General features: G+C 40.8%; 1 long non-coding RNA gene across 1 annotated transcript; it reads right to left on the minus strand.

Moving 5' to 3' along the window:
* Positions 1-2,663: 2,663 nt before the first annotated feature.
* LOC135057608 (uncharacterized) lies at positions 2,664-43,516 on the minus strand. Its single transcript, XR_010244239.1, has 3 exons — positions 43,438-43,516; positions 10,253-10,331; positions 2,664-5,781 (listed from the first exon to the last, which is right to left on the minus strand). It is a non-coding gene; the product is annotated as an uncharacterized LOC135057608 (long non-coding RNA).
* Between the last annotated feature and the right edge of the window lie 28,573 nt (positions 43,517-72,089).

Here is a 72,089-nt window from a genome sequence, read left to right on the forward strand (position 1 = left end):
ATAAGTGGCTCTACCTGTCATAATGTGTAAAAGGGCTTAACTGTGGAGTAACATATAGAGGGGCTATACTGTGGAGTAATGTGTATACTGGATGTAGCTCTACTGTGGCATGGTATAACATGCATAGCAGGCTCTCCTGCATCGTATTGTGAATAAGTGATACTGTGTGGCATAATGTGTACAATATAAGGGGATCTACTATGTGGCATAACGTGTATAAGGGGTACTACTGTGTGGTGTGTTGTGTATAAAGGCATGACTGTGGGGCATAACATGTATAAGGGGTACTGCTTTGTGATGTAATGTGAATAATGGACACTACTGTGTGGTGTAATGTGACTAACGGACACTAGTATGCGTTATAATGTGAATTGGTACTATTATGTGGACATGCCCCTTCCCTATGAAGCCACACCCATATGTATTTTCATGTGTGCCTTTAGCGCGCACTGTCCCATTACATTTAGAGTAGGTGGTTGGGGTGGAGGTTGTGCAAATTCCCTTTTTTGGCACAGGACAGCAAGATGTCTAGTTAATTATTAATGTAAAATAAAAACAATGGGATTTTTTACTTATTTCATTAATGTAAAGTGGGCACTATTTTTCTGAAATTGCCAGTGTATATGTGTTTGTTTTATGGGTTAAATAAATATATGTTTTAATGCCAGTTAGTTATATTCACAGTTTTTTCTACCTATAGAATGGTACCTTATTAACTTTGTGTATTAATCACACTTTTATGATGTGTTTTGGTGTGAGACCAGCGCTTGCGCTCATATGTGCAGGCAGATTTTAGGTAGTATTGTAAGAGATGGCAGTTTCTCCCTCTAGATTAGGTGGAATTGGACACATGCTCCCATTTTGCATATATGGGAAAAATGGTGTATAATCACCTACACACACTCTCTGGTACGTTGACCTCTATACTTATGTTTGGTTTGCTATGAATCATGATGACTGTGCATCAGCCCACACAATAGACACGAATGGTAACAGACATGCAGTATTTTTATACTTACAGCCAACTCTGTGGCTGCAGTTCTTCCAGCATGCCCTCACTGAGCTATATCTACATTTGCATGCCCGTTACAGTCCAGTTACATTTTTTCAGCCGTAAGTGAAGACTCTCTATACAGTATCTTGTACTTATGAATCATGCCCAATTCATGGCCATTTTTCTATTGCTGTGTGTTTGTGGAAAACCAGGGCCCCTTGCTTGCATTTGCCACCACCCCCCCCAGGCTAAAAGTTGCCAGCCAGTCAGGTGCAGATTTAGGGGTGAAAGCACCCCTACACACAACTGTAATGACCACCCCTGCCAATGCCTAATTTTATTGATTGGTTATTAGTCCTTATTTGATAATAGCCAAACAGAATAATAAAAAAGCCACTATGACAATTATTATGTATAACATATTTACTAAGTATGGCAGCCTACAGGGCAGTATGTGCATGTCCTGCCCATTTGGACTCCATTCAAGATGGCATATTGTACAGTAAGGAGGAAATATTTTGAAGTTACTTGCACTTTTGGGGCTGACAGTACCAACACAAGCATCCAAGTAACGCCCCTAGCCGTGCCTCATGTGCCAAATGGGAAATTCACCACTGCAGCCTGCCCCGGTATAGTAGAAGAATGGTAGGGATATACAGTACTGTATAATGGTTATGACATTTAAAGTTGATGATCCAAGTGTCAGTGGGTAAAGCTTCTTCAACGTGAGGTCAGAGGAGCAGTTGGGGGATCAGTGCTGTTCCTGCAAAGTACAAAGTTCTACTAACAAAATAGTTAGACATGTTCAGGGCAGAATCACTTCTCAAAAGGTTTTAAATAATCATAACATTCATCCATATGCCCCAGTGCTGAAGCCTGTACCTATACTGACTCCATTTCTAACTTCCAAAAATGTTGCAGCTGATTCTATAAATTGTTGGGTAAATCAGTCATTACTATAGGCAACTGAAGAACAGGAAATTTGAATCACATATTTTCTTTTTTTGATCAATTGGTACTAAAAGATTAGAGAATTTCCAAGTGTCACTGCGAGATAAATCAAAGTGATACATGATGAGAAAGCTTCTACAGAGGGAATGGAAGCAATGCAAATAGTATCTCCCCTCTGCTCCCTTCACTGTAGGTGATTCTTACATCTGTTTTATCTTGAAGTTCTTATTACTTTACGCAGTCCAGTTCTTACTGCAAGTACCTCTCAAAATGTCACTTTGAGAACATAGATTTGGATCTCACAACATTTATTTTACTTCAGCTGTCTCTTTGGTTTATGGATTATCTATGTTTATGTCCCATGTGGATGAACTTATTTAAATTATATTTTTCTTGTTTGTGCATTATTGTTCTGCTTTGAACCACAGTGTAAAATAACAAAAATGAATTTCAATAACTTCATCTCTCACGGTGCTAATTCTGGTTTAATGAAGTCAACATAAAATAAAAGCTAGACAAATAAAAATAAAACAAAAATCTTTTCTTTTGATTAGTAGGAGTTGGGTTTAAAAAAATATAATGTATAAGAACAGGGCTATCTAAATCCCTTAATATCCATGAAAAAAATAGTTTTATGTACAATAATAATAATCACTGTATGTATCCGATTGAAGTCTTATTTATTTATAGCTTTATTTACATATGAATAAAACATCCAATATAATACAAAGCTGCTAATAAAATGCATTGTGACTAGGTTTACAAATCCACTTTTAGCAGTTAGGTTTAAGCCATACAGCTGACAAATGTGTAAATCTGCATGAGAGATATTCAATACAATATATTCAAAACAGGAGGTTACATTTTTTAAGTTGATATTTTTTGCACTAGATAAATTAAACTTGTTGATGTTGGGTATGTTATATGTCTATAAACTTTATTAAAATGTATATATTTATTGTTTGGAATCAGTTTGCTACAGATTGTATCTTGTGATGTTTAGTGGTAGAGAACAGATCTTCTTTGGAATCTATTTTGTAAATTTAACAAGAATGAACTAAAAAGTGGTCCGGTAAACTGTTTGATTTTTGTCCACCTAAATATATGGATGTCACCAAAACAAACTCTTAGTTAATATACTTTCTGAAATATATTCAATTTCAGAGTGTATGAATTTATAAACATGTATACATTTGTGACATTAATTCTATATAGCACATTGCCCTCTCAATAGCTCTTACTGGCCCCTTCACATAGATCTTCCTCTAAAAAAACAAAAATTGTCTTGGAAAATATAACTAGATAAATGCAGCCACTGATATAAAATCACAAACAATTACCCAGAGTAGAAGGTGTTAAAGAGCTGGCATCTTTCATAGGCGTTGGTATGACATTTGTAATGAATCTTAACTGCTGTTAATGGCTCACCTAACATGAGAGCCATGCTGTGGAAATAATTTAACCAAGTGCTCAGTTGACCCAATCAAGTGATAAGTTACATGTATGTGGCCAAAGTGCTGCTGCTGTTTATAAGCCACTGGACTCTGGCTTGGTGCATTGTTGCTAATAGGTAACCAGAAATGGGGACAGTGCAGTTGCTGATGGCAGGTAGCTGCAATTTGACACTCTGTAGGTGCTCTTCTTAGAAAGAACTGCCTTGTGTGTGGTAGTCTTGGTCACTGTGACCTATGAGAGGGTATCTGAATGTTATGAGGGTCGTTGAGCATTGCAGTCAGGGAGTAAAAGGATAAAGTACATGGTGTGATACCTTGGAAGGAGAGGCAGTACAGTTGGTTGCATCTCAGCAGTGATGTTGAACAATAATTTCAGGTCACTGCCCATCTGGCATTACTAGATCTCTGATTGCATAGTAAACCTTCAAAGCTGTATAGTTGGTAGTCTAACTTAAATAAACAAACTCTTACTAATTGTATGTACCACCAGTAAGGAACCACTGTATTAGATCATAATAGTCCCATATGTTTGTGCTTCCCATTTAAATAAACTGGTCAGCACACCAATTTACAAAAGTACTTTAAAAGATGTTGGAATTCTATTTTAAGAAATCCCTAGTGGAAATATGTGTTGAAAAGGCAGTAAGGCTGAAATTAGCATATTTGCAAACCAGGGACAGGATGTAATGCAGCCCTAGTTTAGCCTACGTGCAGGATGTTGGTTGAACTCAGACTTTTTTTTAAAGGGGCAGTCACTTACAAGGTATGGTTTTGCCTTGTAAGTAACTGCAGTTCTGCTGGTATCCCGCACGGCCGCCAAACTCATACGGCATTACAGCCAGCCTCTTATGTGGTTCACCTAATAAGAAGCTGAGGGAAAAGGTGGGTAGTGGAAACTAGTGTGTTAATCAATGAGTGCATTAATGTTTAAATATGTTTATTTTCTGTGAATCAATATGAAATTAATGATCTGTTTAATATCTGTTTACCACATAAACTGATTTGTAAAATGATGTGAATTTTTCTCTTTCTTCCTTACTTCTTTTTTGTTTTAAGTAACTTTTTATGGTGTTATTTTACTTTATTGTTTTATACTTTTATCATTGTATTTTTTTATTCATATTATGTACTCATTCACAGTTATATAAATGGTACAGTACTGTAAATAACTAAAAATACAGGCAGTTCAAATAAAAACAAGTAACATCACTTTGCCCAAGCTGCAAATATACTTACAAAAAGGCCACTAACTACAGAACACTGAATGAAACAATTCAAATAAAGAAATAGAACATTACTGACACAATACACATACTGTATACAGTAGTGATAAAATCCAAATGAAAAATTTAAATGCAGAATCCAATATCCCATAAAGCAAAAAGTGCTTCAATATCTGAATCCTTGATGTTGTAATCCAAGAACATATAACACAAATACATAAAATATATATGGTGCATTTTATCTTTTTTAACATAAAAATCTTATCATAAGAGTAGATACTGTATATAAAATTGTGTATTTGCACATAAATTCTTGAATCCATGTAGGATATGCAAAATTGTGACTATAAATACTGGTAGGAGATAAAGAATTAAAGGGCAAGCAGCAACCTGAAACCCCTACAGTATGCCAGGGTTAGGCAACCTGTGGCAAGGCTGACACAATTTGCTTTTAGGGCATGCTACAACTGTGGCAGGTATCCATAACAGCTGGAGACCCACAGGTTGCCTGCCCTATGCAAATGCATTCACAAAATGGATTATATGTCATGGAAACACTACAGAGAAAAGAAAATTACTTTGTGGGACACTCTTTCAATAAAACCTAACGTAAAATATAGCGACAATACAGAGAAATAACACACAAAGAAATATATACCATATCTATATTCAGGAGTACATCTCCATCCACTCAATCATATAGTAGGCGAACATATACTCAATTCATTAATTTGATAATACATTATGTATAAATCCAGAATATATAAAAGGATTAGAGATGAGTGGGTCTGGTTCTCCGAACTACTGGGCCGGGATCTGAGTCTGGCTCGGGTTTTCCCACTTGACTCAGATACCAAAATGAGACAAAATGCCATCTACCTGCTGTCAGATTCTCCTGAGTTTTAGATGTTATAAAGGTACCCAGTAATTGTGCCATCATCACTTTTCACTTCTTCACACTGTGGAGCTTGTAGTGAGCAGACGTATCCATGCTGTGTCAAGGGGTTGGAGCTGCATTGTCCTTCAGGGATGCTCTGTTCATGCTTTGTTTGCCCATACAGGGGCTGCTGTGTCCTCCAAGCGTGCTCTGTCTACACTGTGTCTGATCAAATAGGGGCTCCTGTGCCCTCCAGAGGTGCTCTGTCAATCTAGGGGTGCTCTGCCCCAGAGTAAAAAAAAAGCAAAAAATGTAATTAAAAAATACATATATTTATTTTTTGTGCTATACGCAAGTGTACTATGCTATTATTTTTATGTGACTCTGCCTGTCAGACAGCAGTGTATAATCATACATGTATTGCAACACTGTAGGTGTTATCCAAACTGTAGGCCCATTCCCAGGCAAATTGTTTTAGGCATAGATTTCATAGGCTTAAAGTGTGGACCAATCACTTCCGGTTCCGGGTGCATGGAGTGAGGATCGTGCTCGCTCAGCTCCGCTCCTAGCCCGGCTCACCAAAACCCTTATCACGGCTTTACAGCCTCCACGAGCCAGTCCTGGTTCACGGCGCTACCCCCCTGACCACCAGCATGGACAAGTTTGTGTCCTCCTCGCAGCCGCAGCGGTCGTCTCAGCAGACGCTGCGGCAAGTGAAACGAGGCGCCGATCCCAACATGGCGCCGGACCACGAGGCGCACACTGTCTCCCCGGCCAGCAAGAAGTCTGCAGCGGAACTGGGATCAGATGCAGCACCACATCCCTCTAAGGCATCAGACGCTCCACTCACCTATAACGATCTGGTGGACGCAATTACATCCACGGTGGGCCCTCTTCTCACAAAAGCGGTGAGTGACATTACGGCCCAGGTGCAGCAGCTGACCGCGAGGGTGACGGGCAATGAAAACAGAATAGCCGCCATAGCCCATAACTTAGCTGATTTGCAATGCGAGGTTAAGCGCCTGGAAAAAGATAATTATGCTCTCATTAATCGTATGGAGGATATCGAAAATCGTTCGCGATGGAACAATGTGCGCTTGGTCGGGCTACCCGAAACCCTTAAAGGCCCTGAACTTGAAACTTTTGTTAAAACCGCACTGCCACAACTCCTGGGCATACAGCAAGCTTGTAGAGACATGGTTATTGAAAGGGTACACCGGGTAGGCCCCCCTCCACGTCCACATGACACTCGTCCACGAGTAACACTATTTAAATGCTTAAGCTACACCCATAAGCTTGAAATCTGGAAAGCCTCCAGAAAAATTCCTGTCATTAACTGGGAAGGGAAGAAGCTGCGTATCTTTCAAGACTTTTCAGCAGAACTATCAAAAGCGAGAAAAGCCTTCTCTCCCATATGCTCACAGCTCGTTGCCAACAAGCAAAAATTTGCCCTGATTTATCCAGCAAAACTCCGAATATTCTATAAAGATAGACACTATGACTTTCTTACTCCAGCTGACGCTGATGATTTTTTGCAAGACACTAACCAGGAACATACGTCTGATATAACTGATATACCCCCGCAGCAGGATGCACGCTGAGGACATTATGTTTCTCTTTTCTGTTCTCTGCATACTTTACCACTGTTACCTCATTAGGTCCGGAGTTCAAGACTATGTGGACTGGTTCATACACATATCCACGCCGTGGTGACCCGGGCCGGGTCGGAGCTTGCTCCGGGTATTAAGTTAGGAGTTTCTCCAAACTACCGTTACTGTCTTAATTCTTTTTGTTTGTATATCCAGAAGTCTAGTACTGAGACAAGTACTATGTTTACTGCGCGAGGCGCACTTTCTCAGTTGGTTCTTTATTTACACGATCTCATGTCTTCTCTATCCCTGTGTTCCCCTTCCCCCATGTGTCTTTCCCTCCCTGTACCCCATTCATTTGAATCTTTTAATATAACGTATGTGTTTCAATATCCACTTGTCAGGTATACCCTAGCTTTGATACCACCTCATCTTTCTTCGTTATGTCCACTCTACGCATAGGCTCTTTGAATGTAGGGGGTTTTAACTCCCCTGCGAAGCGAAGAAAGATTTTGGTTTACCTTAATGCAATGAAAATAAGTGTAATTTTTTTACAGGAGGCGCATCTAATCCCTTCGGAGATGGTGAAACTGCAGATGTTAGGGTGGAAACTAATAGACTTCTCATCGTACAACTCAAAAGCTAGGGGTGTTGCTCTTCTTATAAAAAGAAATATATCATATTCACATATTGCTTCTCAAAATGATTCGGAAGGTAGATACACGATTACAAGGTTATCACTTAATTCCAAGGTATACACCTTTTGCAATGTCTATGCTTCTCCTATTTACTCCAAAGAGTTTCTCTGTATTCTGATTGCAAAACGGACCCCATTTATGGATGAACCTATGGTGGTATGTGGTGACTTTAACTTAATCTCAGACATCTCTCTAGATAAAACATCACCACCTAAACCGCAGATTGCTCAAAAAAAATTACCCAGGCTTGGTATACCACAACTAGCCGCTCAACTTTCCCTAATAGATGCTTGGAGATCCACTAATCCCACATCTAGAGAATATACGTGCCTTTCAGCAGCACACCAAACATTCTCACGAATTGACTATATTTTAATTTCGCAATCCTTGTTCACAAAAATGTCCTCCGCTGTAATTGAACCTATATCTATTTCAGACCATGCCCTTCTTAGATTAGACATCACAATATCAGATGAACAATCCTCTCACTTCTCCTGGCGCTTTCCAACCCACCTTCTCGCTTCTAAAGAATTTAAAACAATGTTAGTGGATAGCTGGAGAGATTTTGCAGTGAACAATAAAGACTATGCAATGACTAACCCCCCACTTTATTGGCAGACGGCTAAAACAGTTCTTAGAGGTAATATAGTGTCCTATGTATCTAGGTTGAACAAGGCATATGCATCAACCTATTTAACCCTACAATCCTCCCTTACCAACACCTATTCAACATTCCAACGAGTCCCTTCTCTAACGAACAAACATAATTACGTGCAGGCAAAAACTCACTTTGATGAATTTCTTCACAAAAGAGGAAATAAATATCTCTATAGAGTTAATTACCGATATCATCGTTTTGGGAATAAGACAGGTAGCCTCCTTACTAATATTTTAAACGGCTCTAGGTCATCAGCAGCGATGCACCCTCTCAGGAGAGGGGATGGAAGCCTTACCACTTCAAATAAACAAATAGTTGAGGAAATGTCCCTTTTTTATACCGACCTCTATTCTGCCCCTGCCTCTCCTCCATCTCCTACATCTGTACCTCTTGAAAATCAGGATATCCCATGGTCCACCATACCTTTCCCCACCATCTCTGAGGAGATGAGTGCAGCATTAATTACACCGGTTACCCCCAAAGAGGTCTCACAAATAATATCATCCCTTAAGGCCACCAAAGCCCCTGGGCAAGATGGATTCGGAGGCAGCTTCTATAAGGCACTTCACTCAGAAATCTTGCCCACACTAGTAGACTCATTTAATCATATCCTAACATCCGAAACAATCCCACTGTATTTTAACAATGCTTATATCAAAATACTACCTAAACCAGGAAGGGATCTATCTCTACCAGGTTCATATAGGCCAATTTCACTACTTAATTCTGACTACAAAATATTAACCAAACTCTTAGCCAATAGACTAAAAACTGTTCTCCCATCCATTATACATCTAGACCAGACTGGTTTTTTACAGGGTCGACACTCGGTCCTTAATGTTCGGAAGGTGATAGCAGCGATTCAAAAATTACAACATTCCACTGGAGACTCCCCCCCTGGCGTGGTGATATCTTTGGACGCGGAGAAAGCCTTTGACCTGGTACAATGGCCCCATTTATTTGACTCCTTAACTAGATTTGGCTTTCCCCCTGTATTTGTCACTTATATCAAAATGTTATATAACAACTCAACCTCCCAAATCCTATGTAATGGTCATATTTCTACTTGCTTCCCCAATAACAAAGGTACCAGGCAAGGCTGCCCTCTCTCCCCTCTATTATTTGCCATTGCCATTGAACCCCTTGCCATAGCACTTCGCTACTCTCCTAAATTTAAAGGTATACAAATCTCCTCTCAGGAAATCAAGATTTCACTTTTCGCAGACGATATGCTGCTGTATGTCTCAGACCCCCTGCGCTCCCTTCCGCACATTCTGGATGTGATTTCGGATTTTGGAAAAATTTCTGGATACAAAATAAATGTGGACAAATCTGAAATTTTACCTATTGGCAATTACTCTTTAGATCTTCAGTCTTCTGTTGTATTCTCGAAATTTCGGATTTCACCTTGTATCAAATACTTGGGTATCCATATCCCCAATAAACTAGATAAAATATACAGTCTAAACTTCACCCCCTTGATTCGTAGGGTTACATCCCTTCTGCATACCTGGACACCCCTACCTCTTTCCCTATTGGGCAGAACTGCTGCAGTCAAATCAATAATTTTCCCAAAACTGTTTTATGCTATTCAAATGCTGCCAATTGCCTTGTCCAACAAAGATATACTACTAATAAAATCAGCTATATCCTCCTTCCTATGGAAGGGGAAAAGGCCCCGCCTGGCCTATAATAAATTGACTCCACCAAAACTCAATGGAGGTCTGGGTATACCTGATTTTAAAGCTTACACTTTAGCTGTATTTTTTAGATATGCCAGTGACTGGCTACTGTCACAATCTACTTACACTGACAACTCTTTTGATCTGGCTGTCTTCCACCCCTTCTCTCCGGCAGCCCTACTTCATCTTAAAGCGTCCGACATACCTAAAGATGTATACACAAATATTTTGTTTAAAGATACACACTTCTGCTGGATCAGCATACATAAAAAATTTGGAGAGAACTTTAAATATACTCCCTATCTTACCATCTGGGGCAACCCGGGTTTTTCCCCTTCAATTTATAACCCCACATATCAGGAGTGGAAAAATAAGGGCATTCTTCTTGTGAACAAGGTTTTCGACCCAGGGGGCACTAAGCCCTTCCCATCATTTCATGATTTACAACAGTCATTCACAATTCCTAACAGGCATTTCTATTTCTACTTACAACTTAGGCATTATATACAGTCTCTCCCCCTACCTACCACACCCCCAGAAACCATGAATATACTTCGTAAGACTTTACAAACTAATGGGAATAGAGCATATAAGATTAAACATTTATATGTCCCCCTAACAGATGGGAGACTCTCGACTACTCAATACTCCGACATAGTCCTATCAAATTGGAGAGCAGATATCACACCATGGATGTTTGAATCGGATCAAATCCTTGACACATACACTAAATCATACAAAATCCTCAGATCCGCTTATTTGCAAGAAGTACATTTTCGTTTCTTACACAGAGTGTATATATCTCCTGCACAACGTAAACATATGTCATCCACTGAATCAGGTTGCTGTGTTAAATGCGGGATGGAAAATGCTAAGTTTCTCCACTGTTTCTGGGGTTGTTCAAAAATATACAGGTTCTGGAATAAAACCCTTCAATACTTACAGCCTGTTGTCGGTATGCGGTTGCTGGCGGATCCAATGGCTTGCCTACTATTTAATTTCAAAGCCTGGAACTTGGGCAGAGACTCTGGGAAAATCATACCTTTCCTTGTGATAGTGTTAACCCTAGCTAAGAAGCTTATATTAATTCACTGGGTGAAAAAAACAGCCCCCACCATTCAAGAACTCAAAAATAGAATATTGCAAATACTTTATTTTGATATTAGATCCATCCTTCTAAATGATGACATTTCGCAGTCATACTTCCATAAAAAATGGGATTTATTTATATCTTCCCTGGACACACAGTCTCGAAGCTTAATTACCCAATATCTCGGCTCTCAACATACGTACAGAGCGATGGGCATGCTTTTGATCCCCCCGGCAACCATGTTATAATTATATTGATCCATGATCTAAATGTTGTATTGTTCAGGGAAAATGCATTATCCATTGCTGTCCTGCACCTTGGAATATACATGCTTCATTTTAAGCCTTTACCTAAACAACAATGGGTTAACTGGCTATGATTAGCTCAATGTACAATTTAGGATGCAGATAACACTATATGACTCATTCCAGTCTGGTATAATAATCCCTCCCCCCCCCCCCCCCCCCCATTGTGTCTGTCCTATGTGTGTATTTTTTTCCACTCTTTTCTATACTTCGATATGTTTTCATTGTATTTGTTTGTAAAATTTTGTGACACAAAGGATACGTGTAATATCTTTGAAATGTATATCGGATAAATCTTTGAAAACCCAATAAAAACGTTATTTGAAAAAAAAAAAAAGTGTGGACCAATAACTTGTGTACAATGTGTTAAGAGATTTGTTGGTTAAATGTAAAGAAATAAATGACTGTTTTAATTATAGAGCAAGAGTCAGAACTGGTGTATGCTGACTTGCAGAAAACATGAAAATCTCACTATGCAAGTCTATATGAGATCCTAGAAGCAGGAAATACAGTAGGATGCAATGTTGAACATGTTAGAGAATTCTCAATTAGCTATATTATTACTCTCTGAAGGTGCATACACACAGTGAGATATTTTCTTGCGATTTTGACTATATAGTCAAAATCGCAAGGAAAGTTAGTGCAGATCACAAGGTGAAAGTCACCTTGCGATCCCAATGCGATACTGATGCGCGGTCCCACGAGGTTGGTATTGCAAGCCTAGATAGACTGTGCAGGTAAGTTAATTTTGAGTATCTAGTTTAAAAGTATAGTCAAAATTGACACTTAGCCAAAATCGCAGATAGTCAGTATTGCAAGCACAGTCATCTATGCTTTCGATACCGACTGTAGTCCATGTCGCGTAGTGAGAATCGGGGTTAGCCCAAATCTCACCGTGTGTACACACCTTTAGTCACACCAATCTTTTATTGCAAAAAACTAAGGACATCCCCATCTTATGCGGCAATTATCAGATTTTAATTGAGTCCCCCTGTATCTACCCTTTCCTTTGTTGTTTTATCTAAACCTCCCTAGTAATTCAGGTAAACACCTTTTGATCTGTGTAATAGGATGCTGATAAGAATCAGCAGAGGGAGGAATAATTTTGCAAACTGATTAGAATATGGAATCTGAATGATCCAGAGCATAATTGCATTGTTGCTTTAACACTAATTTCTGAAATTAGTTTTGATTACATTGTATAAATATATTTGGAAAAAAATCACCGTTAGTGAATCATGTGTCAAATTATAATTTGTATTAACAGGGGGGTTTCATTGCAAGCAAGCAAAAAACTAAAATATAATTAAACCTCTGTTTGGGGGCTCACATATTGAATTGATTAAAACACAGGAATGATAAGGGTTTATAATAAAAAGACACCATTGTTAAGAGGAATTATTTTATAGAACTGCCTATATTTTATTACATATCAAATAAAAGTAACTTTTTTAAAGCAATTTTTTATTTATTGAAGCATCCTATCAGGGCCGGTGCTAGGGTGTTCGGCGCCCCCCTGCAAACTATAAATTTGCGCCCTCCAATATTCCTTTAGCGCGCACCGGGAAAAGGGTTGTGGTCTCACAAGTAAGGGGCATGGCCACACAGTAGTACCCCCATTTAAAATTACGCCACAATGTAGTACAATCTTATTAATCTTATACGTAATGCCCCACCCGTAGTAGTAGCGTCCTTATATGTAATGCATCCCAGTAATAGTAGCATCCTTATACAAAATGCCACCCAGTAGTAGTAGCGTCCTTATACGTAGTGCACCCCCAGTAGTAGTAGCGTTCTTATACGTAATGCCCCCAGTAGTAGTAGCGTCCTTATACGTAATGCCCACCACAGTAGTAGTAGCGTCCTTATACGTAGTGCACCCCCAGTAGTAGTAGCGTCCTTATACGTAATGCCCCCCAGTAGTAGTAGCGTTCTTATACGTAATGCCCCCCACAGTAGTAGCGTCCTTATACGTAATGCCCCCCAATAGTAGTAGCGTTCTTATACGTAATGCCCCCCACAGTAGTAGTAGCGTCCTTATACGTATTGCCCCGCCAGTAGTAGTAGCGTCCTTATACGTAGTGCACCCCTGTAGTAATAGCATCCTTATATGTAATGCCCCTCCCAGTAGTAGTAGCGTTCTTATACGTAATGCCCCCCACAGTAGTAGTAGCGTCCTTATACGTAATGCCCCGCCAGTAGTAGTAGCGTCCTTATACGTAATGCCCCCCACAGTAGTAGTAGCGTCCTTATACGTAATGCCCCGCCAGTAGTAGTAGCGTCCTTATACGTAGTGCACCCCTGTAGTAATAGCGTCCTTATATGTAATGCCCCTTCCAGTAGTAGTAGCGTTCTTATACGTAATGCCCCCCACAGTAGTAGTAGCGTCCTTATACGTAGTGCACCCCCAGTAGTAGTAGCGTCCTTATACGTAGTGCACCCCTGTAGTAATAGCGTCCTTATATGTAATGCCCCTCCCAGTAGTAGTAGCGTTCTTATACGTAATGCCCCCCACAGTAGTAGTAGCGTCCTTATACGTGTTGCCCCGCCAGTAGTAGTAGCGTCCTTATACGTAGTGCACCCCTGTAGTAATAGCGTCCTTATATGTAATGCCCCTCCCAGTAGTAGTAGCGTCCTTATACGTAATGCCCCCCACAGTAGTAGTAGCGTCCTTATACGTAATGCCCCGCCAGTAGTAGTAGCGTCCTTATACGTAGTGCACCTCTGTAGTAATAGCGTCCTTATACGTAATGCCCCCCACAGAAGTAGTAGCGTCCTTATACGTAATGCCCCCCAGTAGTAGTAGCGTTCTTATACGGAATGCCCCCCACAGTAGTAGTAGCGTCCTTATACGTAATGCCCCCCAGTAGTAGTAGTGTTCTTATACGTAATGCCCCCCACAGTAGTAGTAGCGTCCTTATACGTAATGCCCCGCCAGTAGTAGTAGCGTCCTTATACGTAGTGCACCCCTGTAGTAATAGCGACCTTATATGTAATGCCCCTCCCAGTAGTAGTAGCGTTCTTATATGTAATGCCCCCCCAGTAGTAGCGTCCATAAAGCGCGCGCACAGACATACCTCACACACACACACACACACACACACACACACACAATTCACACATATATACACCCACCATATACACACACGTCACATACACACTTCAAGTTCTCTCTCACCCTCCACTTACCTAAGCCAGTCTCCCTCTGTACAGCAGCCTGGTCCGTGTAGCTCCGCCCCCTTCCGGCCCATGTAGCTCCGCCCCCTTGTGTCCCGTACTCGGCGCTGTCACAGGTGAGGGGAGGGGAAGGGAGGGAGGAAGCTTTTCATGCTGCAGGTGCCCGCTGCCAGTGCCTGTCATACAGTGACAGACACAGCACTGGCAGCAGCAGCAGTGGGGACAGGACGGCGCAGCAGGGAAGGAATGCAGAGCAGGGGGAGCGCCTCTCCGTCCCAGCGCCTCCCTGCACTGCATCCCTTCGCTGAGCGGGTAGCGCCGGGCCTGCATCCTATATAAATGAAAGGCTACGGCTGCTCCTCTCCTCTGTTATGTGCATTGGCGGCCACTAGAGCCCACCCATGAACTAAATGACTGCTTTCTGTGCTACAAGCTGTCAAAGCTGAAAGTGAAAGTGATAATGCAAGGAGCTGTTAGAAGGTTAATCAGTCCCACAGGAAGGGGAGTGGGATGAGCAGTGTGGTGACTAGGAGGAGGAGGAGTCAGTGTTGTGGCTGCAGATGAGGAGGAGGCAGATAAGATGCTCAGCACCTTTATATATACTGTGTGCTGGTGGAGGTGCAGGGTCCTGTGTTCACCCCTCCCACACCCCGCACAGGCCATGACCAGACCCCTCCAGCCAGATGGTGGCTACTGGTGTCCTGTATCCCCAGACCGGCTGGGAGTTGTGCATGGACTGGTGAGTTTTCATGTGCCAGTACTATTAGGGCCTGGCCATTACAGATGCACAGCATCTATATAAGGCTAATGCTACATAAACACACTCTCTCTCTCTCTCTCACACACACACACACACACACACACACACACATTTCTGCATAACATGACAGACCCCCGAATTTTTGATGGGCTTTTAACTAGAGAATACATAAAATATCAAATAAACAAGATATATATAAGTTCTCTATGCTTTCTATGTACCCTGTCTGTGTCACCCCTGTCTGTCTATCCCTCCCCTTTAGAATGTAAGCTCTCACGGGTAGGGCCCTCTTCCCTCATGTGCTTATACTTTTTCTTACTTTAATAATCTTCAACTGCACCAAATCCAGCAGTCCTCTGCCACCTGATACTTGTGTCAGTGTTATCTGCTGATGTAGCTATGTTTATTTACCCTGTACTTGTCCTATATTGTCATCAACTGTAAAGGGGGGTACACATGGAGAGATCTGTGTTTAAAATCTAAGCAATCTGACTAGATTGCTTAGAAATTAAGCATACATATCTCAGTGTGTATGCCATAAAGTGATAGTGATGCGCAGCCCCGCGCATCGCTATCGCTGATTGTAGATTGGCCAGCATGCAGGCAAAATCTAGTACAGTCGCTTAGCACATCGCTCGTGTGTACAGAATGAGCGACGTGCTACAGCGATGTACGTCACTCTCCTCTGCCACTCCGTCCTCTGCCGGGTCCAACCTCCGCCTCCTGCCTCTCCTGGTCCCGCCTCCGCCTCCTGCCACTCCTGGTCCCGCCTTCGTCTTCTTCCTCTGCTGGTCCCGCCTCCGTCTCCTGCTTCTCCACACAGAGTCACACCAGCTACAGCCAGCCAGCGCAACGCACGCCAGCAGCAGCAAAACGGTAAGTGTCAACGGGGGACGGGTGGGCTGTGGGCAGCATAAACGGCCTTGATGGGTGCCGGGGGGGGGGGGGTGTTTGCGTGCGGTGCGCTGAGCTGAGCCCCTTGTTATCGACCGGGCTGTATTAACAGCCGTGAGGAAGGACACACACACACCATTTTCATGCATGTATTTACAGCCGGGGTGGTGTGTGTGTGTGTGTGTGTGTGTGTGTGTGTGTGACACTGTTATTATTGATGTACTACCAGCGGGGGGGGGGGGGGTAGGGGTTGTTGGGGGGTGGGGGGGATCGTTGTTATTGTTGTTAACTGGGCTGTATGTATTTACAGCCGGGGGGGTGACACCATTATTATTAATGTACTACCAGCAAGGGGGGGGGGGGAGGGGTGGTTGGGGGGGGGGGACACCGTTGTTATTGTTGTTAACTGGGCTGTATGTATTTACAGCCGGGGGTGTGTGGGGGGGTGACACCATTATTGTTAATGTACTAACAGCCGGGGGGGGGGGGTGACCATTATTATTGATGTTAACTGGGCACTTGTGTGGGTTGTATTAACAGCCGTGTGGGGGGGTTCACTACGATCTGCCGCCGGCTTACCGACAGTGTGGCGAGCGCAAATGAGCCCCTTGCGGGCTCGCTGCGCTCACCACGCTACGGGCACGGTGGCGCGCCACACTATTTTATTCTCCCTCCAGGGGGGTCTAATAAGTGTCGGTATGCCGGCTGTCGGGCTCCCGGCGCCAGTATGCTGGTCGCCGGGAGCCCGACCGCCGGCATACTGAAGACCATCCGTGTGGGGCGGAGGGGGGTGACACCGTTTTCATACATGTATTTACAGCCGGGGGGGGGGGGGTGCTGCAAGAATTATGTTCCACAATCATATGGGGGAGTGTGGCAGGGACGTGCAGGCAGGGGAGGCAGTACTGGCAGTGCCTCCCCTGTCATGATGATTGGAATAATAAAAAGAAGATATTTATAACAGAGAATGTGATAAATATCTTCATTTTTTATTTTAATCATGTTCCTAGTATCTGAGCGGCGCTAATATGGGAGAGCCGTCATGACGTCTCTCCCATAGTAGAGAGGAGCCGGCGCCCGGAGACGGAGGGCAGCGTGTGTGTATTTTTTTTTTTTTTGTGTGTGTGTGTTTGGGGCACTGGCACAGCTAGGAGGCACAACTACAGGGGGTCACAGCGACAGGGGGCACAGCTACAAAGGGCACAATTACAGGGGTCACAGCTACAAGGGGCAAAGCTACAGGGGGCACAGCGACTGGGGTCACAACTACTCGGGGCACTGCTACCCCCTCATTCCTCTTCCGGGGCGGCGCATGTGTGCGGTGGCTGTGTAGGAATCTCCCCTTCCCCCTCGTTCCTCCCCCGGCTCCATCCTCCCAGCCAGTAGCAGCACTCCCCCCGGTCTGTGCTAACATCCTCCCACATCAGTGATTGCATAATGGCCCTCATTCCGAGTTGTTCGCTCGCAAGGCGAATGTAGCAGAGTTACACACGCTAAGCCGCCGCCTACTGGGAGTGAATCTTAGCTTCTTAAATGTGCGACCGATGTATGCGCAATATTGCGATCACAAACGAGTTAGCAGTTTCTGAGTAGCTTCAGACTTACTCTGCCTTTGCGATCAGTTCAGTGCTTGTCGTTCCTGGCTGACGTCATAAACACACCCAGCGTTCGCCCAGGCACACCCACCGTTTCCCCGGCCACTCCTGCATTTTTTCCTGAAACGGTAGCGTTTTCAGCCACACGCCCCTAAAACGCCGTGCATCCGCCCAGTAACACCCATTTCCTGTCAATCACAATGCGAACGTCGGAGCGATGAAAAAGCCGTGAGTAAACTTACTTTCTTCTTAGTAAAGTTACTTGGCGCAGTCGCAGTGCGAACATTGCGCATGCGCACTAAGAGAATTCTCACTGCGATGCGATGAAAATCTCCGAGCGAACAACTCGGAATGAGGGCCAATATTCATTAATTTCTCTCTATTTCTCTCTCTCTATCTCTCTCCTCCTGTGGATTACTTCGTTTGTCAGTGTAATTTTAATTTTTACAGGTGCCCCTATTGGATTCTACTGGACAAGTGGACGTGACCGGCGTGGAATGTAGGTAAGTAATCTGTCTCTCATTTTTATAGGTACCCCTATTGGATTCTACTGGACAAGTGGACGTGACCGGCGTGGGATGTAGGTAAGTATGTGTAAGTGTGTTTTTAATAAATTTTTACTTTCACGGTGTGTGTGTTGTGTTTTTATTTGGGTATTTTTGTTGTTGTAGAACTACAGGTACCAGCGGGCCCGTTATTTCCCCGCATGCTGGTACTTGAGGTTCTCCAAGTACCAGCAAGCGGGGGAGGCTTGCTGGGCCTTGTAGTTCCACAACAAAAAACAATATTCTTTTTTTTTTACATACTCATGGCTATCAGCCCGGCACCCACCGCCATGGGGTGCTGGGGACAGCCTCGGGCTTCACCCCTGGCCCTTGGGTGCCTGGAGGGGGGGACCCCTTGATTAAAGGGGTCCCCACTCCTCCAGGGAACCCCGGCCAGGTGTGACTAGTTGGGGGGGTAATGCCACGGCCGCAGGGACCTACATAAATGTGTCCCCCGGCTGTGGCATTATGTCCATGGCTAGTGGAGCCCGGTGCTGGTTTTAAAAATACGGGGGACCCCTACACCTTTTGTCCCCCGTATTTTTGGAACAAGGACCGGACTAAGAGCTCGGTGCTGGTTGTCTAAATATGGGGAACCCCTGTCCAATTTTTTTCCCAGTATTTAAACAACCAGGACCGGCTCAAAGAGCCCGAGGCTGGTTATACTTAGAAGGGGGGACCTCACGCATTTTTTTTATTTTTTAACCCATTCAGACCCTTCTCCATTAATGGGGAATGTCCACTAATTAATGTCCACTAATGGGGGGGCCATTACGTGTAACAATGCTACTAATGGGGGGGCCATTACGTGTAACAATGCTACTACTAGGGGGGTCATTACGTATAAGGAAGATACTACTACTTGGGGGGAGCATTATATATATAGGATGCTACTATTACTTGGGGGGCATTACATATAACAATAATAATACTACTACTTGGGGGGCCTTACGTATAAGGACGCTACTACTACTGGGGGTGCACTATGTATAAGGATGCTACTACTAATGGGGGGGCATTATGCATAGGGATGCTACTACTACTGGGGTGCATTACATATAAGGACGCTACTACTACTTGTGGGGCATTACGTATATGATGAATAAGATTGTGCTACATTGTGGCGTAATTTTGAATGGGGGTACTATTGTGTGGCTATGCCCCTTACTTGTGAGACCACACCCCTTTTCCCGGTGCGCGCCAAAGGAATATGGGAGGGCGCAAATTTATAGTTTGCAGGGGGGGCGCCGAACACCCTAGCACCGGCCCTGGGTGGAGGGCTGGGTCAGTTGATGGTGGACGAGTTTGTAAGCCATTGGCGGTGGCAGCGGGCATCGGCACAGGGGCAGTAGCGGGCATTGGCTCGGCGGCAGTAGGGGGTCATCGGCAGGATTCGGCGAACATTATGGCTGTAGTGCCTCACCAGCCACTGACCTCGCCACACGCCACTGGAGTGTGGGCTGTATTAACAGCCGGGTGGGGGGGGGTTGTTATTAATTATGTTTTTATGAGGCTGTCCTGTGTATCGAGCGATACATATATGGGGGAGTGGGATGCGGCTGCTGATAGCTGTCTAGGAGAAGATGGATGTATCCGTATGATTAGATAGGCTGTATTAACAGCAGGGGGGATGGGGGGTGGTGTTATTATGTTTGCTATGAGGCTGTATTAACAGCGGGGAGGGATGGGGGGTCTTATGTTTTTATGGTGCTTAATGTGCTTTGAAGCTGTATTAGCAGGCGGGGGGGGGATAGGGGGTGTTACTATATGTTTGTGGTGCTTAAGTGGCTTTACCTGGTTGCAATGTGTGTATAAGCGGCTTTACCTGGCGCAGCGTGTGTATAAGCACCATTTCCTGGCGCAACACGTGTAAAAGCGGCATGGTTTTTTTAATGTGAGGGTCAATATATTTTATTAAAGTTTTTGCTTGCTTGTTATTTAAATAGTGTTGTTTTATTTTTCTCACAGCAATGGCTTCTTACATGGACCGGGAGTTCACAACTGGATTCATTGATGTGTATCGGGCCAGCGAATGTCTGTGGAAGGTCCGTAGCAAGGATTTTTCAAACAGACAGAAGAAGGATCAGGCCTACAGACAATTGGTGGAGTACAGCAAAGCCCATAACAGTGATGCTGATCTACTTTGGGCGAAGAAGAAGATAGCAAACTTGCGGACGGTGTTCAAGAAGGAACACACACGCGTGATCGAGTCTCAACGTTCAGGAGCCGGAACTGATTATGTTTACCAGCCGACGCTATGGTATTATGAACAGATGAAGTTCCTTTTGGAGAGAGAGGCAAAATTACATGGACAGGGTAGCCTGGATAAAGAGTCTCCTAAAACGCCAGAGGAAGAGGGGACCCTTAATCCGGTAAGTTAAAACACTTTATAATGTTCAACTTTATCATTGTTTAATCAACGCCCTAAAGTTTTCTTTGCTTTTTTTTTTTTACAGGAATCTACCCCGGAGGTAATGAACACTTCCGCAACAGAGGCAACAGAACTGGAGCTCAGTGGTGAGGAGTCAGCACCATCTCGGTCAACAGCACCACCAAGGCGGAGACAAAAGAATTCATCATTGAGTTCCGATTCTGCATCCACCAGCACATTTCAATTTATCCAGCGGGCAGAGAAAATGCTTAATAGGCCACCAGACTTCTATCGTCAATTTTCAAACACGATAGAATCTCAGATACGTGTAATGCCCGAAACTGTTTTTAGAACTTTCAGGCGCATAGTATTTGATGTATTGAGAAGGGCCGAGGATAATGACCTATCCGATGACCTGGATCTAATGTCAAATCCTGTGCGGCGCGCACGAAATGCCCCACAGTCCCAGTATCCTTATCCCCAACCATACTATTATCCGCCGGGTAATCCTCCGCCACAGCGCCCTTTTTTTTCGCCGAGACCCCCACCAACACACACTCTGCCCACTCCTCCCACCAGCATTTTGTCCACTGGATTGTACTTCTGCAATGCTGAGTACACAGCTCCCCCCAGAGGACGAGGCTACTTTTTTCAATTATTAAATTATAATTTTTTAAATTAGTTTTTTAGCTTCCGTTGGACAAATTGTTCCATGTTTCCTCAACTCTTTAATGTTGTTCATAGTTACCATAGTGTCGGTTTTTGTCCTGGACTTTTGAACATTGGGATATTGGTCATTCTTATCGATGAATCCAGTTGCATAAGTGTTAAAAATTAATATATTTTTATAAGTAAATTATTTTAAAAACAAAAAAGAAGTGTTGTGTATTTTTTATGGTTTATCATTATATTTTTAATTTTTGGGGGAGTTATGATAGGAATGCTGTTGGACCAAATTTGTCCTCACTTATCCCTCCCTTAAAAAAAAAATTATTAAGGGGAGATAAGTGAGGACAATCCTACCTTCAAGGTACTGTTAAAGGGGACATTTATTACAGAGGGATGCGGTTAAGATCTCTGCGTCGGGTTCCCAATAGCCACAATCCTGACATATTCTCCCCCTGTGGGTGTCCATGACACCCATAGAGGGAGACTAAAAATTTGGCAAGCAAAGCGAGCCACAAGGGGCTTCTTTGCGCTCGAGCCACTGCCGGCATTCCGGTGGCCGCCATCCCGACGTTGGGATTATGACTGTCGGGATGCCTGCTGCCGGGATATCATACTGATTCCCAGGGCCAGTGCTATGGTGTCCGGCGCCCTCCTGCAAACTGTAAATTTGCGCCCCTCCCTCAGACACAGATGTGATACAGTGACTGGGACGGAACACAGGGGTGATGGCACACACAGGTATGCCTGACTTGGTTCACACTGTTGGATCCCATTAGTCCTCACTTATCCACCACAAAAAATGACGCAGTCGTGAAGTGTCCTTGGTATACCTGACCCCAGAGCTCCTCATGGCTACTTTGTTTTTTAATATACATGCAAAACACACGCAGGTACATACTCTGACAACAGAAGTTTAAAACAAGATACATTTTTATTTTGGAAATAAATAAAAAAAATACAATAAAATATAAAACCAATCAAACATACTCCACAACAGAAAAAGACACACCCTCCCCTCCCCTATAATACCAACCCACTATTTAAAAAGGTCTTTTTTTTTTGTTTAGAAAAAGACACACTCTCCCCACCCCCCTCCCTATAATACCAACCCACTATTTAAATAGGTCTTTTTTTTTGTTTAGCACAGATTGCTCAGCACAGATCTCACGTGTGTATGGGAGATCTAGACACCGGGATGTTCAAGGGACATCTCCCGTGCTAAATTGCTCAGAACACATCTCTTGCAGAAATCTCTCTGTGAGTATGGGCCTTAAGGGGGGTACACACGGAGAGATCCGTGCTTAAAATCTAAGCAATCTTGCTAGATTGCTTAGATTTTAAGCACGGATCTGCCGTGTGTATGCCCTCCAGCGATAGCGATGCGTGGCCCCGCGCATCGCTATCGCCGATGCTAGATTGAGCTGCATGCAGGCTCAATCTAGCGGGTCGCTCACTTCACCGTTGTGTGAAGTGAGCGGCCCCCCCTATCGGCTTTCCCCCTCGCTCAGCACATCGCGCTGTGCTGAGCGGGGTGAGAGATGTGTGCTGAGCGGTCTGTGTTAAGATCGCTCAGCACACATCTCTCCCGTGAGTACCCCCCTTTAAGTTGCTGTTTTCTGGTTTGATTATTTGTTTATGTACTCTGTAATTGGGTGCTGCGGAACCCTTGTGGCACCATATAAATAAAGGATGATAATAATAATAATAATAATAATAATAATAATACGTTATATATAATACACTAACTACTGTAGTTTGTCCCTCCAAAACATCAGTATTTAAGAAATGTAAGCATTCTATAAGTAGGTGATGTTGATACATATCATTTTGAAATATATTGTGTAATTGTGGGTTAGTGTACTGAGTCCAAATACAATTTTGGCAGAACTCTCCTTTTTATTTAGAAAAAAAGCCCAAATCTGCCCTCAAAAACATTCAGTCAGCATTTGAGGTGTTTTCAGTCACTTATAAATTAAATGGTTCACTAATGCTGATGAATTTCATTATTTTCATGTATTTTAACTTGCTTTCAAGTAATAGTTTGGATAGGTTTATTTGCATCTTTTTACAACTACTCTATGTAATCACATCCACACTGTTCTTGACCTACATTAGTCCACCCATCGAGCCACCATCCCTCCACTCTAGGCCTAAATGGGCATAAGGATAAGAATTAATCAGGCAAAAATGAATGAGTACTTGTATGTTCTAAAACATTTTTTGGACATGAGCAGAGTCATTTTACATAATTTATAGTATAGTATACAACTCAAATGGGAGTCCTAATCTGCACCAGTGACTAAATATGTGATTGTGCCCATTATAAGAACTAAACATTTTGTTGCTAATTAAAATCATATGATATCAAAACTAAAAGAATTTACTGTTACAAAAGAAAGAAATCCCAGTACATATCAGTCATATATCTGAAACTGACAATATTCAATAAATAGAACAGCTAGAGGGTTGCAGGAAATATGAAACTTTTAAAAATCTTTAAAGATTAGACACTGTTTTTGTTACTGTAAATTCAGAAATAATTTGTAACACTTTACCTCTCTCACTTTGACATGATAGAATCTTGGAGAACATGGGATATGTGCAGAACATACTTTTAAACAAATAAACCTTTCAAAATCAGTTAAATTATGTAGACTTGGGGGAACTTTGCAAGTGCAGAATAATCAACATTTTACTGCACACATTTATAGTCTGTGTTAATGTAGTTTAAGATGGAAATTCACTGTCTTATTTTATATTATCAGATTTAATCACTTCCTATTGTGCAAGCTAACATATTCATGTAATGCTTTGGACCAATTGCAACATTTTGTTTTATATACTGAAAGCTGTCCTGGAAATTGTCAAGGTAATGAGCATTATGTATCCCTCAATTGTTTCAATTCTATGTACAGGTTGTCCATTGTGCAATTTTATCTACCTCAACAGACAAATATAATCTTAATAAAATTCAAACCATGCATCATGCCTACATATGATAGAATTTTGGATTACAAAACAGAATATAAACTCTACAGAATCATTGTGGCATATAAAAATTGAGCAGATTTACATATGGCACACAAGAGAATGCACATTCTTATTAATGCTAACTCTGTTAGCCTGATGAAAAAAATCTAATTTGTTTGAGATAGATTGAACACTTCCTCTTTCAGTTTCTCAATTTTTACCATATAGTCATTGTTTAAAACATAGCATAACATAATTTAGAATTAAAGAATGGTGATACATATTGTATCTATTGTAAGGAATTAAGAAATCAATCACTATGACTGTAACTATGGCCCTCATTCCGAGTTGTTCGCTCGCAAGCGGATTTTAGCAGATTTGCTCATGCTAAGCCGCCGCCTACTGGGAGTGAATCTTAGCATCTTAAAATTGCGAACGATGTATTCGCAATATTGTGATTACACACCTCGTAGCAGTTTCTGAGTAGCTCCAGACTTACTCGGCATCTGCGATCATTTCACTGCTTGTCGTTCCTGGTTTGATGTCACAAACACACCCAGCATTCGCCCAGACACTCCTCCGTTTCTCCGGCCACTCCTGCGTTCTTTCCGGAAACTGTAGCGTTTTTTCCCACACGCCCATAAAACGGCCTGTTTCCGCCCAGTAACACCCATTTCCTGTCAATCACATTACGATCGCCAGAACGATGAAAAAGCCGTGAGTAAAAATCCTAACTGCATAGCAAATTTACTTGGCGCAGTCGCAGTGCGGACATTGCGCATGCGCATTAAGCGGAAAATCGCTGCGATGCGAAGATTTTTACCGAGCGAACAACTCGGAATGAGGGCCTATGTATGATATTGTGAGATTTACTCAATATTTCACTGCTTAATCTCTCAGTCAACTATTATTCAGGTACAGAATTAGCTAAAATATCTGAAAATCATATTCTCATGCCCGGGTCAAGTTGCCACCTCCGAATGATTGTTGGCAATACAAGTTACCAATTATTCTACATGTACAGTAGATACACATCTTTTGGTATTTAAAGCACGCCTTTTATATTTACTATACTCTCTATGATTAAATTCTTCTTCTTATGGGCTTCCAGGTTAGTTTAGAACAGTAGAAAGAAGAAAAAAAGGACTGTATTGCCGGTGCACAGAAGGAAGAGTGACCTGATACACACATCTACCTATATGTTCATAAAATTTAACTTTTATTGTTATTGAATTAAAACAATGTGACAATAACTAATACACAGACTACAGGTATAGGCGAAACATAGAGGTTAAAATTTAGACACATACAAAACATACAGAAAGTGCATGAGAATAATAAATGTGATTGAAGATTAAAAATGTGTATCCGCGTGTTTAATCTAATGCCCAATTAGATATCCTATTGTTCTTAGTTTAAACCAGTGTATTGATTTGTTCAATTATCAGTAATTATTACCTAGGTCACTTCATCATATATCAATATATCATAATTGTCCCACTTGTAATGTTGGTGGCTGACAGTAGAATTCGGCTATTTTCAGCCGATAATCATATGTTGCTTGTCATGTTTTCCAACACTCTCATAAGAGTATTAAGAGTACTGATAATGTTGTTTACAATTATCCACACTGTATAATTCTCCTAGAGGATGAAATCCTTGGTTAGATGTTACTTATTATTCCACTGTTCAGATAAGACTCCTTGCAGACATATAAAGTGTCCAGGTCAGATGACAATCTTGGTTATTTATCAGTAATTTGTCTCCCAGGTCACTTATTCATATAGTGAATGCCATAGTTATTCCACTCATGTGGTAATGTTAGTGGCTGACACCACAAATCGGCTTCACTCAGCCGATAATCATATATGAGTTGTCATATCTCCAACATTCTCATAATGATACTAATAATACTGATAATATAGTCTGCATTTATCCACAGTGTCTGATTCCTCTAGAGGATGATATCGTTTTTTGTATATTAATTATTATATGACTGCTCAAACAGAACTCTTTGCAGAAAATTAAAGTGTCTAGGTCACGTGATCCAGACCCAATTCTGGTATATACAGTATGCAGTAAGGAATTAATATCTCTCCCACTCCTCAGTGTTGATTTATTTAAATAGCAAATCACCGTATTGGTCAACTGTCACAATTTGCATATCCCTAAAGGGGAAGCATAGTTGCTAATAGGGATTAAATACCTATAAGCTGGAAAGAAAAAAGTATCATCCTATACTATTGGGTGACCAGTTAATTGTAAGTCATTTTATATATTAATGACTATCAATGCCACCACTGGGAATATATGTATCTGTTTTATCTGTACTATATATAATCAATAATACCAATTCAAGTGCAGATTTTGTTATTATAGCTCAAATATTCCTTGTGGCTTCAGTGTATTTGGTTTATGGCTTCAAAAGTTAATGCTGAGGTATTTATTGTGTTTGTATTTGTCAGTTTGTATCACAAATGTTTCAATCTCGCTACTGGGCAGCTTTGGGAAATAGTTTAAAACATTGTTGCATTTTCTGTCTGTAGATTCAAACACAGAAACCTCACACTGCTCCTAGGTTGCTGACATAAATGCATAACACCCAGCTGCTGAGTTCACTCAGCCAATATCTGTGTACTATAGAATGTTAGAACATATGAAACTTAATGTAGCACTCTCATTGAGCTGGTTGTCTGATAGGTAGGAGTACAGATTCCTATAGCAGAGTAATTATTTACCTAATACTAGGTTTAATTGTGTCATAGATACTTCTGCATAACTATATGGTGGTTTGGGAGAATGATTTTACCTCATGCCACTTCTAATTCACTGATCAAGATATACAGCATGAGTCTGCTAAATTAACATGAGTATGCTAAACGAACACGGCTATCATCCCTCTTTAAGGAGGTATCAGAGTGTCTGACAATAAGCATAACTTAGGTGGCAATTGCATTAAACCATCAGCTGGAGAACAGGACTAAGTTTCTATAATTAGGTATAATAAGGAATTGTCAATACATATAGATTAAAGCTGGTTAAACATTCATTATATGATAGAACACGAGCATAGATAACACGCGGACACACGCTGCCCACACGCGTGTTCCGCCGTTACACTGACAGCTTCGTCAGGGCTGATTCATATGTTTAACCAGCTTTAATCTATATGTATTGACAATTCCTACAACTCTAAGCACTGAACAGTAAATGGATTATTATACCTAATTATAGAAACTTAGTCCTGTTCTCCAGCTGATGGTTTAATGCAATTGCCACCTAAGTTATGCTAATTGTCAGACACTCTGATACCTCCTTAAAGAGGGATGATAGCCGTGTTAGTTTAGCAGACTCATGTTAGTTTAGCAGACTCATGCTGTATATCATGATCAGTGAATTAGAAGTGGCATGAGGTAAAATCATTCTCCCAAACCACCATATAGTTATGCAGAAGTATCTATGACACCATTAAACCTAGTATTAAGTAGATAATTACACTCTGCTATAGGAATCTGTACTCCTACCTATCAGACAACCAGCTCAATGAGAGTGCTACATTAAGTTTCATATGGTCTAACATTCTATAGTACACAGATATTGGCTGAGTGAACTCAGCAGCTGGGTGTTATGCATTTATGTCAGCAACCTAGGAGCAGTGTGAGGTTTCTGTGATTGAATCTACAGACAGAAAATGCAACAATGTTTTAAAACTATTTCCCAAAGCTGCCCAGTAGCGAGATTGAAACATTTGTGATACAAACTGACAAATACAAACACAATAAATACCTCAGCATTAACTTTTGTAGCCGTATAGCAAATACACTGAAGCCACAAGGAATATTTGAGCTATAATAACAAAATCTGCACTTGAATTGGTATTATTGATTATATATAGTACAGATAAAACAGATACATATATTCCCAGTGGTGGCATTCATAGTCATTAATATATAAAATGACTTACAATTAACTGGTCACCCAATAGTATAGGATGATACTTTTTTCTTTCCAGCTTATAGGTATTTAATCCCTATTAGCAACTATGCTTCCCCTTTAGGGATATGCAAATTGTGAACAGTTGACCAATACGGTGATTTGCTATTTAAATAAATCAACACTGAGGAGTGGGAGAGATATTAATTCCTTACTGCATACTGTATATACCAGAATTGGGTCTGGATCACGTGACCTAGACACTTTAATTTTCTGCAAAGAGTTCTGTTTGAGCAGTCATATAATAATTAATATACAAAAAATGATATCATCCTCTAGAGGAATCAGACACTGTGGATAAATGCAGACTATATTATCAGTATTATTAGTATCATTATTAGAATGTTGGAGATATGACAACTCATATATGATTATCGGCTGAGTGAAGCCGATTTGTGGTGTCAGCCACTAACATTACCACATGAGTGGAATAACTATGGCATTCACTATATGAATAAGTGACCTGGGAGACAAATTACTGATAAATAACCAAGATTGTCATCTGACCTGGACACTATATATGTCTGCAAGGAGTCTTATCTGAACGGTGGAATAATAAGTAACATCTAACCAAGGATTTCATCCTCTAGGGGAATTATACAGTGTGGATAATTGTAAACTACATTATCAGTACTCTTAATACTCTTATGAGAGTGTTGGAAAACATGACAAGCAACATGTGATTATTGGCTGAAAATAGCCGAATTCTACTGTCAGCCACCAACATTACAAGTGGGACAATTATGATATATTGATATATGATGAAGTGACCTAGGTAATAATTACTGATAATTGAACAAATAAACACACTGGTTTAAACTAAGAACAATAGGATATCTAATTGGGCATTAGATTAAACACGTGGATACACATTTTTAATTTTCAATCACATTTATTATTCTCATGCACTTTCTGTATGTTTTGTATGTGTCTAAATTTTAACCTCTATGTTTCGCCTATACCTGTAGTCTGTGTATTAGTTATTGTCACATTGTTTTAATTCAATAACAATAAAAGTTAAATTTTATGAACATATAGGTAGATGTGTGTTTCAGGTCACTCTTCCTTCTGTGCACCGGCAATACAGTCCTTTTTTTCTTCTTTCTACTATATTTGCTATAACTGTAGTTGGTAGCACCCCCACAATAAATGGTAATTGCCATAATTCAATTGGGGTTATGTAGGAGCTTTAAGTTCCACGTCTTTATTTAGAAAGTTGTGTGTGTGCAGATACAATCTCGCCTTTAGTTTAGAACAGTCAAAGACATCATATAAATGTTATATCTAATCTACATGAAAAAAATATACAGTGCTTACAAAAATGAGAATTACAGAAATGACAAAAGGATATTTATAACCTTTATCACAAACAAAAGGTTTTCAAAACTGAGCATATACATTTATATTTCAGTTATGTACAATACACCTGGGAAATGGCATGGAAGGATCGACATTTAAAGCACAATAGAATATGCTGGTGCTACATACAAGAACTGAATGTTAATAAATAAAATAAATTAATCAGTTTATTGATATTCCCAAAAAGTCTGTGCTAATGAGGTTATACAACAGCCTTCTATGATCTCCAATGCTCACATATTCAGTAAGGAATTCTTTAATATTACATATTAGTCCTTGGTTTAAACAAAATTCCATGTAAGTTATATCTTCCTTTTTGTTGGTTCATTCAAGGCCACACTCAATGCAGCAGTGATGGTATCATAACTCTGCTGTAATACTAATGTTTATTGTACTCTGATGAACAATTTATGTCATTATTATGCTGCAACACCAATGTTTCTAAAACATTGTTGAACAATTGATTTATGATGCTTGAATAAAAAAGGTAGAAAAAAAATTGTATATTCCTTGTTCCATACACCATCAAAATATGATTGTACCTACAGACAGCTACAACTTTGTACACAAGCACTATATGACAATTTACCTCCATAAGGACCTAGATTTTTATATTTACAAACCTTAGGTGCCTATCTGCACTGACTATACATATACTGTAGGTTGATTTTGTTTCAGCATTATTTATTAACAATATTTATTTTATGTATTTTTCTTTCAACATATTGCAATATAGGTCTTGAAACATTCTACAGCTAGGATTCTATTTGATATTTCAACTTTACATCTGCTAGCTCTTGCGTTGTTTTGTCTTAAAACTGTGGCAAGGCCATTATGTCTTGCTAGCTACAGTAAGAACACAGCCTACTGATTCCTTCATATGAAGTGTCAGGACTGACACCTATAAATATAATATCAAATTCACATAAAGCAGGGCAAACAACAGGGGATAAAGTAGACTAGACTTGTGTACTGTATATACAGTAATGACTATTTGGAGAGAGCAAACATTCATATGCTATTTTAAGTTACAGTTATACCCTATTCCTGGCATAAGGCAAACTGTTGCTGTAATATTATCCACTTAAATGGAGATTTTTTTTTTCTCTGAAAACCGCTCTGAAAATTTTGGGTATTTTTAGGAGTGAGTTAGGTGAACATGTTTTTAAAGTTCTCCACAAAGATTTTATTTGATAATTTAAAAAAATATATATATTTTTTCTATATTAAACATTGAAAAAACAAACAAACCATTTTTAAAACAATGGAAAAACAGTCACCATTGGAGACATCTGAACATCGGTAAATGTTGCTACTGATATTGGTAAGTGGGGGGGAGATGTGGGGTGAGAGTGTGGTGATGCTGGGCTGCCTGAAACTACAGGCCACAGTGATCGGGTCGGGAGGGGGGGGGGGGGTGCAGAGCCGTGGCTGTGTGTGTTTTTTTCCCACTCAAATCTGCTGCCGGAATCAAGGGGTGAAGATGGGCTGCCTTCTCGATCGCTGCTGGCTGCAGTGATCAGACAGAGAGTGGGAAGGGTTTTCACTGGGTGGGGGGTTGATGCAGGGAAATCACTTGGGACACTGTTTGGGTGAAAGCCTTGTATTGCTGTTATTCGTCATATTTGGGATTTGCTGTTCTGGAATTATTTGTTCACTCAACACCCATGTTGTTTCACACATGTAGACTGATTGTACATTATAATCATCTAGTGTCTACAAATCAGAAGACTTCTCAATACAACTCAGCTTCTTCATATAATTGCTTAAGCTGATCAGGATTTGGTACAATATGTATTTTTTATATTTCCTGGATTTTAATATGTGATATAACATACATTCTATATATTTTATATATTTGTGTATTCATTGGCTTCGCTGGCTTCCTTTTGAGCATAGACAATTTGTAGATAATTTCATATTTATATTAGTGCTATCACCACATATGCAGTTTCTGTAGTTATTTGTATTATATACTGTATGCCATAATTTTGGGTGAATTTTTTAGTACCTGTACACCTATTTTCTATAAGAATAGCAAGGAGTAATGAAGGAAAAAAGGAGTACTCCAAACATCATATGAATAACAGAGGGGAATGAAAGTGTGACATATGGGGGTCTCATGACTTAGAGAAAGATCAGATTGAGTAATGGAGGATACTGCACATTTTGTAAATATGATATATTCTGGAGAGGAAGTGAAGAGCTGAATACACCAGGAGTAGGAAAGACCTGGGAGAAAATTTTAAAAATTATACTAAAGTTCAGTAGATGATAATATGAAGGAAATCAAATTTGTGTATATGTCCAAAAATATTGGATTTTAGGGCAAAGCCACCATACTGTATATTGAGGACCAACGTACATTATCTCTAGTATTAATTGGAAACCTATGGATTCATTTTGTTAAATAATGTTGTGATGTAAGTCCTTGCAAAACAATACTTTAAAGACATCCTGTTTAATATGTATGCGAATAGAGTTAAAAACATAATTAAAATATATTTCCTTCAATTCTTCATTATCTATAGATAACTACAGACCTAGCTCCTAATTCATTAGGATCCCTAGAAACTGGCTGTGAGGTTTAAAATTCAGAATATTTTATTGTCACAAAATATGTTGTTAAAATTTCTAAAAATGAGAATGGGAGAACATAGTGTAATACAGGCCTGGCCAACCTGTGGCTCTCCAGCTGTTGTGAAACTACACATCCAGCATGCCCTGCCACAGTTTTAGCAATTCCTAATAGCAAAACTGTGGCAAGGCATTATGTTACTTGTAGTTTCACAACAGCTGGGGAGCCACAGGTTGGCAAGGCCTAGTGTAACTTATAAAACCATTTAAAAAATAAAAGGTGGTTCCGGATTTATGCATGCTTATTGGATATAACTTTCTAAATCCTCAAGGTTAGGACCTCCATAATGCTGATTTATTTTAAAATATTATTTTTTTTGCAAAGAACATATAAACATACACTGGTGCAATACCATAAAGCAATACAGATTCATGCAAGAGAACCAGTTAGGCTGGGTACACACTAGAGGAATCTTGGCCTGTTATATTGTTTCAGGCCAAAGCAGAACAACATACTGTATTGGCTGGGTCATTCAGTGTGTACGCCTAATCTGCAGTTGCATGCAATATCTTCTGGTTGGCCATGCTGCGTGGCCAACTGGACAGTATCCCATGCAGCTCCAGTATAATGAAGGATGGAATAAGGTAGCATTCTGTTCTTACTGTAATTAAATTTTTCTGATGTGTACTGCAGATATATTTCAACCAGTCAGCACAGGGGCGTTTTAAGAGAGGAGGAGGCCCGTGTGCAGCCTTCTGCTTCAGAGGCCCCCTCCTCTCTGACCGAGGCACAGCATTTAATACTTACCTCTCCTGGGTCCCCCGGCGATCCTTCTCCGCAGCGGCAATAGAGTCTGAGACCAGACTCTATTGCGCATGCGCAAACCTCCGGGAACACGGAGCGGCAGCCATTTTCCCAAAGATTTTGCTACTGCGCATGCGCAAAGCTCCGGAAAAATGGCCGCCATGCCATCTTTTTGGGGTTTTCAGCAGGCGCAATAGAGTTTGTTCTCCCTAGTGTTCAAACTCTGTTGCGCTGCCGAAAAATGGATGGCTTCAACTGGGGACTTCAGAGAGGTAAGTAATAAGCAAATGGGTGAAGTGTAGGGTGGGCCCCCCTGGACCTGGGGGCCCATGTGCCTCACACACACTGCACCCATTATAGAAATGCCAATGAGTCAGCAGGCATATCGTCTGGGTACACACTGTTCTAGTGTGTACTCAGCCTTAGTTAGTTCTGTTCCCAAATAAACAGCTCCAATTACCAGAAATATAGTGATAGGTTAACCATTGCATCTAGGTTTCTAAAAGCTTCTTCAGATGTTTCATACTTGTCCTTCTCAAAATCCAAGTGATAGATCTACATGTCAAATGTATCTTAATAATACCGTGAACATGTCTCAATAGAAGAAACTGAAAATAAAATATGTTGGCTATGGCATTTTTATTGACGTTCAGAAAATATATGGTACACAACCTCACAGGTAACATCATTCACTGCACCTTTAAGCCAGGATAAAATACAAAAAACAAGTGAATTGGGGAAAAGGTCCCGTGATTGAAAAACACAATGAGAGGTCTTTAACAAAGGGCTAAACCAAAGGACTTGGGGGGTCATTCAGACCTGATCGCTTGCTAGGGTTTTTTTGCACTGCTGCGAGCAGATAGTCGCCGCCCATAGGGGAGTATATTTTCACTTTGCATGCGTGCGAACACATGTGCAACCGACCAGTACAAAAAAGTTTTGTGCTGTTTCTGAGTGGCCCAGGACTTACTCAGCCGCTGCAATCACTTCAGCCTGTCTGGGACCGGAATTGAAGTCAGACACCCGCCCTGCAAACGCTTGGACACGCCTGCGTTTTTCCTACCACTGCCAGAAAACGGTCAGTTGACACCCAGAAATGCCTTCTTCCTGTCAATCTCCTTGCGATCGGCTGTGCGAATGGATTCTTCGTACAATCCATCGCCCAGCAACGATTCACTTTGTAGCCGTACGACGCATTGCAGTGTATACGCATGCACAGTTCTGACCTGATTGCAGTGCAGCGAAAAATCCTAGCATGTGTTAAGGTCTGAATGACCCACCTTGGTGCAGTCCAAAATTGCCAAGCAGTGCAACACAATGGGATGCACTAAAACAAGTAGCTAAGAGAGCATCACAAATGAGAAGACAGATGAGATTTTGAATGTGCCATCCTCAATTTAAGGCCCGATCCAGGTGTAATGGGTACAGCACCTAGGAAGCAATAACCTCAGCTGAGTAGCAAAACATTAGCAAAGAAGCATTAGGCTTGTGGAGTGTCCAATGTAGAATACCAATTCTGTCAGTACGCTGACCATGCTTTTGGACACATGGAGGAAATGGATCCACACAAGAGTCAGGCTTTAGCAGACCACTAATAACGATGAGAATCAAACGGCAATAAACATAAAGTCTGGACAACTGGAGTTCAGCAGTATACAGGAGGGAGTAAAACTGCAACATATTCTGAAGGCATCAGAAGTCATAAAAATCTCCTGGATGTAGGTATGTATATTTTTTATCATATTTAGGTGAAATGGGGCAATTTTACAATAAGAATAGACAATGGAGGCAGAGTAGCTGTCCGCAGTGAAGAAGAAAGAGAGAGAGGGGGTAGGGTGTGAACCCAGATGGGAGAGGCTAATACAAAAGCAAATTATTAAGTAAACTGGGGTTGCAACCAAAAAAAAAAAGATCCAGGGGTCCCACATTTTAGAATATGATAGGGATGTAATATGAATAATGCTTGATATTTATTCCATTTTGTATATGTGGCAAATTCTGGGGAGGACAGCCTGTGGTGAGAGGGCAAATAGTTTCCTTCAATCCACAGCAATTTGACATGTAGCTGCTGACAATATATAGCAAATAAACTTTGATCTGAGAGGCCCCAGGGATCTCAGATTGCAAAAAGTAGAATCTTGGTTAAAATGGGACAGTGAACACAATAAGGGAAGTTATCAAATTTCCTAAATCTAATCAAAATAGATGGTGTTCAGGGCATTGCCACCACATGTGTAGAAATGTGCCCTATGCTGCACAATTCGTACAACAAGATGGTGAGGTAAAGTGCATTTTGTGGAATTGGTTGGGAATATAATACCAGTATGCATTTCCCTTAATCCAGAAACAAATAGAACTAGAACAAATAGAACTAGAGACCATTTGGGCATAAATATCCTCCCAATCGTTTTTGTGTAAGCTGTGTCCCATGTCCACCTCCCAGGCAGATTCTTTGGGGTCTCTGTGCTGGTGGAAGAGGTTTGTAATTATGCATACAAAGTTTAGATTAATCCTTTGGTGGAATAACGTCTTGGAAACGCAAGGATTCACAAGTGGTAAGGAGTATAGTCTTAAGTGGAAAGTGATGGAGTTTGAAAAGTTGAAAGAAGATTTGTGAGGGATTGTGAACTGTTCATATAAATCTGAAAACTGTGGGGAGGTAGACCCAGTAGTAATGTTATTAAAAAAATAGATTCCTCTCATCTACCAAAGTTTAAACAAAAGGGGAGATGCCCATGGAAATCTCTTGGTTGTGGTATAAAGGGATTAGTGGACTACAATTGGCCACATCCAGATCACAATACGAATTATGTTTTGTTGCATGTTTGAGGAGTAATTTTGTTTGTTGCTGTTTATAAACCCATAGGAGGAAGGAGGCAGACAAAACCTCAGACCCTACTCATGGTGAGATGCCAGGTAATAATGTTTGAAATCAGGAATAACCAAAGCCCCCACTCTGAGCTGGTCTTTGGAGGATCTACAATTGAACTCAGGGGCACATTTTAACCCAGATAAATCACTGTGTACAGTATTTAAAAAAAAGTTTTTAGGGAGGGACACAGTTTGGGAAGCTTTAAAATAAGTACAATATTCTTGCAAGGTCTTTCAGTTTGATGGCATTGACCAAATCATTCCAGGAAATATATTAGCTGGACCATGTTACCAAATCGTATTTAATGAGAGAAAGAACACGAGGGAAGTTAAAACAACTGAAGATACTGGTTAATGATATATACCCCAGAATTTGAGTTTAGATTGATGCCATTGAAAAGAATAAGAATGCGCCAGGGCAGTACAAGTTGCAAGGGGTAGGAAAAAGTCTGAAAATTGATTTTATAGATAGTTTGTGTCATACTCTTGCATAATTGCACGGACTGCGAAGAGGGAAGTGGCTGGGTCTGATCATATGATCAAAAGAACTCTGTCCACATCCATAACAATTTTGTGAGTGTGAGCACCAACTGATATTCTGTGAATGTAAGGGGTTAAGCAGTATTTTGGCAGCCAAAGGTTCTGTTATAAGGGCAAGTTTAGGGAGAGATAGGCTACATCCATGTCTAGTCCTGTTAAAGGTTTGGAAATGTGAAGAGCGCAGTCCATTGGCATAAACCGTGACTATGGGTTTAGAGTATGAAGCTCTAATCCTGTCAAAAAATTTAGACAAAACCCATCGGAAGAACACAAAACATGAAGGAGCGAGGACCAAAGAATAGGTTTTTCTGGTGTGACTAGCATGTATTTGGTCAATTGTATGCCGGGTATTATCTGAAGCCTGGAAAACAGGAATGAATCCAACTTAATCAGGATAACTCAAAGAGGGCAGTAGTGGGTTAAGTCTATTTGACAGAATTTTGGTATATATTTTGAGGTCAATGGCCCTCATTCCGAGTTGATCGCTCGCTAGCTGCTTTTAGCAGCAGTGCAAACGCCCTCTGGAAGTGTATCTTAGCTTAGCAGAAGTGCGAACGAAAGGATAGCAGAACTGCTCCAAAAAAATATTGTGCAGTTTCTGAGCAGCTCGAAACTTACTCCTAGCTAGCAATCACTTCAGACTGTTTAGTTCCTGATTTGACATCACAAACACGCCCTGCGTTCGGCCAGCCACTCCTGTTTCCCCAGCCACTCCTGCGTTTTTATCGGGCACGCCTGTGTTTTTACACACACTTCCTGAAAATGGTCAGTTTCCGTCCAGAAACACCCACTTCCTGTCAATCATTCACCGATCAGCAGTGCGATTGAAAAGCATCGCTAGACCTTGTTTGAAACTGCATAGTTTTGTGTGAAAGTATGTAGCGCGTGCGCAATGCGCACCATACGCATGCACAGAAATGCTGCTTTTTCACCTAATCACTGCGCTGCAACCGAAAGCAGCTAGCGAACAACTCGCAATGACCCCCAATGTTCAATAGGGAGATATGTCTATAGTTTGCACAGCAGGCTGTATCACACCCTGGTTTTGGAACCACCACAATGTCTGCCAAGGTGATTGCATGATCAAAAGACCACCCCTCCAGGATTTTTTTTTAAATACTGCAGTACAGATCCCAGCCTGCCCTTTTATATTGAGACAGGCCTGCAGGCCACAGCTAAAAAGTTTAACAGAGGGTTAATGCAGCCCACATCTAAAACAATGTATCCAGGTAGCCTGTAGTCTCCTACCTGATTGTCTGCCTGCAGGGGGGGAAAATGGAACCTTGCCCTAGACAGGACAGTGGGAAGGAGAGGAGCTTCTGCTTTTGTAGACAAAAGTGTGCTGAAGTGTGTGCAAGTGAGACATTGTGAGGAGAGCAGCATGCCCAGCCGACGGTGTGTGCATGCAGTAGCACCCAGCATGGGGCAGCACGGGCAGCGGTGGCTGTGCTCCATGGGTAGTACCAGGGGGAAAGTGACAGCAGTGGGGAGACTGCTGGTAGAGATGCACAGAGACTGACAGCAGCAGGTCTGAGATGTCGTTAACGTGGCTCACAACCGGGACTAAGAGGTCAGCGGACATATTAATAGCCCCCACAGCCACCAGAGAGGAATCCCAGGGGAAAGAGCAGCCCTGCATTTAAGAGTGAGACTGCAGCAGCAGCATGAGAAAACCTCACTGTGAAACAGCTAATAGAGTTCAGCAGCACAGGCTAATATAAGAAGGGAAGCCCTGCAGGGAAGAGGGTTCATGGCAGCCAAAGGAGGTTCCATTTTGGGAAGCAGTTATCCCCAATATGTGTTACAGCATCTGTGAGCCCAGTACCAGCAGCAGCCCTGCAGCCCAGAGGGGAGAGCCCAGCAGCCGCATAGCACACATAGCCTACAGTTAAAACACAGTTTTGCAAGAGCCAGCCTGCATGCCAGCAGAGAAGTAAGCATAGAAATAAGTCTGCATATGGAACAAGCCCTGTATTAAGAACGCAGTCTGCCTTAAAGATATTTTTGCACTTAAAGACACAGTCTCATCAAGAAGAAAGCAGCCCCATGACTCACATCATAGCGGAGGCCAAGGCAACTGCTCAGGTGCCCGAAGAGAGTAGCCCTGTGGACCGCAGTGCAGCAGAGGTCCGGGAAACTGCTCAGTGACTGCTGAAGTGTGCCAGATCGAGACTGGGTGTAAGTGGATGACAGCATTCTTCGGCCGTGAGTTTCCGATATGCCCCGTACCTTGGTACATTTTAAGGGAATGCCTTTAGCCGGTATAACTTATCCCTTTTATTTAACGTAGTCCTCCCATCTTTGCCTGTAGTGAGAGACAATATACTGTACATTAAGCATTTATACACCAACATTTATGTTGCTATCCAAGGGTCCATTGTACAGAGTGTTACTTCACGCTATTATGCCACTTCTCCTTATTTGCATATTCCCAGAAAAGGAACAATCCTGCTATTTCCCCTTTGTCATTGTGGAGTGACATTGCCTAACTTTAATTGCTCATGTAGTGACCCTTTGCCAAAAACCTTATGCACAGGTTGAGGAGGAACACTTTTGATGGACACTAGTTTCATAACGGGTACCCGACATATATCCAGGTATATTGTTTGATTTATTGAATGTTATAATATTGCTCATGCATATTATTGAGGTGTTTTGATGTATTTATGATATTGAACGTGTTATGGTCCATTATTGTCACAAATGCTAATGTGTTGAAAAGCACATTGTCATGTAGTGCACATGCTTAGGAAACCATGATACAGTATGCGCATGCTATTTAGACATTGTTATTTGAGATAGTGAATATCAGACTTGTATATTGCCTTAGTAGATGTTATCCCGCATTATATAGTGATTTGCCATAGTAAATACGCAGGATAGTGCTTTTTGCTAATTCACCGCATGCTTTATACTTATGTCATGATCTGTTGAAAAGTCTCTGATAAGAGTGTTAATTAACTTCTGCCGACCCTCTAATAAAAACTCATTCCTTTTGAGATGAGACCTAACTCAGCGTGTTCCCACAATTCTCACCTCTCTGCACCGAAGTGAAGTAACCAAATCAGATCTCAAGGTAAACACACCTAACTCTTTACACACTGCCGTGTGGGGTACTTCATTAATATATTGTATATTGAACTTACATATGCACAATGTCCTATACAGGTACTTTTATAACCTTTGTGACAGGTCTACCCAGGGCTCTTTCCACTACAGTAATTAGGTTGGATCACACCTTAGTGGTTCAGTTGTGCTCATCATGCTGCAATTTTGCTTGATTTCATCTTCATTCAAGGTGGAAGGGGTATCTGCCTAAGGCCACCAACAGGACCGGTGGAAGTATTCTCGACACCCGTGGCAAAACTCAACCGATCAGGGGAAAGAGTGGAGGTAGCATCTTAGAAGTTAAAAAGCTGCAGTCTGCATTAAACAAGGATGCATCTCTCAGAGTAACCTCTAATTTTGTGATTAGCAGACTCAGAGCTGCCCCCCCCCCCCCCAAGATACTGCCAACCTAGACAGTTGCCTAAGGCTGCCCAATAGTAGATATGGCCCTGGCCACCAAGATGTTAATGTTTTCTTTGAATCACAAAGCAATTGTAACTAAAATACCTTTGTGAAATTTCCCCTAAAAATGAAATAATTTGGGATGAACAAGCAATGCAAAATTATTTTTGGCTGTACACATGCATACTCACAGCTGACAGTGGTGATGGGATTGTGAAGCGTAATTTGCACATAACAGGTTCATTATAGAGATGCTACATAATTACTTTAATCTGCCTAACTACTCTACCTACAGTTATGGTGAATCTCATTATTACATCAAGTTTCACAAAACACTGATTTCAATTTACTTATTTTACCTTTTTGTATGATTAACTGAAAGAAGTGAAGGGACAAACATCTGAGTGCATGTCATGTCATTGATTTCCAGCTTTAGTTACACTTTGAAGTGTTCACATGAGATTTCAAGTTTTTACAACAGGAAAACTACCATAAACATCTTGTATTTGAACTATGAAAAAGCTCTGTGACCCTTTACATATTAGTCAACTTCTATTTTCTTCACTTCAGTACCAGGCTTGCAAAGCCAAAGTTTTGTTTTGGAGAAATAAAAAATTGCACCTTTGGTACTGTAACTCAGAGTCAACTTTAATGGCCACTGTGCCCTGTTATGTAAATACACCGATGGAGTCAATTCTTTAGAGCTAATTTAAATTGCTATAGCACATGGAGAAAAAAAAGTTTCCTAAAATAATTCCTTTCATAAGGCCACTTCCATATGATAAATGACGTACAATAGAAGATGAACAAATATATAACCTTTTACTGTGTGAAACATTCATCAACTGTGAGAAAGTTATCAACTGAGGTGGAAAGACTTTATTAAGCACTTCTCAGTGGAGGGATTCAAGCGAAGGTTATGATTTCATCTTACACATAAAATGGCTAAGCTTCACTGAATAACTGCTAGATACATTTTATTTATTTCAGAATATTGGATTTGTAAACGAGAAACAGAACACTTTTGTATTCTCACAAGATTTGAGGATTTGAGGCATACTTTTTAAGATACTGACATCAAACTACTATAAACAACAATGAGGATAAATTAAATCAATAGATTATTCTGGCATGTTAAAAGTATAATTTACTACAAACTAATAATAAATATGAAATACTTAAATAAGACCATTGTTATACCTAAATTTGATGATTTGCTATACTGTACAATTTATTCTACATTATATGTTCATGTTATATATGTAGAGGCGTAGTATAGAACCATGGTGACCGGAGCATGCTATGGCATCACCCCCATAAGTAAGTCCATATGCAATATGCATATGGGGGTGAGGCCAGAATTTGGACATAGATTTAGATTAAAGTAAGAACCATCAAGAGCATGAAGGGTTCACTGGGGATATGCACTTGTTTGGGACCAAGAAATAGCACCAAAGGCAAGGTGTCTGGACAGCCTATGGATGATATATAGGTGGGCACTACAGGTACAGTATGGGGAAGCTTTTGATGAACATTGACAAAATAAGATTTATAGGCAAACGTTATTAGAATCAGATTTTGTACATGTCACTTATGATCAGCAGCCTATGGGAAGCCATTGACTTTGAACAGAATAGCATGAGGAAGATAATGAGTGTAGAGGACAGAAATGAAAGAAGGCATGGATGGTGTGAGAATAACAGAAAAAGTGAGCTGTGAGGGGCACAGGGGAAAAGTGAGTATTGGGGGCTATTGATAGTGGTGAAGAGCTAGATATGAGAGAGGTAAAAGGAGTCTGACTGACACAAACTAGAAGAAATATAGGACATGCATAATAAAGACATATAAATACACATAAAACTAGAGAGAGGCATAAAGAGGGACAATGGCATGGACACACACTAAGAGGAAACACAGACGCACACACAAAAATGGGCAAAAAGAGAGGGGTCATAGAGACATACACATTTGGAGTAGTAAAGGGGGTACTGGAGCACTGATATAAATAGCTAGTACCACACACAAACATGATAAATCCTCCTGCTGCTGGAATATTACCAAGCATGCAATCCTTAAATATAGAAAAACATAGTGGACACTTTAAATACTGAAAATAATTTTAAAAAGCCCACTGCCTGATGATTTTACCAATGTTGGAAATAGCCAACCTGCTACAATCAGTGAGTGTTTAGTATGACAGCAGGGGGAGAAGCAACTGCTGAGTTGCCAAGAAATTGCAGTAAGAGAGCAGTACACTCATGGACGAGAAGCAGAGGTGACATCAGGGAATGTAATATGTACATATAAATATCTATGCACCCTGTGTTAATAATATGCCATTCTGGTGCTTTTTACCAGCTGCTGACACCTTGAGCATGTGCTCCAGTGGCTTTATTATTGCTACACCCCTGTATACAGTATGTTAGAGAGACTAAGCAACCAAGAGCATTTTGTGATTATTTTAAAAAAATATTTCATTTTAGCACCATATTTTAGATCAATTTCCTGTATGAGATTATTATTAGATGTCTAAACAATTTCACAGTAATTTGAGCACTGAATTCAGAGGAATTAATACACTTCCCCACTTCAATATGGTTAAAATTTTGAAGACATTTATCACTAAAAAAAAAACAAATCATCAAAATGTGGCTGAATATTTTTATGAAACTGGTCACATCCTGTTTATTTAGAGGTCTGCTCAATTTACTCTTTAACGGTTTCAAAAACTGCTATACTGTGATTTAAAAAGAAATAAATTATTAAAATGTATTAAATAACAAAGATGTTAGAAATGAGTAAAGAAATTTTAAAGCAATGACAAATGAAAAACCTAATGGTAAAATGAAACAATCTCTATGCTATATGTACTCTATGTTTAGCTCTTGCACTCTGCAATCCTCACACTGTCTGTGAACACTATGCAACCAATTTGTATATGGAAACAATTTTAACATCATAATTTGCTTGCAAATGTAAATAATTGTGTTTTAAAATTTGGTCAGTGATGCATAGTTAATGAAACCATACTGAGGCTGGTGCTTGCATACTTAGTGCAAATTAACACCTTTGATTAGTGAAACTTTTGCCTCACTTGTAGCCTGTGTTAATTAGCTATAGTATATCATTATTTGCAGTCTAGGGACAGCTGTGCTGGTCAGCAGTGCATTCAAATACAGTGTTCATATCTCTAACCACTTTTAATGTACAGTTAAAAAAAATAGTTGAACAACATCAAGCAAAAGTTATTTGAAACAGTTATAACTTCAGTTGCACTTACCATAATTTCATACCTCCCAACATGACCATCTCCAGGAGGGATAGAATGCTCTGCTCCTGGACTTCTCTCTTGATTTATGATTGCCATAACCTGTGCTGAAGCAGCTTTCTTTATTCATTTACCTGTTCAAAACAGGTGCTGGTAATCACAAATTAAGAAAAAAGTCCAGAAGCAGAGCATTGTGTCCCTCCTGGGGAGGGTCATGTTGGGAGGTACTTAATTTGCTTTACTTTTAAATCAAACACATTAGGTTGCACAAATTTCTTTTTTCCATTTTATTTTATGGTATGAAGGATCAAATCCTTCAATCTCACTGCAACTCACACCTCTTTACACATTGCCCAGACCCTCCAACGTGACCCGCCCCACTAGGTACAAAATGCTCTGTTCCTGGACTTCCTTCTTAATTTATGATTTCCATCACCTGTGTTGAACTAGTTAAATGATAAGAAAGCTGTTTCTTCACAGGTGATGGCAATAATAAATTAAGAGGAAAGTCCAGAAACAGAGCATTTTGTACCTAGTGGGGCGGGTCAAGTTGGAGGGTATGATTGCCACCTCAATTATATACTCCCCTATTATTAACATTCATGTGCTCTTACTTATTTCATAATTTGAGTATAACATCAACAACTTGTCATCATAAACAAAACAAAAATCACAGACCTCCTACATTCACATTTATCTCTCTTTCTCTGCTGCTTTTGTTCACTGGTGACATATCACCAAATCCAGGCCCGAACCACTGGCCCCACTCACATTCAGCTGATTCACAAGAATATATAAATCCAACTAACCTTATAAACATCACTTGTCTCCCATCACCCTGCAAAACACTAAAATGTGCCTCATGGAATACATGCTCTGTAAAAAATTAACATCCATAACCTCTTAATCTCTAACAACCTCAACCTGCTTGCTATAAAGAAACCTGGGTCACATAATCAGACATGACCTTCACTGCAGCAATGTCACCTGGTGGTCTTCACTTCACAAACACCTCCAGGTCTGCTTACATAAACCAGTTGGGGTTGGAATATTAGTATCCCAATATTTCACATTTATTGTTCTACCACAGATTCCACAGTCCCACAATAAAGATATCTGAGTTCGCAATCACGTACATTCAAGTAAGGATGCTGAAATGATCCCAGATGATATCACCCTGACCAAGGGGTGCCACGGCCCCAAAATGTTGGGTCAAAGGATGAAATAAAAAACATACTTCATTGTTATTTGCTGATATATTGCATCTCAGAGTGCCGCTGCTTGTTTGAAGCTGCCTGCATATGTGTATATATATATATATATATATATATATATATATATATATTTTTAAACTTGCAGTTAGTTTCAAACTGTGGGGATCACAGTGCTTATAGATAAACATGAACAAATTGCACTATGCTAAAGTGCGCCAACCAGTACCACCAAACAGGAAAAAAATAAATAAATAAGTAAATATATATATATATATATATATATATATATATATATATGAAATGGAAAAAGATTCTCATGGGAGCCAATACGCCTTTAGTATGACAATAATTAAAAGTTTTTATTCATACATAAACGAATGATATTTATAACCTAAACCAGGCATGTCCAAACTACGGCCCTCCAGCTGTTGAGAAACTACACATCCCAGCATGCCCTGACACAGCTTTAGCATTCTCTGACAGCAAAACTGTGTCAGGGCATGCTGGGATATGTAGTTTCACAACAGCTGGAGGGCCGCAGTTTGGACATGCATGACCTAAACATTCGTCATTGGTACAAATTTCTAAAAATTCAATAAAACAATATTACAATCTTATACATAAACATATTTCGGTTGATGTGATGAATTTACAGTCAGGTGATCACAGTCAGAACTTGAAAGAGATATGTCTCCAACCAGATGCTTGTGGTAAAGGCTTTATTAATCCGATGTCACGAAACCCAACGCGTTTTGTCCGTTAGGACCTCATCAGGGGTTTACAATCAGTTCTTATAATAGAATGGATTACCACTGGTTAGAAGTGGTTAGAATTTTCAATGTTACATCCAATCACACGTTCGATTCAATAGATATGGTATCTAAATAGACTTCATCGTAACAGAAAATAACAATTAGGTTGAAGTTAGATGATGCTATATTCCCTATTCTCATCAGGGATGGTGGAGCCCTACAATCCACCTCTGCTTCAATAAGTATCACCAAAAAAAGGACTCTGAGAAATTTCCAATCCTGAACAGCGCTACTCCTTTTTCACAGTGGTTGGGATCCAGTGAAGTTGTGCTTGTTCCTGTGAAAAAGGAGTAGCGCTGTTCAGGATTGGAAATTTCTCAAAGTCCTTTTTTTGGTGATACTTATTGAAGCAGAGGTGGATTGTAGGGCTCCACCATCCCTGATGAGAATAGGGAATATAACATCATCTAACTTCAACCTAATTGTTATTTTCTGTTACGATGAAGTCTATTTAGATACCATATCTATTGAATCGAACGTGTGATTGGATGTAACATTAAAAATTCTAACCAGTTCTAACCAGTGGTAATCCATTCTATTATAAAAACTGATTGTAAACCCCTGATGAAGTCCTAACGGACGAAACGCGTTGGGTTTCGCGACATCGGGTTAATAAAGCCTTTACCACAAGCATCTGGTTGGAGACATATCTCTTTCAAGTTCTGACTGTGATCACCTGACTGTAAATTCATCACATCAACCGAAATATGTTTATGTATAAGATTGTAATATTGTTTTATTGAATTTTTAGAAATTTGTACCAATGACGAATGTTTAGGTTATAAATATCGTTCGTTTATGTATGAATAAAAACTTTTAATTATTGTCATACTAAAGGCGTATTGGCTCCCACGAGAATCTTTTTCCATTTCAAATCTACTCTTAATACCTCATCTGACAGAGGGTATTTCTTAGTGGTTTGAGACTAGTGGTATAGCGCAAAAAAAGGGGTTAATTTTTGGTTTGTAATATATATATATATATATATATATATATATACACATACATACCCTTTTGTGGCTGGCACTTGAAAAGCCTCCAAGGGTTAACTGGCTCTGGTGCCCTCCAATGAGGTTTGCACCTCCATGTATGTAGCAGATATAAAAGGCGGCACTCAGAGACTTGACTTGTGCAAATCAAACTTTTAGTGCAAAAACTGCAGGTTACAGCATCAACGTTTCGGGGCGCGTAGCCACTTCATCAGGATAACCCGCAAAGTAAACAGTTACCAGCATATATAGGTGCACTCACCCTTGTAGTCTCTCCCATGCTGGTCACCGCTGCTCACACGTCCCGGGCCCGGTTCCGTCCCCCTGGGTTGTCTACTTCCCCCAGAAGTGACGTCACGGGTCCCGGCTGTGTTGCCACGGTAACCCTGTGCAACAGACAAAACCTGTCATGGAGCTGAACTGCCTGGTATCACATCAGTGTGCTTGAATGAGAGCCAATAAAGTTTTACTCATTTCAATATTCTGATTACTCACAAAAGTGCAGATGTAGCCACCTTTATCTTGACCGATTCTCCGCCTAGACGGACGATTAGTTACGCTAAGGTGATAGCTTAGCTTGCTGAGTTTAATCACAGGCAGGCACGTTGAGGCGATTCTAGATACTCAGCATGCATTACACATCTCATCCACTGGGTGGCTAATGCTCCACTAATCCAGCACTTTCGATCGTATAGCGGTGGATTGATCTACAGCTCTGGCAAATGGTCAGTGACGACTGTAATGTTAACAGATGGTGACCAATGGTCAGATGGTGAGAGTTCTCAATATAAATAGTTTATACAGACACAAACGAACATGTTAAAACACTTGTGTATGCAGACGTAAGATTGTGTATGGAGACACAACTAATTGTGTGAAAGGCAGTATGTACAATGCATAAACACTGTGCTTTTGAAATACATGTACAGTATGAGCATCCGAGTTCCTATGACATTCACTTTATTATAATTTTTTTTCTTTGTTATACATTCAATGGAAGGGTGCACACAGGTTTCACATAAATCTTGTCTTGTAACCTGATCGGAACTCCCTACCTGTCTACTGCATAAAACTGTGCAGGCTCCCAGGGGGGAAGGGGAAAGTGGGATGGGGGTAGGGTGAGGCAGTGGAAAGTACCGTGTTCAAAGAACAGGCCAATGCTGAAGGAGCATCAGAATCCCCTAGCTAAAATACACAGGGTCGATAGGGATAAGCGAGGTCTATGCACATAACGATATACCAGACGCCATTGCATCACAAAGTGACAAAATGTCTGATGCACATGAACCCCCGCCTTGTAGCATTAGGTGCATAGACCTCGCTTAACCCTATCGCCCCTGTGTATTTTAGCTAGGGGATTCCGACACTCCTTCAGCACTGCCCTGTAGCCTGCAAAACCTATGCCGTCACTCGCTCCATAGCTGAGTGCTGACACAAGGCAGATGTTCATGTGCCTTGGACATTTTGTCACTTTGTGATGCGATAAGGTCTGGGATATCGTTAAGTGCATAGACCTCGCTTATCCCTATCGACCCTGTGTATTTTAGCTAGGGGATTCTGATGCTCCTTCAGCATTGCCCTGTGACCTGCAAAATCTGTGCTGTTACTTGCTCCATAGCCGAGGGCCTCCATGGGGCAAGGAGTAACAGGCGGTAGCCATTTCAATTGAGTCTGCCCTGCTACAGAATTGTATGTGCACCATATGGTGCATAGAACCTTAACAATACAACCGCTCCTGCAGCTTTGCCCTGGTTTATGTGAATAACTCCCTCCCTGTCTACTGCATGACCTGTGCAGGCTCCCAGGGGGGAAAGGCGATGTGCTAGCAGGAGGCGGTGGAAAATACCATGCTTTTGAAATGCAAGTACTGTAGGAGTCCGAGTTCCCAGTATGTTCTTCTAGTGTACTAATTAGCATGAACAGCTTGTAACATACAATGGCAAGTTTAATCTTTCTATATATAATGGAGAGATAAAGGCTCCTCCCTAAGTTCCTAGATGCCAAATCACCGTCCTTAGTATCTCTGTACAGTATGTTATACTAGTGTACAAATTAGCATGAACAGCTTTTAACTGGATGACAAATCACCGTACTTAGTATGTCTGTACAGTATGTTCTATTAGGGTACTAATTAGCACGAACAGCTTGTAACGTACAGTGGCAAGTTTAATCTTTCTATGTATTTTCTATTAGGGTACTAATTAGCACGAACAGCTAATTAGTATCCTAATAGAACATACTGTACAGAGATACTAAGTACAGTGATTTGGCATCCAGGAACTTAGGGAGGAGCTTTTATCTCTCTCCATTATACGTAGAAAGATTAAACTTGCCACTGTACGTTACAAGCTGTTCGTGCTAATTAGTACACTAGAAGAACATACTGTATCGGAGATACTAAGTACAGTGATTTGGCATCCAGGAACTTAGGGAGGAGCTTTTATCTGTCTCCATTATATATAGAAAGATTAAACTTGCCGCTTTACGTTACAAGTTGTTTGTGCTAATTAGTACCCTAATAGAACATACTGTACATAGATACTAAGGACGGTAATTTGGCATCTAGAAACTTACGGAGGAGCTTTTATCTCTCTCCATTAAACATAGAAAGATTAAACTTGCCACTGTACGTTACAAGCTGTTTGTGCTAATTAGTACACTAGTAGAACATAGAGTACAACCGCTCCTGCAGCTTTGCCCTGGTTTATGTGAATAACTCCCTCCCTGTCTACTGCATGACCTGTGCAGGCTCCCAGGGGGGATGGGTGATGGGCTAGCGGGAGGCGGTGGAAAATACTGTGCTTTTGAAATGCAAGTCTGTATGAGTCCGAGTGCCCAGTATGTTCTTCTAGTGTACTAATTAGCACGAATAGCTTGTAACGTACAGTGTCAAGTTTAATCTTTCTATGTATAATGTAGAGATAAAAGCTCCTCCCTAAGTTCCTAAATGCCAAATCACCTTACTTAGTATCTCTGTACAGTATGTTCTATTAGGGTACTAATTAGCTGTTTGTGCCAATTAGTACCCTAATAGAAAATACTATACAGAGATACTAAGGACGGTGATTTGGCAACCAGGAACTTAGGGAGGAGCTTTTATCTCTCTATATTATACATAGAAAGATTAAACTTGCCACTGTACGTTACAAGCTGTTTGTGCTAATTAGTACACTAGTAGAACATACTGTACAGAGATACTAAATACAGAGATTTGGCATCCAGGAACTTAGGGAGGAGCTTTTGTCTCTCTCCATTGTAATCTTTCTAAGTATAATGGAGAGAGATAAAAGCTCCTCCCTAAGTTCTTGGATGCCAAATCACTGTCCGTAGTTTCTCTGTACAGTATGTTCTACTAGTGTACTAATTATCACGAGCAGCTTGTAATGCACAGTGGCAGGTTTGATCTTTCTATGTATAATGTAGAGAGATAAAAGCTCCTCAATAAGTTCCTGGATGCCAAATCACCATACTTAGTATCTCTGTACAGTATGTTTTACTATTGTACTAATTAGCATGAACAGCTTGTAACGTACAGTGGCAAGTTTAATATTTCTATGTATAACGGAGAGAGATAAAAGCTACTCAGTAAGTTTGTGGATGCCAAATCACCGTACTTAGTATCTCTGTAAAGTATGTTCTATTAGGGTACTAATTAGCTGTTCGTGCTAATTAGTACCCTAATAGAAAATACTATACAGAGATACTAAGGAAGGTGATTTGGCAACGAGGAACTTAGGGAGGAGCTTTTATCTCTCTATATTATACATAGAAAGATTAAACTTGCCACTGTACGTTACAAGCTGTTCATGCTAATTAGTACCCTAATAGAACATACTGTACAGAGATAGTAAGTTTGGTGATTTGGCATCCAGTTAAAAGCTGTTCATGCTAATTAGTACACTAGTAGAACATACTGTACAGAGATACTAAGGACAGTGATTTGGCATCTAGGAACTTACAGAGGAGCTTTTACCTCTCTCTATTATACATAGAAAGTTTAAACTTGTCACTGTACGTTACAAGCTGTTTGTGCTAATTGGTACACTAGTAGAACATACTGTACAGAGATACTAAGTACAGTGATTTGGCATCCAGGAACTTAGGGAGGAGCTTTTATCTCTCTCCATTATACTTAGAAAGATTACAATGGAGAGAGATAAAAGCTCCTCCCTAAGTTCCTGGATGCCAAATCACTGTCCGTAGTATCTCTATACAGTATGTTCTACTAGTGTAGTAATTAACACGAGCAGCTTGTAACGTACAGTGCCAGTTTTGATCTTTCTATGTATAATGTAGAGAGATATTAGCTACTCCCTAAGTTCCTGGATGCCAAATCACTATACTTAATATCTCTGTACAGTATGTTTTACTAGTGTACTAGTGTACTAATTAGCACGAGCAGCTTGTAACGTATAGTGGCAAGTTTAATCTTTCTATGTATATTGGAGAGAGATAAAAGCTCCTCCGTAAGTTCCTGGTTGCCAAATCACCATCCTTAGTATCTCTGTATAGTATTTTTTATTAGAATACTAATTAGCACGAACAGCTAATTAGTAACCTAATAGAACATACTGCACAGATATACTAAGTACGGTGATTTGGCATCCAGGAACTTAGGGAGGAGGTTCTCTCTCTCTATTATACATAGAAAGATTAAACTTGCCGCTGTATGTTACAAGCTATTCATGCTAATTAGTACCCTAATAGAACATACTGTACAGAGATACCAAGGACGGTGATTTGGCATCCAGTTAAAAGCTGTTCGTGCTAATTAGTACACTAGTAGAACATACTGTACAGAGATACTAAGGATGGTGATTTGGCATCTAGGAACTTACAGAGGAGCTTTTATCTCTCCATTATACATAGAAAGATTAAACTTGCCACTGTACGTTACAAGCTGTTCGTGCATTTTAGTACACTAGTAGAACATACTGTACAGAGATACTAAGTACAATGTTTTGGCATCCAGGAACTTAAGGAGGAGCTTTAATCTGTCTCCATTGTAATATTTCTAAGTATAATGGAGAGAGATAAAAGCTCCTCCCTAAGTTCCTTGATGCCAAATCACTGTCCGTAGTATCTGTGTACAGTATGTTCTACTAGTGTGCTAATTAGCACGAGCAGCTTGTAACGTACAGTGGCAGGTTTGATCTTTCCATGTATAATGTAGAGAGATAAAAGCTCCTCAATATGTTCCTGGTTGCCAAATCACCGTTCTTAGTATCTTTGTATAGTATTTTTTATTAGGGTACTAATTAGCATGAACAGCTAATTTGTACCCTGATAGAACATACTGTACAGAGATACTAAGTACGGTGATTTGGCATCCAGGAACTTAGGGAGGAGCTTTTATCTCTCTCCATTATACATAGATAGATTAAGCTTGCTGCTGTATGTTACAGGCTGTTCGTGCAAATTAGTACCCTAATAGAACATACTGTACAGAGATACTAAGTACGGTGATTTGGCATCCAGTTAAAAGTAAAAAATACAGTGTTCAAAGAAAAGGCATAATCAAAACCATGGGGATCTTTGCGGTGTATCGTTATGTGCATAGACCTCGCTTATCCCTATCACCCCTGTGTATTTAAGCTAGGGGATTCTGACGCTCCTTCAGCATTACCCTGTAGCCTGCAAAACCTTTGCTGTTGCTCGCTCCATACAGTAGCTGAGTGCTACCACAAGGCAGGGGTTCACGTGCCTCGGACATTAGGGGATTCTGACGCTCCTTTAGCATTGCCCCGTAGCCTGCAAAATCTGTGCTGTTACTTGCTGCATAGCCGAGTGCCTCCATGGAGCTAGGAGTCACAGGCAGTAGCCATTTCAATTGAGTCTGCCCTGCTATAGAATTGTTTGTGTACCATACGGTGCATAGAACCTTGACAGTAGAAACTCTCCTGCAGCTTTGGCCTGCTTTATGTAAAACTTGTGTTTTGTCAGTTTGCTATGCGATTGAGCCTGGTGTAACGTAATGTGCATTGACCTCGCTTATCTCTATCGCCCCTGTGTATTTCGGCTAGGGGATTGTGACGCTCCTTCAGCATTGCCCCGTAGCCTGCAAAACTTATGCCATCTCTCACTCCATATCAGAGTGCTGCCTGCCACGTGGTGGGGGTTCAGGGGCGGCCATTTAGCCAGTGTGCTATGCGATCGAGTCCGGTGTACTGTAATGTGCATAGACCTCGTTTATTCCTATCGCCCCTGTGTATTTTAGCTAGGGGATTGTGACGCTCCTTCAGCATTGCCCCATAGCCTGCAAAATCTGGACTGTTACTTGCTCCATAGCCTAGGGCCTCTGTGGGGCAAGTAGTCATAGGTGGTAGCCATTTCTATTGTGTCTGCCCTGCTACAGAATTGTATGTGTACTATACGGTGCATAGAACCTTAACAGTATAACCACACCTGCAGCTTTGCCCTGGTTTATGTGAATAAAAAAAATAATAAAGTGTCTGGAAAAAACTAACATGCATTCGTACTTTAGGAATCGAACCCGGGACTCTGAGTATAGGAAGCGGAACACTTCACCACTTCACCGCAGACAGATTAATAAATCCATTGGTTTTGATTATGCTGTAATGGCTATGGGATTAGGACACTAACATACTGTACAAAATTCCTAATCTCAAGAGGCAATAGTGAACTTCTAACACATCCATTTGTGACAGTGTACACTACTGGTTTTATGTTGTTTTGTTGGGACTTGGACGTTCACATATTCATAAAGTACTGTAGATGGATCATATACTGTATGCTGTACTCTTTGCATCTGTACCGTTTATACTGTATTAAACAATGCAGCGTAATGAGTATTTACTGTATTATATAATGCAGCGTAATGAGTATTTACTGTATGCAGTGTAATGAGATGCCTTAGTAAAGTAGTCCTTATATATTTCAGTATTGTATTTTACGGGAGACCACACGCATGCACAGTGGTGATTGTAAAAGGTGACATCTGGAGGATGATTGCAGGTATTACACGTAAAGGTAATGCCAAACGGTCTGTCTGCCTCCGTGCGATTAGGTACGCCTCTCTGTGACAAGGCGTGCCTCCCTATGCCCCGGTACACTGCATATGCTCGATAGGGACAAACGCCTCAGCCAGTCAAGATAAAGGTGGCTACATCTGTAGGTGCACTCACCCATGTAGTCTCCCCCATGCTAGTCATTGCTGCTCACACGTCCAGGGCCCGGCTTCATCCCCCTGGGCTGTCTACTTCCCCTGGAAGTGATGTCACGGGTCCTGGCTGTGTTACCACGGTAACCCTGTGCAACAGAGAAAACCTGTCATGGAGCTGGACTGCCTGGTATCACATCAGTGTGCTTGAATGAGAGCCAATAAAGTCTTACTCATTTCAATATTCTGATTACTCACAAAAGTGCCTAGTACATAATTACACATTGGTGGTCATTCCGAGTTGTTCGCTCGTTATTTTTTTTTCGCAACGGAGCGATTAGTCGCTAATGCGCATGTGCAATGTCCGCAGTGCGACTGCGCCAAGTAAGTTTGCTATGCAGTTAGGTATTTTACTCACGGCATTACAAGGTTTTTTCTTCGTTCTGGTGATCGTAATGTGATTGACAGGAAGTGGGTGTTTCTGGGCGGAAACTGGCCGTTTTATGGGAGTGTGTGAAAAAACGCTACCGTTTCTCGGAAAAACGCGGGAGTGTCTGAAGAAACGGGGGAGTGTCTGGGCGAACGCTGGGTGTGTTTGTGACGTCAAACCAGGAACGAAACTGACTGAACTGATCGCAGATGCCGAGTTAGTCTGGAGCTACTCAGAAACTGCTAAGTAGTGTCTATTCGCAATTCTGCTAATCTTTCTTTCGCAATTTTGCTAAGCTAAGATTCACTCCCAGTAGGCGGCGGCTTAGCGTGTGCAAAGCTGCTAAAAGCAGCTTGCGAGCGAACAACTCGGAATGAGGGCCATTACTCGGTGGATAAATAAAATAAAGTATAAATGTGCTTATATCTCTATACACCACAGTGTTGTTATAAAACAGTCAATTAAAATATAAAAAAAATCTCAAAATGCTACGTTGCTGTTAAAATTGTCTGTGACCCTAAAAGCACCGCACACGTAAAAAATATATGTTAAAAAATACACCACACCTCATGTGTTAATGCTGCACACAACTGTAAAACTAATCTCTACATTCGTGACATTATCCCAACCAATATCTCGTTTATCCATATATAAACAACCACCTCCATAGTGTTATTACTACTATAAGTGCTCATCTCCAAAAGCTACACCTGTTGTCCCTGTTGCAGCCCGCTCCTAAGCAGGAAAACCTCCCACATATCACATATTTAACATCCCCTGTGCTAACATATAATTTACCCCCTAATCAAAAACAAATAGTTGCACAATATACAATAACATAAAACAATAACATTTAAAAACAATAATCCATATAGAGCACATCAAAACTCTGCACAGATGGAAAACAGCAAAAATTCTAACAGTAAAAGATTCAAAATTACATCAGTTAAAGATTCAAAATTAAACCGGCTAAATGTACAAGGTCCCTGTTATTCACTCTTATTAGCTGTATGTACTAGGCACTTTTGTGAGTAATCAGATTATTGAAATGAGTAAAACTTTATTGGCTCTCATTCAAGCCCACTGATGTGATACCAGGCAGTCCAGCTCCATGACAGGTTTTGACTGTTGCACAGGGTTACAGTGGCAACACAGCCGGGACCCGTGACGTCACTTCCGCGGGAAGTAGACAGCCCAGGGGGACGGAGCCGGGCCCGGGACGTGTGAGCAGCGGTGACCAGCATGGGGGAGACTACAGGGGTGAGTGCACCTATATATGTTGGTAACTGTTCACTTTGGGGGTTATCCTGATGAAGGGGCTACGCGCCTCGAAACGTTGATGCTGTAACCTGCAGTTTTTGCACTAAAAGTTTGATTTGCACAAAACAAGTCTGAGTGCCGCCTTTTATATCTGATATATATATATATACATACATACATACATACATACACACAATTTTTCTTTTTTTAAACTTGCATCTGGATTCAAACTGCATAGCTCACATGGATTATAGAATCATGAGAACAAAGTGCTCTAGGGTAAAGCACACCAACCAGTACAATGAAAAGATTTATAAACAGTATATATGGTTTAATTTTTTCTATTTTTCAACTTGCTGCTCTGATAAAACTGCATGGATGACAGGGCTTATTATTAATGCATGTGAACATACACAGCCACTAATGAGTCTAGACACAGCACAACACAACAGAGTATAGCGCAACACTCAGCAGCATGAAGCATGCCTCCTATATACACAGTCACTATACTGCACAGCTACTAATGAGTCTTGACACAACACAATACGGCAGAATAAAGTACAGCATACAGCAGTGTGCCCCCTATGGCAGAGCCACTTATGAGTCTGCACACAGCTCATAAAGCAGAGTCAGTGCAGCATACAGTAGTGTACGTTTCTGTTAAATGGCACCAAGCCCCAGCTGCAGCGCCTTATATAGAATCTTACTCCCGCAAGAATTTGACACCATGAGAATAACGTTTGGTCTTGAAGTTGGAGTCTGGTGGTAAGGGTAAAGGATTGGGTATACTCGAAGTGGAATCAGATGGACTCGGAGTTCAGATTTCAGACAATCCGAACCGTGCGTCTCCATAATACTGTATACACATAATCAGAAAATAAGGGTGTGTATGCTTTTGTGCCTTTGTATAAGTCCTTATTTTTAATTAATTTGCTGTTCTTTTTATTTAAATGTTTTTGTCCTACAGGTTCCCAGTTTATAGTTTACTAAGATGAAGGGCTCTATTTAAAAAGGAAAGTGAAAAGCTACATAAAAACATTGTCACTTTTTGCTTTCTTTTTATCTCCGTATTTAATTTATTTGGGGTGCTGGGATAGAACTAGTGCTATAGAATTTTCCTCAGTGATAATATTCTTATGAAAAGAAAGAGAATGTATATATGAACAACAGATACAATCTTTTTATTAAAAATATATGTATAATAGTTTAGAGGTACATTAAAACATTGAAAATTATTTATAGGTGCATTCACTTTTCCTTGGGGACATAATTATCAGGTTTGTTAGCCACTCCGAAACAGTTAAATTCAAATTGCCTTTCCCTTTCTGGGACCCGACATCATGGTAATCCAATTACATGTAGCTGTTAATCACTTGTAAACATAGGAACAAACCTACAGAGGTGCCTGATAGATGATGCAGACCAGCTCTCTTGGATTTAAATGTGCACAACTGGATAGTCACAATATCACACTTGCAGCCAGCATTATGCTCAACCTCCCCCTTTAAACACAATTCAGAGTTCTCACCAATTCAATCAGTGGATCTAGCATGCTCCTTAATAGACAGTTGAGTTAGGATTTGGAGTACCTCAGATCTGCCCAGTCCCTGGCAAGGCGATTCTGCTCAAATAGGCACACTAGTTTTGTTGAGGAGAGATAGTGTCCTCATTTTGCACCTCATCTTCTTTCTCTGATGGATTTACAATCTTGTAGTCCTGGGGTGTTATAAATGTTTGCAATGGAAACACAGACTCTCCAGGTTTACCTGAAGCTCTGATGGTGGGTATGACATAACCTGTCTAGTTTCCTGAGATGATTTGATTCACTCTCAGAACACTGTGGTGATTTGCAACCTACACAGATACAGTATGAGTATGACAATATCTGGTCTGTTAAGTAGGTGGATTTTTTCTGTAGCCCCTTTTTGGCAGGTCAGCCCGTGCACCATTAAAGTGGTGTAGATCAATGCCATGTCCCATTGCCTGGCCTTGTACCTGAAATTGGCTGATTCAAGGGGGCAGTCCAAGAACTTGTATTCTGCTTTTGACCAGCCAATGGTGCTGAAGGAGCAGGTGATGAATGAAGTGTAGATTGAAAGCATAGCTGGGACTTTTTAATTTCCTCATATCCCCAACCTTGTGATGTCTCCACTGGCTGCTGTCCTTAAAAAGTCTTACCAAATTCAACACCTATATTACCCTGCTGAGTTGTCTGTCAATGATGCCATTCTATATAATAAAGGAGTAAGTGATACCGTTTGAGCTGTGCAGAAAGGGCATGATGTTGCCACCTTTTTTCTCATTTCTGGTAGCACAGAGCAGTATTCCAGAGGCTGACACCTTAATCTTTATTTACTTGCCACCATCTTATTTCTATCTTCTTAATCTTATAAAGAAAATTGACCTGTTACAAAGCAAAATCATTTGTGATGTGTCTTCATTAAAATGTTAAGTTTGTATAACTTCACTCTTTATCATACAGTAGTTTCCTTATGTCTGTGAATCTCATTGATACAGATGTTTTCTAATACACTTCAGCTTTAATAGTGCCAAACAGTTCCTTTCGACACTCTAGGTCAACCATTCCCAACCACGGTCCTCAAGGCACACCAACAGTGCAGGTTTTAGTGATATCCAGGCTGCAGCACAGATGGTTAAATCAAAATAACTGAGCTACTAATTAAGTCACCTGTGCTGAATCCTGGATATCACTACAACCTGCACTGTTAGTGTGCCTTGAGGACCGTGGTTGGGAATGCCTGCTCTAGGTCCTGGGTGACTCGGACGTGCGGAGCATCTGTTTTGCTAAAAATCTGCATCTTATTTGCACAAATAAAATAACTGGAAATAACAAAACTACTTTGCTAAATTGCACAGTTTCATGTGCAAAATTTGTATATCTTTGTGCAAATGACACTGAATTTGTAAACTAAGTGGTACAATGCAGCAGCTGCAGCTTTTTCTCATGCCCAGTTCCATTGTGCTTCATTTGCAACTTGTTTTTTCTTTTACGATTGAAAAAAATATTGTTCCCGCCAATATTACTCATAGCCTAGCACCAGCTTTACCAGACAAATCCTCTTACCTCCCTTCACCAATGGAGACAACTGACCATTGACTTTTTCCTTCTATTATTGACTCTTTTTCAAGATTCAATAATGTTTTTGGCAATACTAGTGTTACCTACATGTTTCTAGAGGTGTAAAGGAATATGGGTAGGAAAAAAGCATAACAATTATGTACACTGCAATACATTTTCAGTAACATTCATAAACATGCACAAATTATTACAAAATATAATAACCTTTTACCAAAAATATATGTCTTATCATCGTCAGACATGGCATTACAGTACATTACAAAACAATCATCAACAAAGGAAATCATCAAATTTGTGTCACTGTTACTCCACCAGAACATAGGAGCGGTCATATAACCACTTCTGGTAAAGAGAGGTAAAAAAAGCTAAAATTAGATTTTCTAATGCTTTCAAATTATCGCTTTATAACTTTATTATACAATCGCCACATTATTAAAAGCCACAACATTTGGTAGCCATAAGTACCTTATCAATAGAGCAGCGATGCTTTAACTTTTAAAAAAGGGTTAATTGACCGCCCACCTAGTTCTAGATTGGTAAAGACAAAATAAAGGGATTATTTATGTGGTACCCCCAAAAAATCACTGCCAGCTTTAGTTCTATCATAACAAAGGAAAAAGGAACCTAGCGCTTTAAGACAATTACCAACTCCACATAAAACAGCTGCTCGGTATAGGGACTATGCTACCAAATTACTAGTGCAAAAACAAACAGAGAAGTGCTATTTGAAGAGTTTCTCTTTTTATTACGCTCAAAATTTAAAATAGGTATAATAACCATATACAGTTCATAACACCGGCGACATAATCAAAATATATATAAAACAAAAAGATAAAAAGTCCATAGTTCTATTGTATATGGTAATAAATATCTCAGCTTCCTTATTCAGATTACAGGGTTCTCAGTCAGTATTATAATCTGTATTTTTCATTTAGTGTATCTGAATTTTTTTTGTCAGTCCTTTGCAAAGGCAGTGTAGAGCAGAAAAGGGAGAGAAACTCCATATTCCTGGCCAGGAAAATAAATAAATAAATAAGAATAAATATATATATATACCACTGGTTTTATAATGGCACTCACTGTCAAAAGACAACTACCGGGGTGCCCTCCTCCACTGCTAATATACCAAAGATGGCTCTCTGGGGTGGATTGCGACTTCTCTCCCCTCAGCTTGAAGAACCAGGCGGCACTCTTCGGGTTTGTTCAGCCATGAAAGGCGTGTATTAAATCACATCAAAGTAAATCAACAGTAACAGGCATAGTAAAACACCAACGTTTCAACGCCTCACAGGCGTGTTTTTTTCAAGGTGCTATGCTGTGAAAAACGGTCTTGGTTGTTGTCTTTCACCGTTTATCACAGCATAGCACCTTGAAAAAAACGCCTGTGAGGCGTTGAAACGTTGGTGTTTCACTATGCCTGTCACTGTTGATTTACTTTGATGTGATTTAATACACGCCTTTCATGGCTGAACAAACCCGAGGAGTGCCGCCTGGTTCTTCAAGCTGAGGGGAGAGAAGTCGCAATCCACCCCAGAGAGCTGTCTTTGGTATGTATATATATATATATATAGTCCATAGCAGCCGGCACTCCAACTCTGAGAAACAGCAGGTCTCCGTGCACCAGTGTTAAGACAGCATACACTCCTCAGGAAATCACGGCACTGGAGACTAGTTGCACAAGAAAGTATAACTTGTCTTATCGGTAGACGCACGTTTCGGAGCTACTGCTCCGTCCTCAATACCATACAAGATTTGGATAACAACAGTACAAACACAAACATACATTTAAATACCAGCAAAGGTTCCCGCTGATCACCACCGCCGTCCACTGGTCCCCGTCCACGGCTGTCACGCTCCCTTCCGTTTCTGCTCCTGATGTCATGTTGCCATGGCGATGCGCAGCTTGCACATCACCTGCCTCACTGTCCACGGAGCAGGAAGTCTTGAGTGCCCCAGCTCCAAAGACCGGTTCCTATGGTGCCTGCAGCTGGATCCCAGCAGGAACCTATACCAAAACAGTGACAAAAATACATTTAACACTTAAAACATACCTAAACAAATCTAAGTGACATATTACCACTAATATCTAAGTGGAAATACAAAGTATTTTCAAAGTATTTTCAAAAAGTAACCATAAAAGCAAGGGGCAACACAAATCAAATACATCTATCACCTATTGCTGAAATGGTATTGAGGAAGGAGCAGTAGCTCCGAAACGTGCGTCTACCGATAATACAAGTTATACTTTCTTGTGCAACTAGTCTCCAGTGCCGTGATTTCCTGAGGAGTATATATATATATATATATATATATATTATTTTTTAGGGATGGAAAGTGCCTCCAAGTTTCTCCACTCACATATGGGGATAAACTGTGGTGTCTCCCAGATCCTGGTGCTTCACCTTACTGTGGTAGCCTTGTCTGAAGTGTTCACCATCAGGTTTCGCTTCTAAGAAACAAGTGGTGGTCAGCTGATATGGTGGTTAGGAATGGACCCCTTACACATTTCTCTGCCTTTAAATAAGATCAGAAGCTTCCTCAGAGGTCATGAGTTTATCCCCATATGTGAGTGGAGAATCTTGGAGGCACTTTCTATCCGTATATATATATTTTTCCTTTTTCCTAGCCAGGAATATGGAGACTTTCTATCATAACCACTGCTGTAGTAGCTTATTGGCACTTAAAGTATAATTGTTGATACTTCCTCAGTATTAGACCAATTTTATTAACCTTCTTCACCTTTTTTATACTAAATGCCACAGATAAAGGTATAAGCAATAATGCCAGGACTAATCTAGTGGACAAACTCATACTCTATAGAGCACTATACAAAAGAAAACTATCTCTTACATACTTACCTGATGCACTGCCCTTAAAGATTCACACATTTTGTGAGGCTCCTCCAGAACCACTTTGAATTGTATCACCATGGAAACACAAAGATGCTAGTTGTGTATTGTAATGTGGGGAGGAGGGTGACAGTGCCATGATGATGAGATCACATCACAACACTGACTGTACCTCCCATCCTGACACCTCCCCCAAGTATTTTCCTAGAGTGTACTGTTCCAAAGTCAGCAAGTATGAGTTATTAAACTTTATCAGATTATACAGTACATTTAACATTTTCTAACTGTATTTGTGTTTCAAGATGATCCTTAAAATTACAGAAATGTTGTAATTAAATTCATGTTTTGTACAAGAGAAAGAAAAATGTAACATACATATTTCCTATTTGATGTATTTAAGCAGTAATTAACTAATCATCACTTACCGTATGTATTGTATTCAAGAATTAAAGTAATTTGTTTTAATACAGAGGATATTGAGCAGGGTTCCCAGGATCCCAGTAAATATTTGGGTCCCACAATATCTAGCATTCTAAACAGCCATAGGTATTATATAATACTTCTCATTATTCTCTAGTGTTCTCATATATACTTCATGTTCCTTATTAATGTTATCTTTACATGTTGGAAAGAAGGGATAATTCCCATTAGTAACAGCAATGTGGCAATAAGACATTTAATGACTTGAAAGATGTATCTCAAGCGGTTATTATGTATCATATTAACATATATAGCCCCAGTATGAGAAATACATATTCCGGGCCAGTTACACAGCAGAGTGGGACACTAATATACTGACCCCGCGACCTGCATGCGCACTTATCCATTGATGGGAATAATGATGTGGGTATGTAGAGCCGATTAGGTAAGCTTACCAATATACTGTATGACACGGAGACAATATAGGGCCTTTAATGGAATTAATAAAGATAAAGGTTATTAGTAACAGCAAGGCTAATTATATGTATACATATGTCGGGGTATGGTGATAATGATATCCCCGTCCTATGAATACAACACAGACCACTTCCTGATCGGGATTTGCGGGCCGTGATTGGTGAATGAGATCACGTGACCGCAACCTATTTGCCGGCGGCTGCACGTGACCACCCAGAGCATACAGGGACAGAGATAGGCCGGCGGCCTCACATGACTCAAAATAACATGGTGATTGGACAATTTAAATCCGATTTATTTACGTGCAGGGAAGGCGCTCGTATTTGCTCCCTGATGAAGCTGCCGTTAGTGCAGTGAAACACGCGTGTAGGGCACAGCGTGCTCGCGTGTGTGTGTTACATGATGCTATTAAAACAAATGTATTAACACTTTTATTATAATGGCTGATAGAGTTAACCACTAGAGAGATTATATTAGGCTGCTTGCATACAGGCATTAAGATTTGAGGATAGGATATTTAGTATCAGTCTGCCATAAACGTCTGTAAGACTATCTGCTGACAGCTGCTGATGATCTTATTATATGTTTGAGGATAGAATATTTAATATCAGAATCTGCAAAAACTATTATATGCTGATAGCAGATAACGTTATTAAAACTATGTTGATAGCAGCTGATATCTATTGACAAGAAAAAACGTTTATTGAATAGTAGAAATTTGAATATCTACATATGATAACAAGTTATTAACTATTTATGCCAATTGTCCTAGACACCAGTTGCACTGCACATGGTATATTATCTCTATACCAAGCAGCTACAATAAAACACTTATTTGAGATTAAGAGAGAGTGAAAGTTACAATACTAATATACTACATTGTAGCAAGCAATTTGGCAACACTTAGAACTAGAAGGCAGCTGCATGATCTGATAGAATACAGAAACAATGTGTTATTGTTATGTTACATTGTAGCAGATAACTTGGCAAATACTCAGAACTGGAAGGAAGATGCATGATCTAACAGAACAATAAAACTGTAATTACTGGGAGAGTGCATAAATTGTGGAGGCTGCGAATTCTAGTAGTACCACTCTATATAGGTACCATCAGATACTGTATGCTCAACCATACTGTGAGATTGGAATAATACAAAGGGACAGGATATATGGAGTCCAGGTACATTCCAATTAAAAGTGTTGTCATTTTGAATAATACAGCACTATACCTCTAAGTAAAATATATAAACATAGAGTGAATTTAAAACTGACCTCACACATTGAAATGTATAGAATTGAGTAAGGTTGGTAATATATGTGGACTACTGGATATTAGAATTGGGATTGTTATATCCCCTAAAGATCCACATTATAGTTGGAACTGCTATATCCTCTAATCAATCTCTCTTTATGCGTACGTCTCACAAATAGATGGGTGTACAATAATACAGCTAACGTGTGTGAGATATTATTTATCTTTCTGAAAAGTGTATTCGAGACATACGTATATACTCCCCGTTTGACTACGGTCTAGGACCATACTATATAATAGTTCAACGGCAACATTTGGTGACAGAAATTATCCAACTAACCCTCTAGTGGAGTTAACCTCACACTTATACCTAGTGATACTCATAGTCTCTTTATTTGGGATTGAGTCCCAGGAGATATTTTTATTGAGTTAATAGGTTCATATGGAATATAACTGACTCTTTTTGGATTATCAGCCAGTAAGAGTGACAATTATCATCATTGTTATGACAGCCATTAAATAAGAATATCTGTAATGAACCAAATATTGGTAACAATTGAACAGATACAGTAATTTCACAAGTGCTATACGTACAAAACACACGCGGACACACCTTTTAAATATCTTTATTCACAATCTCCTATCTTTTAGGTTTCACGTATATGTTAGTTTGTCTGATTTTTAACTCTTATGTTTCACTGTAGTCTGGGTTAATTATTATATTATTTAATGTATATCTAATAAAGGTTATGTTTTAGAATAAAACAATTCTTTCTAGTGCGTCGACCATACAGTTTCTTCTTGTTTTCCCTCCTAACCTCGTATTATATAATTATGATGGTCACTAATGCACTCCAAGGCTTTACTCAATTGAGTCATATGTTAGTACAATTTGGTCCAAGCCTTCAGTAGTACAGTGACTCTTGAGTCAGAGATTCCTGATCATGTATTCAAGCTGGAAAGTTACTCTAGCCAATGCCAGTGCCAAAAGTATCATCTAATGCCCGTGGGAGTTTAGCACTGCCATGTTTCCTCTATTTCTGATTATAAATAGGATTTTAATACCTACCGGTAAATCCTTTTCTCCTAGTCCGTAGAGGATGCTGGGGTCCACTTCAGTACCATGAGGTATAGATGGTTCCGCAGGAGCCATGAGCACTTTAAGACTTTTCAATGGTGTGAACTGGCTCCTCCCTCTATGCCCCTCCTCCAGACCTCAGTTATAGGAACTGTGCCCAAGGAGATGGACATTTCGAGGAAAGGATTTACTTTTATACTAATGGTGAGATTCATACCAGCTCACACCTCAACCATGCCGCACAACATGGCATTCAACATGACACATGCCAAAAAGGCATGAACCATTTACAGCAACATGCTGAAAACAAATGAAACACAACTTGTGTAACTATAAAGAACAAACTGCAGGTAAAGTACGCATTGGGTCGGGTGCCCAGCATCCTCTACGGACTAGGAGAAAAGGATTTACCGGTAGGTATTAAAATCCTATTTTCTCATACGTGCTAGAGGATGCTGGGGCCCACTTCAGTACCATGGGGTTATACCAAAGCTCCAGTACGGGCGGGAGAGTGCGGATGAACCTGCAGTACCGATTGACCAAACTTGAGGTCCTCATCGGCCAAGGTGTCAAACTTATAAAATTTAGCAAATATGTTTGACCCTGACCAAGTAGCTGCTCGGCAAAGTTGTAAAGCCGAGACGCCCCGGGCAGCCGCCCAGGATGAGCCCACTTTCCTAGTAGAATGGGCCTTCACCGACTTCGGTACCGGCAAGCCTGCCGTAGAATGAGCGTGCTGAATTGTCCCTCTGATCCAGCGCGCAATAGTCTGCTTAGAAGCAGGACACCCAATCTTGCTCGGAGCATACAGGACAAACAGAGCGTCTGTTTTCCATAATCGAGCTGTTTTTGCGACATAAATCTTCAAAGCTCTAACCACATCTAGAGACTGTGACTCAGTGAAAGTGTCAGTAGCTACTGGCACCACAATAGGTTGGTTTATGTGGAAGGACGAAACCACCTTTGGAAGTAATTGTTGATGAGTTCTTAACTCTGCCCTATCTTCATGGAAGATCAGGTAAGGGCTCTTGTGAGACAAGGCCCCCAACTCAGACACCCGCCTTGCGGATGCCAAGGCCAAAAGCATCACCATTTTCCAAGTGAGAAACTTAAATTGTATCTCCTGCAGAGGTTCAAACCAATCTGATTGAAGGGACTGCAACACCACATTAATGTCCCATGGTGCCACTGGAGGCACAAATGGAGGCTGGATGTACAGAACCCCTTTCAAGAACGTCTGAACTTCTGGAAAGGAGGACAATTGTTTTTGAAAGAAAACTGATAAGGCCGAAATCTGGACCTTGATTGACCCCTATCTAAGGCCCGCATCCACACCAGCCTGCAGAAAATGGAGAAAACGTCCCAACTCAAACTCTTCCGTAGGAGCCTTCTTGGATTCACATCAAGACACATATTTTCTCCAAATACGGTGGTAATGTTTAGACGTTACTCCTTTCCTGGCCTGAATAAGAGTGGGGATAACTTCCTTGGGAATACCCTTTTGGGCTAGGTAAGTCTTGATACACACACGGCCCCTGCTGTAGTAGGTCCTCTCGAGGAGGAAGAGGCCGAGGATCTTCTATAATCAACTCCTGAAGATCTGGATACCAAGCCCTCCTTGGCCAGTCTGGGGCAACGAAGATTGCTGTTACATTGTCTGACTGGATCTGCACGGGATCTTGAAGAAGATGTACGGCTTGTAGAAGGTCATTGTAAATGGCTCTCAATTCCAGAACGTTTATGTGAAGGCAGGCTACCTGACTTGACCATTTTCCTTGGAAGCTTTCCCCCTGTGTGACAGCTCCCCAGCCTCAGAGACTTGCATCCGTGGTTATTAGGACCCAGTCGTGAATCCCAAACCTGCGTCCCTCTAGTAGGTGAGAACTGTGTAGCCACCACAGCACCACAGGAGCGAAATCCTGGCTTTGGGGGACAGGATTATTTTCCGGTGCATGTGTAGGTGGGATCCGGACCACTTGTCCAACAGGTCTCACTGGAATACTCTGGCATGATATCGGCCAAACTGTAGGGCCTCGTAGACCGCTACCATTTTCCCCAACAACCGAATGCATTGATAGATCGACACACTTGTTGGTTTCAATATTTGTTTGACCATTTTCTGGATTTACAGAGCCTTTTACACTGGAAGAAATACTCTACGTACTTCTGTGTTCAGAATCATCCCTAAAAAGGACAATCTTGTTGTCGGTTCCAACTGCGACTTTGGAAAATTCATGATCCAACCGTGTTGTTGGAGTATTGACGGGGAGAGTGCAATGTTCTGCACCAACTGTTCCCTGGATCTCACTTTTATCAGGAGATCATCCAGATAAGGAATTATATTGACTCCTTTTTAACGAAGGAGGACCATCATCTCCGCCATCACCTTGGTGAATACCCTCGGTGCCGTGGAGAGTCCGAACGGCAACGTCTGAAACTGGTAATGGCAATCCTGTACTGCGAATCTCAGATAAGCTTGGTGAGGAGGATAAATGGGAACATGCAAGTAAGCATCTTTTATGTCTACTGACACCATGAAGTCCCCCTCTTCCTGACTGGAAATCACTACCCTCAGGGATTCCATCTTGAACTTGAACCTTTTCAGGTAGAGATTCAGATTTTTCAGGTTTAAAATCGGTCTGACCGAGCCGTCCGGCTTCGGAACTACGAAGAGGCTTGAATAAAAACCTTCTCCTTACTGTGCCAAGGGTACCAGGACAATGACCTGATCCTGACATAATTTTTGAATTGCCATTGTTACTGCCTCTCTTCCCAGAAGAGAAGCTGGCAAGGTCGATTTGAAAAATTGGCATGGGGGGACGTCTTGAAACTCTAGTTTGTACCCATGGGACACTATTTGTAAGACCCATTGGTCCAGGCCAGATTGAATCCAGATTTGGCTAAAAAGTTTCAGATGTGCTCCCACCCGAGCGGACTCCCGCAAGGGAGCCCCAGCATTATGATGCAGATTTGGCAGAAGCACGGGTGGACTTCTGCTCCTGCGATCCGGGAAACGCTGCGGATTTCTTTCCTTTTCCCCTTCCCCTACCTGCAAAAAAGGGGGAACCTTTGGCCTTTTTGTATTTGTTGGGCCGAAAGGACTGTATGTGAGAGTGATGTGCCTTTTTTCACCAGTGTAGGAGCATAAGACAAGAATGTCGACTTACCTGCGGTTGCCGCCGAGACTAACGCATCCAGCCCATCACCAAACAAGGCCTCACCTTTATACAGGAGAGCCTCCATATTTCTTTTGGAATCTGCATCAGCATTCCACTGGCAAATCCACAACGCCCTCCGAGCCGATACTGCCGTGGTAGCGGTTCTTGATCCCAAGAAACAAATATATTTCATGGTTTCTAGTATGTATGCAGCAGCGTCTTTGATATGACCTAACGTTAGGAGTATTTATTGTGTCAATGTCTAATGACAAGTTTTCTGACCACTTTTCAATAGCACTACTCACCCACTCACAGACAATGGTAGGCCTGAGTAGTGTCCCATTGGCCACATCAATAGATCACCTCACTCACTTGCGGTCTTTCGGCTCCTTAAGTGAGGCCATTCCAGGTGCAGGGAGAAACACCTTTTCTCTTTTATGACAGGGCCCTGTCTAAAATGCGGGGTGACTCCCACCTTTTTTCGAAAAAGGTTAGCTGCCTGAGGTGGAGGGAAAATTACATTACTTCTTTACTAAAGTAAACCCTCTCCTTGTGGTAAAAGAGGGGGCGTCGTAACTTCTAACACCTCCTTTATACCTAAAACATGTTTTGAATGCTTTTTTTTGCTAACTTAGGACCTATTCCCCTGGAATCACTAGTGTTGACACAGGAATCAGAGTCCATGTCGGTATCAGTTTGTACTACTTGTGCAAATTTGTATGTGACCCAGAAAGGTCCCTGTGGATGAAAGGCAGAACTATTAAAAAATCACATCTTCAACAGATTATTTTCATTTTCTGTATGAGATTCAGTCCAACCTCTTACTGATATGATTCACACTATCATGTAACCTTTCACCCAGTCAGGCTCTTGGTGTCATATTACACCTCTGTGTCCCTAACAAGTCTCCACAGAGTTCCCTGCCACAGACATGTCACACACTTGCACAACCACACCACAGACACTCTGGGACTTATAGGGGCACAGACCCACAGAAAAATCTGTCAGAGGAACACAGATAGGATTTGCCAGTTCACAACCCAGCGCCAGTAACACAATGTCTGTGAACACAAAATGCCCACTGACATGTAGCGCTTTTATAATGTTAATCACATAATTATATAGCACCAAATTCACTGTGGCCCCCCCTGTTTTGCACCCCGATACTTGTTCAGTAGTGGAGGAGGACCAGTGTTGTCTCTGCAGCCTGAGGAGAGAGAGAAAATGGCACTGAGCAGTGTGCTGGCTGACTGAGGAGGAAGCTCCACTCTTCAATGGTGTGTTTCTCCTCAGCTTTTATGAGGTCATTTTTTATACTGGCGGGGGTAGGACTGTACCTCACCAACTTATGCCCCTTATTTATGCCAGTTTCCATAGGTTTCATGCTGTCCAGGGTGCCTCCCCCCAGCCCTGCACCCTGCAGTGCCTGTGTATGTGTGGGCAACATGGCGCGCTGCGCTCCCGCCCGCCGCGTTGTACCTTTAGCTGTCACTTTCTTGATTGAAGATCTGTCTTCTAACACTCACCTGTCTTCTGACTTCTGGCTCTGTGAGGGGTGTGACGGCGTGCAGTGTGAGTGAGCATCTAGGCACGGCTAGCATTCAGTTCCCTTCAGGAGCTAATGGTATCCTGTCAGCCAGAAGCAGAGCCATGAAACTCTTTAGGAAGTTGGTTCCTACTTCTGCCCCCTCAGTCCCATGAAGCAGGGAGACTGTTGCCAGCAGTTCTCCCTGAAAACAAAAAACCTAACATAAGTCTTTTCAGAGAAACTCAGAGCTCCTCTGGAGTGCATCCAGTCTGCCTGGGCACATTTCTAAAACTGAGGTCTGGAGGAGGGGCATAGAGGGAGGAGCCAGTTCACACCCTTGAAAAGTCTTAAAGTGCCCATGGCTCCTGCGGAACTGTCTATACCCCATGGTACTGAAGTGGACCCCAGCATCCTCTAGTGGCTGCTAAACTATCAAATGTATCACGCAATCCGGAACTTAGCCTCAGTAGTTAACTCCATCTTCAGATGGTGTTAGCCTAAATTAGTGTTTGGTTTACCATTTCACATTTTATATCAAGGACGTATTCTTCGGATCCCTACTTGTTAGTCCCAATTGATGCATGTGTAGCCCTCTGGCTGTGCATGCACAGTATACTGACTGGGGGCCTAATTAAGACCTGATCGCAGCAGCAACATTTTTCTCTAAAGGGCAAAACCATGTGGACTGCAGGTGGGCAGAGATAACATGTGCAGAGAGAGTTAGATTTGGGTGTGGTGTGTTGAAACTGAAATCTAAATTACAGTGTTAAAATAAAGCAGCCAGTATTTACCCTGCACAGAAACAAAATAACTTACCCAAATCTTCCACACAGGAAACACAATACAGATATTACAGATATTGCTAGGTGTGCCACCAACAATACTGTACATAAACTAGAAAGTGTATTTTATGAGGTTATCATGTGTTACCTTCACTATGTGTTCCACATTCAGCTTTAGGTAAGTATGCAAAGATATCCTAATACTTCTTCAACTGTGAAAACTTCACAAAGCAGTCAACATTTTTCTGGAGAGGAACAAGTTAGAGTTTTAATCTAATGAGATCTCTGCCCTGAAGCACTACATTAAGAATCTGTACAATGTGTTTTCCTAACAAATTCAGTCATCACACTGTCATTGTAATTTCCAGATTGCTCAGCTTAAAGCGATCAGTGCTGTTTATCATGCTGTCAATCGCACTTATATTTAATTTTCATTGAGAAAATTTTTGTCTCTATAATATGAGTTAATATTAATTCACACAACATGTTTAGGAGTCTCTTCAACACTTCAGAAAATGTGCCTAAGTAACAATGTCATTTTAGTACACAGATCCTAGTCATAGAAATGATGTGCCTGAGGAAGGAAACTATTCAGAACTGAGTACTCCCCAAGAAATAAACAAACAAAAAAACATAAAAACTCCAGTTTTAAAACATTAACTTAAAAGTTGCAAAAATAAATTAGTTCTTCTTTTTATCTTTAAAGGAAAAGTAAAACATTATCACAGATGTTAACAGAACAAATACAATACCTTTTCATTTTAATACATGAGTTTAATAACTCAGTGTTTAACCCGCCAGTTTTTGATGTTAGATTTGAATGGTCACTAATAACTAGTCGCTGCTGTATGACATCTTATGAGCTGCTGAAAACAGATGACAAGAAGGGATTACCATAAAGAAAGTTGGCATTATCACTAGGCTTTGAAGGGATTGGCTCATCCCCAGATGCACAATCAGCATGGAATCCCCTACAATGAGGCTGTGGAGCAGAACAAACCTATTGAGCATCAGGTTGAATTCCCAAGTGGAAGAGTGTCCACTAAAAAATGTGCCTGACATGAAAGCCAGCCCTGTACTGACAGTGATGACCCTCATCCTACATGGTTGAAGCAGAGAATTTGTAGTAAAGTAAATAACATTTGAATGCACTGTTGATAACAAATCAGAATAAATACACTATATTTGTATACATTAACCAACTTAACCTGTCATTAGTGACTAGACTCCACTAGGAGTAATTCTTATAGTATGTCACATGGGTGTTGCATGGACTGGAGAGAACACCGTGCCCCAAATAAGTTGAACAATATCAGCATGCCCTGGCAACAACAAAACTTGGGCATGACAGGGCTTGGGTAGCCCCATAGGTGTAAGAAAACTGGATGCAAGGGGTGCTATGGCTATGGATACAGGTTATAAAGTTGCATAACAATTTCCCAGATTTGCATGCTAAGCAATTTGGTTTGATCCAATGCCAAGCTTGAATTGTGTGACATTACATTTTCAGTGAGAGGTGTATAGTGGATGTTATCATGGTAAGGGTGCACTGTAATGTGGCATCATTTGAACTTGAAGCCAATGTAATGTGGTACAATATGAACTGGAGGGCACTTTAATGTGTCATAATCTGACCTGCTCATTGTAATGTAGAGGGCACTATAATGATACATAATAATAAATTGGGCACTGCAAAGTGGCACAATATGAAATGCAGTCATTATAGTGTGGCATAATATGACCTGGGCCACTGTAATGAGACATAATTTGAACTGGAGACACTGTACTGTATGTCATAATGTGAGATACTGTGTTGCATAATGTTTACTGCTAGCACTACAATGTGACATTGGGAACTATGATGGTTTAACAAATAAACTAGGACACTATTATGGGGCATGATATTAAGAATGGTGCTACTATGGTACAGAAAACAAACTAAGGCATTATTATGGGGGAATAAAATAAAAAAAAACTGCTGTGCAGGGGTGTCTCAAGAACCATTTGGTCCCTTCAAAATGTTGCTACAGTGCCCACAAAGTTCTGGTTATGGCCCAGTTGACCCTTGTCATATTCAGAAAACAACAACTTTTCTTTCTAATTTAATTTTTTTTTATTAAATCACACCCACGGCTTCACTGGTGTGGGAATAGTCGTAATGCTGTAAGGAAAGGCTGAGTGCATAATTTTTGTGTA

The sequence above is a fragment of the Pseudophryne corroboree genome, chromosome 3 (genome assembly GCF_028390025.1).
Source record: "Pseudophryne corroboree isolate aPseCor3 chromosome 3, aPseCor3.hap2, whole genome shotgun sequence".
Lineage (NCBI taxonomy): Eukaryota > Metazoa > Chordata > Amphibia > Anura > Myobatrachidae > Pseudophryne > Pseudophryne corroboree.